At 41.6% G+C, this 59755-nt stretch overlaps 2 protein-coding genes and 1 pseudogene across 4 annotated transcripts; 1 reads left to right on the forward strand and 2 right to left on the reverse strand.

The window, feature by feature from the left end:
- Positions 1-3026: 3026 nt before the first annotated feature.
- On the forward strand, positions 3027-24643 carry LOC117521877 (cilia- and flagella-associated protein 70-like). Of its 2 annotated transcripts, XM_034183222.1 has the most exons (7): positions 3027-3139; positions 3250-3402; positions 8217-8381; positions 11110-11199; positions 12768-12869; positions 23642-23689; positions 24534-24643. In XM_034183222.1, the coding sequence occupies exons 1-7, from the start codon at positions 3035-3037 to the stop codon at positions 24630-24632; spliced, it is 762 nt and encodes a 253-aa protein (XP_034039113.1). In that variant the 5' UTR covers positions 3027-3034; the 3' UTR covers positions 24633-24643. The 2 variants fall into 2 exon arrangements, with proteins under 2 accessions (XP_034039113.1, XP_034039112.1); XM_034183221.1 differs by lacking the exon at positions 24534-24643 and having other exon boundaries at positions 8220-8381; positions 23642-23911.
- A 1005-nt stretch (positions 24644-25648) lies between these two features.
- On the reverse strand, positions 25649-32728 carry LOC117521875 (calcium-binding mitochondrial carrier protein SCaMC-2-B-like). Of its 2 annotated transcripts, XM_034183220.1 has the most exons (11): positions 32582-32728; positions 32397-32485; positions 32198-32324; positions 30229-30316; positions 28235-28346; positions 27991-28149; positions 27243-27380; positions 26912-27022; positions 26349-26516; positions 26139-26277; positions 25649-26054 (listed from the first exon to the last, which is right to left on the reverse strand). In XM_034183220.1, the coding sequence occupies exons 2-11, from the start codon at positions 32436-32438 to the stop codon at positions 25867-25869; spliced, it is 1272 nt and encodes a 423-aa protein (XP_034039111.1). In that variant the 5' UTR covers positions 32439-32485; positions 32582-32728; the 3' UTR covers positions 25649-25866. The 2 variants fall into 2 exon arrangements, with proteins under 2 accessions (XP_034039111.1, XP_034039110.1); XM_034183219.1 differs by having other exon boundaries at positions 32397-32640.
- A 10655-nt stretch (positions 32729-43383) lies between these two features.
- Positions 43384-50192, reverse strand: LOC117521878 (annotated as a pseudogene).
- Positions 50193-59755: the final 9563 nt, after the last annotated feature.

The raw sequence follows: 59755 nt of genomic DNA on the forward strand, positions 1-59755 counted from the left end.
GCTGCAAAGAAGTTCAGACTACCTTACCTTCACAGGTAGATGATATCTCGGCAGCGAGGTGGAGATGACATCCGGCTTTTATGGAGTGATGAAATGAAGATGTGTGACAGCTGTCACTCCCGGTTGTGTCCGTGGCGGCAGCGCCCTCTCGTGCCTGAAGCCCGCACTTCAGGCAGGGCGCCCTCTGGTGGTGGGCCAGCAGTACCTCCTCTTCTGGCGGCCCACACAACAGGACCCCCCCCCTCAACGACCAGGCTTGTCCGGGTGACATCGGTAGAAGTCGGCCAGGAGGTCCAGGTCCAGGATGAAGCTCCTCTTCATCCAGGAGCGTTCTTCAGGTCCATACCCCTCCCAGTCCACCAGATGCTGAAACCCCCGGCCCTTCCGACGGACGTCCAGGATCCTGCGAACCGTCCATGCAGGCTCCCCATCGATGATCCGGGCAGGAGGCGGTGCCGGTCCGGGAGCACAGAGGGGTGAGGTGTGGTGTGGCTTGATCCGGGAAACATGAAAAACCGGGTGGACCCGCAGTGAAGCTGGGAGCTGGAGCTTCACTGCGGCCGGACTGAGGACTTTGAGGATCTTGAATGGACCGATATACCTGTCCTTGAGTTTGGGTGAGTCCACTTGCATGGGGATGTCCTTCGTTGAAAGCCACACCTCCTGCCCGGGCTGGTAAGCAGGGGCCGGGGAACGCCGGTGGTCTGCATGGGCCTTAGCCCTCGTCCGGGCCTTCAACAAGGCAGAACGGGCGGTGCGCCACACCCGACAGCATCTTCGCAGGTGGGCCTGGACCGAGGGCACACCGACCTTTCCCTCCACCACAGGGAACAATGGGGGCTGGTACCCCAGACACACCTCAAATGGGGAGAGGCTGGTGGCAGAGGACACCTGGCTGTTATGGGCGTACTCGATCCAGGCCAGATGGTGACTCCAGGCCGATGGGTGCGCGGATGTAACACAGCGGAGGGCCTGTTCAAGTTCTTGGTTGGCCCGCTCTGCCTGTCCATTCGTCTGAGGGTGATACCCGGACGAGAGGCTCACGTTGGCCCCCAGTTCTCTGCAGAAACTCCTCCAAACCTGTGAGGAGAACTGAGGACCACGGTCCGAGACAATGTCAGTTGGTATCCCATGCAGACGTACGACGTGGTGGACCAGGAAGTCTGCTGTCTCCTGGGCCGTAGGGAGCTTCGGGAGGGCCACGAAGTGGGCCGCCTTGGAGAAACGGTCCACTATCGTGAAGATGGTCGTCATGCCCTGGGACGGCGGGAGGCCCGTGACAAAGTCCAGGCCAATGTGAGACCAGGGGCGAGGAGGCACCGGAAGCGGTTGCAGAAGCCCTTGTGTCTTGGAGTGGTCTGCCTTGCCCCTGGCACAGGTGGTGCAGGCCTGGACATACTCCCGGACGTCGGCCTCCATGGACGCCCACCAGAAGGGGGGGCTTATGTATGCTTCAGGGGATGGTGGGGGGGTCATTGAATGACCAGTGGAATGTCTGTATTCGGCACCGGGTCGGCAGGAGGAGGAGCTGCAGCAGCGCCCTGAGCGCGCGCTTCCACCTGCGCGGTGAGAGCCTCCATCCTGCGATTAAGGATGATGTTTTGCTCGGTCATCAGGTCCATCCGAGCGGTAAAGGCGGCGAGGATATGCTGCAACTCACCAATCACGCCTCCAGCCGACGCCTGTGCACCCTGCTCTTCCATTGGCCGTCCAACAGATGGTTGACGCCCCTCAGGATCCATCACGGTGGCCGAGATATCCTGTTGGGAAAGTGTAGTGACACGGACCCACAACAGGGGGCGCAAATGAACGGTCAATAGATGAGCCAAAAGGTAACAATTTAATGTTGTGAATGTGCACAACGATGATACAGACAGTCACAGAATCTGACAGCAGTCAATACACCAAGGTGACGTGTGGGCAGGCTCGAGGATAGAAGACGTCTGTCCTGAGAAGAGCCGGAACCACACGATTTCCACCACCACAGAACCCGGAGAATACTGGAGCCGCCAAGTCCCGAATTCCCAGGTGATCACCGTCCCCGACTGTCGGATCTGGTACTGCTGGCGAGGAGCACAAACAGTGAGATGTGGGTGTGTGCACACCCAGTAACAAAAACAGTCAGAAGGTGGAAAGTCACCTCCACCTCTAATCACACACACGTGCAGCTCCTGTCTAACCACTTATCTGGTTGGGGTGTGAAGCGAAGCTGTCGCTGATCACACCAAACGCCAATCCCACAGATAAGGAAACACTTACAGGAAAACGGCTGCAAAGAAGTTCAGACTATTAGTCAGTGTTTTCAGTTTAGCAGAGAATTACCTTCACAGGTAGATGATATCTCGACAGCGAGGTGGAGATGACATCTGGCTTTTATGGAGTGATGAAATGAAGATGGGTGACAGCTGTCATGAGTTGATGTGTGACAGCTGTCACTCCCGGTTGTGTCCGTGGCGGCAGCGCCCTCTCGTGCCTGAAGCCCGCACTTCAGGCAGGGCGCCCTCTGGTGGTGGGCCAGCAGTACCTCCTCTTCTGGCGGCCCACACAACAATATTACAAATCAACATGTATACAAAACAGGTCATAGCTTGTAATGAAACAGTTTTTTATGGTACAATTTACAACTGCTGTGGTGACCCGGAGCAGCCAAATGGACAACTTACTTTTGGCTTGAGTTTTTTTCCTGTAAAGTCCTGAAAAAACAGTCCTAAAGAGCTGAAATAGTAATAAGGTAAAGTATAAAAACATGGAGGTTCCCAGAAAGGTTTAGCAGATGATAATCAAGATGTACATACATAATTAATGAACAAATGAAACAGTTTTATAATTTAGTTAATACTAATGGTTTTTGAAGTTAGTTGATAAGCTAATCCCCCATCTAAAAAGTAAGCTTTGGTAATTAACTGTGAACTGAAGTGTGCCCACTACTGTATATAAGCTTCCTTTCTCCTGACTCCAGTAACATGCACACAGTTGTCTGACTTATACTCCCCCAGATCCAAAAAGTGCAGACCAGGATTTAGAGATCCAGAACATGCCTTCAGCACAGAATATGAGCTCTGCATCTGTGCCAGCTAAACTCTCTTTGACTATCTATACAGAGACAATCCAGTTTCTGTTACAGAACAATGCCCTGCAGGTACAGAAATACACATATAGTGCATCTTGATTTACCAAACTGTAATGTCGTAGATAAAATGAGAACTGCAGTATTTCTCTGCTGACCGTGTATGTTTTTGTTTTTCTAAGATGGCTGAGCAAGCTCTTTCGAAGCTGCTGCTGTGTTCAGATGACGGTCGCAGTGTCTCCTATCTCTTCTTTCTGGCTCAGTGGCAGCTATTAAGGACGGAGTATGAGAATGCTGCTGATACCCTAAAAGAGATTCTATCCCATGGCTCACAGGTTATGTCACTCTGATAGCTGACTGTAAGAATGCATAAATGATGTCATTTACGAAAAAATACATGTATATGTAAAAGAAATGGAAAGATATACATATAAACTACAGTACTACTACGGTAAATAACCGAGAATCACCAAGACCTCCATATTGACTCCAGAGGATTTGGCCTGGCTCACAACAGACTACACGCCTTAAAATTTTGAATAATTAAATTTTAATGTCCTGCTTCTTCTTTTTTTTTTTTTCACAAAGCAGAAATAGCTTTTGGATATAATTAGTGTCATCCATGGCTACATCTGTGCCAAGTTTTAAGCCTGTGCTATGGAATTTAAAATATTCACCTCTTGTGTGACCTTTTACCACATTGTCAGGTGCTTTTCCTGGAAACATTTCATGAGTGACAACACCTGATCTGTATTGCAGCAGGTAGCTAAAATAATCTTATAAATGGTGGTACAAACACCAAATTTGGTTTAAAAATACTCCTTAGACATTACTGTTTTGAAAAATCCCATGGGCCACTCAATTATTCAAAATGGCAGCCATTTTCCAAGATGGCCACCATGCTTGGTACAGAAATTCTCAGCCCAGGCTCATGCTTTTTTTGTGATCCTGTCACAAAGTGAGTCACATTTTTGTGACACAGTTGTTTTTTTGTTTGTTTTTTGCTATTTGTAACCCTACCCCTTTCCTTAACCATATCCCCCACAGACCCCCCACCCCCCAATGTCAACCTGCATTTTGTGGTACCGTCACGAAAATATGGTGCATTTCGTGGTAGTATCACATACTAATAGACTAATTCACTTTTCCTCATGCATCACAAATTTGCGTCAGATGGGGTTGAAATTCTTCTTTTGGTGATAAATTTGCACAGAGTTGTCCAATATTGACATTTCTAGCATCAAATCACACTTTTTCCAACCATATAGAATCCTAATTTGAAACTCCACAAGCCATCCCTCAACTCAAGGAGCATGACTTCAGCATGCCAAGTGTGCTGCCTATCAACATATACAACCACTGGCAAAAATTATGGAATCACCGGCCTTGGAGGATGTTCATTCAGTTGTTTAATTTTGTAGAAAAAAAGCAGATCACAGACATGACACAAAACTAAAGTCATTTCAAATGGTAGAGAAGCTTGAATCTTCGACTGGACTGGGTTGCTTGACGCAAGGACGTTTCGCTTCAAATCACAGAAGCTTCCTCAGCTAAAATTCTTGCTCTGGAAGTCTGACTTCTGTCTGACTCTTGTAGAGAAGAATAAAACAGAAGCCAACAAAAGCTGGAGTTTTAAACCTAACCAGACCCTTCCTACTGAGAGGCAGACTGCTATAGGCTAGTGACTAAACAATAGCTCTAATTAGCAACTATTGTGCTCTAGTTAGCACACCTAATGACAGGACAGCTGTCCCTCTAATGATGGGATGGATGCCTTTCTGATGGCTCCCTTGATGACGTGAATGACTCATTACCATGAACAAAAGACTGAAACTCCTTTGAGCTGAGTACCCCATTGTAAACAGGGGATAAATTGTGTCTCAGACCCCCTCCCCGGTTAAGGCTGGGTTTCAAACGTTTCACAAGAATGCCTCCTTGACCCCTCTCTCAAACCATTTCTTCTCTCTGGCTAATATTTTAACTTCCTTGTCCTCAAACGTGTGGTTAGTGTCTTTAAGGTGGAGATGAACCGCAGACTGAGGTCCACTGGCGCCCTCTGTGCGGTGCTGGTATAGCCTTTTGTGTAAAGGTTGCTTCGTTTCACCTATGTAGTGTTCGTTACAGTTTTCCTGACATCTGATAGAATACACTACATTGCTCTGTTTGTAACTAGGGATCATGTCCTTAGGGTGAACTAATTTTTGTCTCAAGGTGTTAACCGATTTAAAGTAAACTGGGATTTTGTGCTGTCTGAAGATCCTCTGTAGTTTTTCCCCTACTCCTGCTACATAAGGGAGAGACACTCCTCTTCTTCTTGTCTCCATCTCCTGTCTATCTGGTCTCTTTGTTCTCTGGGACTTCTGCACTTTGTCCAGGGACCATCGTGGGTACCCACATACTGTGAGGGCTTTCCGGACACGTTGTTGTTCTTTAGCCCTTCCCTCTGCAGTTGTGGGCACCTGTAGGGCTCTGTGTTGAAGCGTCCTGATCACCCCGAGCTTGTGTTCAAGGGGGTGGTTTGAGCCAAAGAGCAGATATTGGTCAGTGTGAGTTGGTTTTCTGTAAACCCCTGTCTGGAGCTGCCTGTTCTCTCCAATCGTAACATCACAGTCCAAGAAGGCTAAATGGTTGTTTCTGGCATCCTCACATGTGAACTTGATATTGGCGTCCACAGAGTTGATGTGTTCTGTAAAGTCCTCAACTTGCTGTTGCTTGATTTTAACCCATGTGTCATCAACATATCTGAACCAGTGACTGGGAGAGATGCCCGTGAAAGACGTCAATGCTGTCTTCTCCACTCGCTCCATGTACAGATTGGCCACAATGGGGGATACCGGAGACCCCATCGCACAACCATGAATCTGTCTGTAGTAATTCCCCCTAAACAGAAAATACGTGGTGTTGAGACAGATCTCCAAGAGTTGGCAGATGTGGTCTGGTGTGAGTTTGGTCCATTCAAGTAGAGACACATCCTCCAGCAGTCTCTGCCTCACAGCTGAGACGGCCTCAAGGCTCCAACTTTCTCTGATTGCTGTTGCCAGATCAGCTTTGCAGGTTGGAGCCTTGTCATGGACCATTTTCCACCAAAAATGGTCCACCAAAGATTTTCAATTGGATTAAGATCCGGACTATTTGCAGGCCATGACATTGACCCTATGTGTCTTTTTGCAAGGAATGTTTTCACAGTTTTTGCTCTATGGCAAGATGCATTATCATCTTGAAAAATGATTTCATCATCCCCAAACATCCTTTCAATTGATGGGATAAGAAAGTGTCCAAAATATCAATGTAAACTTGTGCATTTATTGATGATGTAATGACAGCCATCTCCCCCGTGTCTTTACCTGACATGCAGCCCCATATCATCAATGACTGGAAATTTACATGTTCTCTTCAGGCAGTCATCTTTATAAATCTCATTGCAACGGCACCAAACAAAAGTTCCAGCATTATCACCTTGCCCAATGCAGATTCGAGATTCATCACTGAATATGACTTTCATCCAGTCATCCACAGTCCACGATTGCTTTTCCTTAGCCCATTGTAACCTTGTTTTTTTCTGTTTAGGTGTTAATGATGGCTTTCGTTTAGCTTTTCTGTATGTAAATCCCATTTCCTTTAGGCGGTTTCTTACAGTTCGGTCACAGACGTTGACTCCAGTTTCCTCCCATTCATTCCTAATTTGTTTTGTTGTGCATTTTCGATTTTTGAGACATATTGCTTTAAGTTTTCTGTCTTGACGCTTTGATGTCTTCCTTGGTCTACCAGTATGTTTGCCTTTAACAACCTTCCCATGTTGTTTGTATTTGGTCCAGAGTTTAGACACAGCTGACTGTGAACAACCAACATCTTTTGCAACATTGCATGATGATTTACCCTCTTTTAAGAGTTTGATAATCCTCTCCTTTGTTTCAATTGACATCTCTCGTGTTGGAGCCATGATTCATGTCAGTCCACTTGGTGCAACAGCTCTCCAAGGTGTGATCACTCCTTTTTAGATGCAGACTAACGAGCAGATCTGATTTGATGCAAGTGTTAGTTTTGGGGATGAAAATTTACAGGGTGATGCCATAATTTATTCCTCAGAATTGAGTGAGTCCATTTTTTTTTCCCTCTGCTTAGTCTAAAAAAGTAACCTTTACTGACTGCCACAATTATTTTTCTTGATTTCTTATATGTTTCTTAAAGCCAGAAAGTTGCAGTCTGAAATGACTTTAGTTTTGTGTCATGTCTGTGATCTGCTTTTTTTTCTACAAAATTAAACAACTGAATGAACATCCTCCGAGGCCGGGGATTCCATAATTTTTGCCAGGGGTTGTAAATCTGGATTTGGTTCCTGGTCATGCGACCTCTCTGTGTCCTTAAACAAGGTACTTCATCTGCATCATCACAGTGCAACCAGATGAAAATAGTTACCAGCCTTGGATGGGGAAGTAACCTGTGGGTCCATTGACAGAGAGTTGTACAACTCATCTGCTTCATACCATGATATACAGGGATGAGTACTGGCCCGATGGGTCTCAGGGCCTGTATAGCTCTTACTTCTTCATAGTCAAAAACCTACCTTTGTACAACAAGATTATCCAAATTGGGCCACATGGTGGCATTCTGTGCAATACAATATGCCAGAATGGCAGACTATATTTATTTATTTATTTTTGCAAAATTGACTCCTTGTGCAACTGTTTGAAAGATTCCTCTGAATTATTATGTTGTTTGCTATGCTGCTAACCATGTGGCAGAGACGCTGGCCAAGCAATTATGGGTGCTTGTTGCCAGTAGGGAAGGTTCCCAGTTCAAACCCACCGCTGCCAATTATGCAAGGTGGGGTTGCCTCAGGAAGGGCATCCATTGTAAAATTTTTGTCAAATCAGCATGCAGGTACACCTCAGATATGCTGTGGTGACCCCAAGTGAAAACAATGGGGGTGCCGAAGGTCCTTTCAGCAATCACGTCTTGCAATCAAGTCTTTTTCCCATATAAGTTGTTCCCTTGGTGCTTCCATGATACCCGTCTCTCTCTTGTAAAAATAACCAAAGCACTTGTAACATTTCAGTGTTTCAGAAAATATGCTGCCTGACCTGAATATTAAATTTTGATGATCAAGATGTACATAAATAATTGACAGTGACATTATTCACTGTCTCAGCAGGATGCAGATGTATGGGCTCTGAATGGTCACTGTCAGTACCTACTCAAGGCTTTCAGTAAATCTGTGAAGAGCTATGAGCAGAGTTTGGACTTGTTCCCACTTCCATCAGACATTCACTTTGTCCTTCTGCGCCTGGGATCCATCTACTTTCAGGAGAAACAGGTCAGAAAGAGAAATATGATACTGCTGTCTGAGCTGTTAAACAGTTTACTTAAAGTGAAATTATCATCATCAAACAAAGTGTTTCAGGACTTCATAAGGGTAACCAAATAGGAAACCCAATACTATTTAAAAAATGTTTTGTTCTTTTCGTTATTATAAAAATAAACCTTATGGCATTGCTCCTCAAGCAGACTCTTCATTCTCTGAATCTCATGCACAAATGTGACGTAGTCATTATTTATTGTTTGTGTAACAAAGGACAAAAACCTGCTTATTGATTCTCAATTGTAAAATACTATATTGTATTGTGTATAGATTAGTGTTGGCAATCAGAGCTGTCTTAGTCTTTGTTTGTCACTTATCAGCCCACTCAAGCAATTAATCCATGTGATAGACTGGAAATAGCATGAATTGTCAGGTGTTGTGTCATATCATAGTGGACGCAATGTCTGACATCAATAACAAATATAACACATTTTCCTGAGTATAACTCTCACCTGTATTAAAAAAAAGCCTATTTGAAAGGAAAAAACAAAAAGCAAAAACATTTGGGTTGTATAAGCCACACTGGATAATAAGTCAGACTTTTTTTTCTCATCAGCTCTTTAATTTGGAATTTTTGGGAGTTCTTGTGTACTTTTTATTATTGGCACTTATTCTTTTTTTAATTTGAGTTTCTTTCATTTAGTAATTTGATTCCTGGGAGGTTAGTTATAATGATTCTTATTATTAATGAATGTGTTATTTTTCAGTATGTAGGTTACACTGGAATATAAGTTGCAGCACCTCCCAAACTAGTAAAAAAAAACGTGACTTATAATCCTACAATTGGTCACATTTCTTACCTCCAGACCTGGAGTGAAGTAAGAGGTGAGTTTTTCTTTTTTCTTTTCTTTTTCTTCTTTTTTTTAGTGAGTGCATACTTGCCACGTATCAGACAGCAGTCACATGTGGGGCTGCCTGTGTTTCAGCTGTATATATTTGTTTTATTCCACACTGTGTCTTATGATCTGTGAGTATTTCCTCTATGAGCGTTTCTGTGAGGACATGTAATTTGGGATTTTGTGTGTGTGTGTGTGCGTGTCAGTAACTTGTGAGATATTGATATGTCTGCATAGACTTTTGATCTCCTGGGGAAACATGTCTGGTGTCAATGAAGTTGAAAAGTTAGCTGGCAGCAGTGAGGTACTGGAACTGTCTGTATGCTTCTTTTTGAAGTTTCACTTGACATTTTTATGATGTCAAGGATTTTATAGATGCCACTTCCGTTTAGTAGAGTGGCTGCCTAGTGATGCCAATAAGAGCTATACTTCAATGAAAAGAAATTTCTTCACTGAACATAACTGGGAAGGTTTTCACTCCGATCATCTCCAGAACCAACCATAGTGGGAAGTTCAGAACCAATTGTTCAGCCACAGGTATGATCTTTACAATTACCACATTTACAGGAGCAATTGTGAGAAAAGAGAACAGCTCTCGACATCACCTTGGTCGATATGCCTAAAGTCAGTCTCCCACTGCCAATAATTGACACCCAATTATGTTTGTGGCACAAAAAAATCGGGGAATGAAAATGGGTGTAATCTGTGGTAAAAGTAGAATTGTACAACACTGTCAACAATCAGGAAAGTTTAAACATGTTTGTAAAATTTGTGACATCTGGACACATCATGATCCACAGAACGTGAATGATCAGATGTAATATGTGCACATAGGGTGTACGTAATATGCATCTTTTACTTAAATTTGACAGAATACTTTTCATTTTGTTAGTGCTTCTTGAAAGACTATAAACTAACACCATAAAAAGCAAGCTAATAATTTGTAATAACTAAAACAATTCAGATGCTGAATTTCTTTATTAATTTACTTATTTATTTATTATTTATTGAACACTGTGTAGCGGGATGAAAGTCCCGGGTCCCATTTGAAAAGACGTTCCCGCTAGCTTGGCTAATGGGGAGTTCCCCTTTGGCTGACCTGGTAGAGGAACGGCCTTTTGTGCGAGCCGTGTGGGTTCGATCCCCCACCGTTGTCCCGGCCACGAAGGTCCTGCTGCTTCAATCTGGCGTCACGAACAGGATGTGGATCACAGAGTATGCTAACATGCACCTGTGACTTCGGGACAAAGTCAAAAATGGTGGGGAGATGTGTAGCGGGATGAAAGTCCTGGGTCCCATTTGAAAAGACGTTCCCGCTAGCTTGGCTAACGGGGAGTTCCTCTTTGGCTGACCTGGTAGAGGAACGGTCTTTTGTGCGAGCCGCGTGGGTTCGATCCTCCACCATCGTCCTGGCCACGAAGGTCCTGCTGCTTCAACTGTATGATTTACCTGGGATGAGGATGATCCACAGGACTCCATTTATGTAACATTTTCTGAAATGAAAACAGTTACTCAAAGTGATCAATAACTTTTCACAACAAAATTTTTGAATTGCATGGAAATCATGATCAGGTTGGTTTTATGTTGCAATATGAAAATGAGTATTAGTTAGACCCAAGTATAAGTTGCAGGACTTCCCAAATTAGTAAAAAAAAACCTGACTTATATGCCGGAAAATGTGATATTATCATTTCTGTTAACCCATTTTCACCCCACACAAAACAGTTTTTTTTTAAAGTTGAGAATTATGTTCCCTGTTGAAAGAAGACAATGTGTAGCAACACATGAAAAACCACTGAATTATGTAGTGTAACTCAGTATGTCCTTTCTGTGGTATTAAATTTCAGTATGAGAGAGCCAAAGATGTCTACCTGCGGGCTTGCAGACACACGCCCTCCTGCCTGACCTGGCTTGGCCTGGGCATGGCCTGTTATAAGGTAAAACTCTGCCAGTTAATAAACATAAGTCTTCGTAAAAACAATGCCACCCCACCAGCTGCAGGGAAAAAGTGAAATTCTGACCAACTTTTCTTTTTTCACTGTTCCACCTGTGGTGGAACAGTGAAACAGCCTTAATTACCGAGAAGACATAATGATGTAGTAAAATATATTTCAGGCACAGTTCTTCACCGACCTGAGCACAGTGTTTGCAAGTGCCATGTGAAATGTTACACTCAGTCTGCATGGATTTTTCAACAATATCATTTTTCCCAACTTCAAAATTAGAGAGTGCAGGATAAAAAACAAAACAAAAACAAATCCAAAGTTCTTCTTTAAGTACCATCATAAGTCTACTGGCTGTAAAAACTGTTACTCATGTGGGAGACAGGATTTTCATTGTAAGAGGACAGAATTCTTCAGTAAATTAGCAAGAGGTGATATTCAGTTTATTTGGCCAAGTGAAAGTCTAGAGCAGGCATTCTGAAATTTAAGAATGCTGGGGTCCACTTTGAAATCTGAAAATTGTCTGGGACCCACCCACCAAACCCTTAATAATGATTGTGATCCACACATGGAACTCCATCCATCCATCCATCCATCCATCCATTTTCTTCCGCTTTATCCGGAGTCGGGTCGTGGGGGCAGCAGCTCAAGCAAAGCCGCCTAGACCTCCCGATCCACACACACCTCCCCCAGCTCCTCCGGGGGAACCCCAAGGTGTTCCCAAGCCAGCCGAGAGACGTAGTCCCTCCAGCGTGTCCTGGGTCTTCCCTGGGGCCTCCTCCCGATGGGACGTGCCCGGAACACCTTTCCAGCGAGGCGTCCAGGGGGCATACGGAAAAGATGCCTGAGCCACCTCAACTGGCTCCTTTCGACATGGAGGAGCAGCGGCTCGACTCCGAGCTCCTCCCGAGTGACTGAGCTCCTCACCCTATCTCCCTTAGAGATAGGGTGACCCTAACCCTAACTCATGGAACTAAGATTTTATTTACAGTATTTACAAACATACCTTATGCTTAAGTAGGTCAGATAAATGAAGAAAACACAATTTCAATCTCATGGCTTTATTATTATTATAGGTAATTTAAACTTTATTAGAGAATTGAAAATCCAAGCCTTTTTAAATTTATTTTAATGACCTTACTTACAAGGTCCACCTGCAGTACTTTCACAGTGCACCAGTTGGGGAAACCCACCTGTAGTACCTTCTTGGCCAACCAGGGGGCTGTGGCCCACATTTTCCGAATCATTGGTATATTGAGAGGGTGGCTTGTGAACAGATCTTTGGTTCAATTCCCCAGCATACTGAAAAGTCACAAAGGTTCCCTTGGCCAAGATCCTTCACTGCCAAGTTGCTCCCGAAGTGCAGTTGAGTGCCTTGGATGGCATTGTCCTGATATCATTGTGTGAATGGGTGAATGAGAGAATGACTGAAAAGTGCTTTAAACATCTGCATCAGATGAAAAAGCACTATGTAAATGCAGTCCAGTTGCATATCACGTACCATAAGAAGGTGATTCCTGGGTTTGTATGAGGTACACATCTTAATATATGTTTCTGTGTAGCTGGAAAAGCTGGATGAAGCGGAGTCTGCTCTGAATGAGGCTACCAATTTCAACTTCCAAAACGCTGAGATGTGGGGATACCTATGTCAGATATCTCTGAGGGTGAGTGACTATTACACACATGCTGTATATCACTTTGAATTACACCCTCTTTGATGTACTTTTTTTTGTCGGGCAAACAAAAGAAAGGTACATTATTGATTGTTCGCTGATCATATAGCCATGCTGTATTTGTCCATTCTGGTTCCTAAGGGATGTTAATCATTATACAACCCCTGGCAATAATTATGGAATCACCGGCCTCGGAGGATGTTCATTCAGTTGTTTAATTTTGTAGAAAAAAAGCAGATCACAGACATGACACAAAACTAAAGTCATTTCAAATGGCAACTTTCTGGTTTTAAGAAACACTATAAGAAATCAGGAAAAATAATTGTGGCAGTCAGTAACGGTTACTTTTTTAGACCAAGCAGAGGGAAAAAAAATATGGACTCACTCAATTCTGAGGAATAAATTATGGAATCACCCTGTAAAATTTCATCCCCAAAACTAACAACTGCATAAAATCAGATCTGCTCATTAGTCTGCATCTAAAAAGGAGTGATCACACCTTGGAGAGCTGTTGCACCAAGTGGACTGACATGAATCATGGCTCCAACATGAGAGATGTCAATTGAAACAAAGGAGAGGATTATCAAACTCTTAAAAGAGGGTAAATCATCAGGCAATGTTGCAAAAGATGTTGGTTGTTCACAGTCAGCTGTGTCTAAACTCTGGACCAAATACAAACAACATGGGAAGGTTATTAAAGGCAAACATACTGGTAGACCAAGGAAGACATCAAAGCGTCAAGAAAGAAAACTTAAAGCAATATGTCTCAAAAATCGAAATGCACAACAAAACAATTGAGGAACGAATGGGAGGAAACTGGAGTCAACGTCTGTGACCGAACTGTAAGAAACCGCCTAAAGGAAATGGGATTTACATACAGAAAAGCTAAACGAAAGCCATCATTAACACCTAAACAGAAAAAAACAAGGTTACAATGGGCTAAGGAAAAGCAATCGTGGACTGTGGATGACTGGATGAAAGTCATATTCAGTGATGAATCTCAAATCTGTATTGGGCAAGGTGATGATGCTGGAACTTTTGTTTGGTGCCGTTCCAATGAGATTTAGAAAGATGACTGCCTGAAGAGAACATGTAAATTTCCACAGTCATGGATGATATGGGGCTGCATGTCAGGTAAAGGCACTGGGGAGATGGCTGTCATTACATCATCAATAAATGCACAAGTTAACGTTGATATTTTGGACACTTTTCTTATCCCATCAATTGAAAGGATGTTTGGGGATGATGAAATCATTTTTCAAGATGATAATGCATCTTGCCATAGAGCAAAAACTGTGAAAACATTCCTTGCAAAAAGACACATAGGGTCAATGCCATGGCCTGCAAATAGTCCGGATCTTAATCCAACTGAAAATCTTTGGTGGAAGTTGAAGAAAATGGTCCATGACAAGGCTCCAACCTGCAAAGCTGATCTGGCAACAGCAAACAGAGAAAGTTGGAGCCAGATTGATGAAGAGTACTATTTGTCACTCATTAAGTCCATGCCTCAGAGACTGCAAGCTGTTATAAAAGCCAGAGGTGGTGCAACAAAATACTAGCAATGTGTTGGAGTGTTCTTTTGTTTTTCATGATTCCATAATTTTTTCCTCAGAATTGAGTGATTTCTTCTACTTGGTCTAAAAAAGTAACCGTTACTGACTGCCACAATTTTTTTTTCCTGATTTCTTATAGTGTTTCTTAAAGCCAGAAAGTGTTGGGAAAGTGTAATGACACGGACCCACAACAGGGGGCGTAAATGAACGGACAATAGATAAACCAAAATACAACACTTTACTGTTGTGAAATGTGCACAACGAGAATACAGACAAACACAGAATTTGGGTTATAATCAAAATATACAAGGTGACGTGTGGGCAGGCTCGAGGATAGGAGACATCCATCCCGAGAAGAACCGGATCCCACACGATTTCCACTGCCACCGAACCCGAAGGATACTGGAGCCGCCAAGTCCTGAGTCCCCAGGTGGTCACCGTCTCCGACTGTCGGATCTGGTACTGCTGGCAGGAAGCAGAGGAACAGATATAATGAGTGTGTGGAAACACACCCAGTAAACAGTCAGCTTGGAAACAATGGTTTCTGTTAAGGTGGGAAAGACACCTCCACCTTTGAAACAAGCACACAGTACGTGCAGAGCCTGAAGAATTACTTATCAGGTGTGGTGTGAGGAGTGAAAAGCGTCGACTCCTCCACAATCCGCAAACCGCAGCTCCGGCTGAGAGTAATCAACAGGTAAGTCTGCAAAAGTATCAAACACAGATTACGTGCGTTCGGCACAATAACGGCTGAGAGTTTTACCTCGTAGGTAGATTATATCTCGGCGACGAGGTGGAGATGTCGTCCGGCTTGTATAGTGTGGTTGATGACCTGGTGATTGGTGACAGCTGTTACAGCTGATGAGTGACAGCTGTCACCTCCGGCTGTTCTTGTGCAGCGGCAGCGCCCTCTCGTGCCTGAAGCCCGCATTTCAGGCAGGGCGCCCTTTGGTAGTGGGCCAGCAGTACCTCCTCTTCAGCGGCCCACACAACAGGACCCCCCCCCTCAACGGGCGCCTCCTGGCGCCCGACCAGGCTTGTCGGGATGACGGTGGTAGAAATCGGCCAGGAGGGCCGGGTCCAGGATGAAGCTCCTCTTCACCCAGGAGCGTTCCTCAGGTCCGTACCCCTCCCAGTCCACCAAGTACTGGAAACCCCGGCCCTTCCGGCGGACGTCCAGGAGCCAATGCACAGTCCACGCCGGCTTGCCGTCGATGATCCGAGCAGGAGGTGGCGCCGGTCCGGGAGCACAGAGGGGTGAGGTGCGATATGGTTTAACTCTGGAGACATGAAAAACCGGGTGGATCCGCAGTGAAGCTGGGAGCTGGAGCTTCACTGCGGCAGAACTGATGACTGTGAGGATCTTAAACGGACCAATTTATCTGTCTTTAAGTTTCGGTGAGTCCACCTGTAGAGGAACGTCTTTCGTGGAAAGCCATACCTCCTGCCCTTGCTGGAATGCAGGGGCCGGGGAACGCCGGCGATCTGCATGGGCTTTAGCCCTCATCCAGGCTTTCAACAAGACAGAACGGGCGATGCGCCACACCCGACGGCATCTCCGCTGGTGGGCCTGGACCGAGGGCACACCGACCTCTCCCTCCACCACGGGAAACAATGGGGGCTGGTACCCCAGACACACCTCAAACGGGGAGAGGCCGGTGGCAGAGGACACCTGGCTGTTATGCGCGTACTCGATCCAGGCCAGATGTTCACTCCAGGCTGTCGGGTACGCGGACGTCACACAGTGTAGGGATTGCTCCAGTTCTTGGTTGGCCCGTTCTGTCTGTCCGTTGGTCTGCGGGTGATACCCGGACGAGAGGCTCACGGTGGCTCCCAGTTCTCGGCAGAAACTCCTCCAGACTTGAGAGGAGAACTGGGGACCTCGATCTGAGACGATGTCAGCAGGTATCCCATGCAGATGCACGACGTGGTGGACCAGGAGGTCTGCTGTCTCCTGGGCCGTAGGGAGCTTCGGAAGGGCCACGAAGTGGGCCGCCTTGGAGAACCGGTCCACTTTCGTGAGGATGGTAGTCATGCCCTGAGACGGCGGGAGGCCCGTGACGAAGTCCAGGCCGATGTGGAACCAGGGGCGATGGGGTACAGGTAACGGCTGGAGGAGTCCCTGTGCCCGTTGATGGTCAGCTTTACCCCTGGCGCAGGTGGTACAGGCCTGGACATAGTCCCGGACGTCGGCTTCCATGGACGCCCACCAGAAGCGCTGCCGGACCACTGCCACGGTCCTTCGCACCCCTGGATGACAGGAGAGCTTGGAACCGTGACAGAAGTCCAGGACGGCAGCTCTGGCCTCTGGTGGGACGTACAGGCAGTTCTTCGGTTCTTTACATGGGTCCGAGTTCCGTGCCAGGGCCTCCCGGACGGTCTTCTCCATGTCCCAGGTGAGGGTGGCCACGATAGTGGACTCAGGTAGGATGGATTCCGGTGGATCCGACAGCTCTGTTTTGACTTCGACTTCGTGAACCCGGGACAGGGCATCCGATCTTTGGTTCTTGGTCCCGGGGCGGTAGGTGATCCGGAAGTCAAAACGCCCGAAGAACAATGACCAGCGGGCTTGCCTGGGGTTCAGCCGGTTCTCCAACAACCGCTGCAGAACCTGACGTACATGCTTAACATGAGTCTCAGTATCCGGGGAAAAGATGAGGATATCGTCCAGGTATACGAAGACGAATTGGTGCAGGAAGTCCCGCAAGACGTCATTTACCAATGCCTGGAACGTCGCGGGGGCGTTAGTGAGGCCGACCGGCATGACCAGGTACTCAGAGTGACCTAACGGGGTGTTAAATGCCGTCTTCCATTCGTCTCCCTTCCAGATCCGAACCAGGTGATAAGCATTTCTCAGATCCAGTTTGGTGAAGATTTTGGCTCCATGCAGGGGCGTGAACACTGAATCTAACAGGGGCAACGGGTATCGATTGCGAACCGTAATTTCATTCAGTCCCCTATAGTCAATGCATGGACGGAGTCCGCCGTCTTTCTTGCCCACAAAAAAGAAACCAGCACCCATCGGGGAGGTGGAGTTACAGATCAGCCAGGCAGCTAATGAGTCCCGGATGTAGGTCTCCATAGATTCGCGCTCAGGACGTGAGAGGTTGTACAGTCGACTGGACGGGAACTCAACGCCCGGGATCAAGTCTATGGCGCAATCATACGGATGGTGCGGGGGACGTGTGAGTGCCAGATCTTTGCTGAAGACGTCAGCAAGATTGTGGTACTCCTCAGGCACCGCCGTAAGATTGGGGGGACTTTAACCTCCTCATTAACGGCCAAACTGGGGGGAACCGAGGATCCTAAACACTCCCGGTGGCAGGTTTCGCTCCACTGAGCCACAACCCCAGACAGCCAATCAATCCGGGGATTGTGTTTAATCATCCATGGGAAGCCCAAAATCACGCGGGAGGTGGAAGGAGTCACATAAAACTCAGTCTCCTCCCGATGATTCCCAGACACTACCAAAGTTACTGGCAGTGTCTTGTGTGTGATTAAAGGGAGAAGGGTGCCATCTAGGGCCCGCACCTTCAATGGTGAAGGGAGCGCCACTAGAGGGAGCCCTACTTCCCTTGCCCATCTGCTGTCCAGCAGATTCCCTTCTGACCCCGTGTCCACCAGTGCTGGGGCCTGAAGGGTTAGATCCCCACTCAGGATCATAACTGGGAGACGTGCAGATATGCGTGTATGTCCCACGTGAATGTTATGACCCACCCTTAGCCCAGTCTCTAAAGGCGAGTGTTGTCGTTTTGGCCGTTTGGGGCAGTCTTTCTGTATATGCTCTTTTGAGCTGCAGAGAAAACACTCCCCGCGGGCCAGCCTCCTCATTCTGTCATCTGATCTCCTTTTGGCCCTGCTTGTCTCCCTAACAACGTCAGCAGGGGGAGCTGTTGCCACACGGAGCGCTGAGGCTGTGGAGCGTGGAGAGGGCGGAACCTTTTCGGACCCGGAAGGGAGAGGGACGGTGCGTGCCCGGCCACGTCCTTCGTCTCGCTCCCAATGGCGTTGTTCTAACCGATTGTCTAATCGTATGACTTCATCAATAAGCCCGTCCAAATCCCGCGGCTCGTCCTTAGCCACCAGGTGCTCCTTTAGGACCAGAGACAGTCCGTTTACAAAGGCGGCGCGGAGTGCAACGTTATTCCAGCCGGACCTCGCAGCCGCGATGCGGAAGTCGACTGCATACTCGGCTGCACTCCGACGCCCCTGTCTCAGAGACAGCAGCACCGTTGAAGTGGTCTCGCCTCTATGTGGGTGATCAAACACCAGTCTGAACTCCCTCACAAACTCAGTATACACCGTTAGGAGCCGTGCATTCTGCTCCCAAAGCGCCGTAGCCCAGGCGCGTGCCTCACCTCGAAGCAAATTAATTACATAAGCCACCCGACTGGAGTCTGACGCGTACATCACGGGACACTGTGCAAAGACGAGCGAACACTGCATTAAGAAGTCTGCGCACGTCTCTACACAACCTCCGTATGGTTCCGGGGGACTTATGTATGCTTCAGGGGACGGTGGGGGGGTTCGTTGAACGACCAGTGGAATGTCTATATTCTGCACCAGGACAGCAGGAGGAGGAGCTGCAGCCGCGCCCTGTGCGCGCGCTTCCACCTCCGCGGTGAGAGCCTCCATCCTGCGATTGAGTATATTGCTCTGCTCGGTCACTACGTCCATCCGAGCAGTGAAGGCGGTTAAGATGCGCTGCAACTCACCTAACACGCCTCCTGCTGGCGCCTGTGCACCCTGCTTTTCCATTGGCTGTTCAACTGATGGTTGACGCCCCTCGGAATCCATGACGTTGACCGAGATATCCTGTTGGGAAAGTGTAATGACACGGACCCACAACAGGGGGCGTAAATGAACGGACGATAAACCAAAATACAACACTTTACTGTTGTGAAATGTGCACAACGAGAATACAGACAAACACAGAATTTGGGTTACAATCAAAATATACAAGGTGACGTGTGGGCAGGCTTGAGGATAGGAGACGTCCATCCCGAGAAGAACCGGATCCCACACGATTTCCACTGCCACCGAACCCGAAGGATACTGGAGCCGCCAAGTCCTGAGTCCCCAGGTGGTCACCGTCTCCGACTGTCGGATCTGGTACTGCTGGCAGGAAGCAGAGGAACAGATATAATGAGTGTGTGGAAACACACCCAGTAAACAGTCAGCTTGGAAACAATGGTTTCTGTTAAGGTGGGAAAGACACCTCCACCTTTGAAACAAGCACACAGTACGTGCAGAGCTTGAAGAATTACTTATCAGGTTTGGTGTGAGGAGTGAAGAGCGTCGACTCCTCCACAATCCGCAAACCCCAGCTCCGGCTGAGAGTAATCAACAGGTAAGTCTGCAAAAGTATCAAACACAGATTACGTGCTTTCGGCACAATAACGGCTGAGAGTTTTACCTCGTAGGTAGATGATATCTCGGTGACGAGGTGGAGATGTCGTCCGGCTTGTATAGTGTGGTTGATGACCTGGTGATTGGTGACAGCTGTCACAGCTGATGAGTGACAGCTGTCACCTCCGGCTGTTCTTGTGCAGCGGCAGCGCCCTCTCGTGCCTGAAGCCCGCATTTCAGGCAGGGCGCCCTTTGGTAGTGGGCCAGCAATACCTCCTCTTCAGCGGCCCACACAACAGAAAGTTGCCATTTGAAATGACTTTAGTTTTGTGTCATGTCTGTGATCTTAAACTCAGATAAAACTGAAGTTATTGTACTTGGCCCCACAAATCTTAGAAACATGGTGTCTAACCAGATCCTTACTCTGGATGGCATTACCCTGACCTCTAGTAATACTGTGAGAAATCTTGGAGTCATTTTTGATCAGGATATGTCTTTCAAAGCGCATATTAAACATATATGTAGGACTGCTTTTTTGCATTTACGCAATATCTCTAAAATTAGAAAGGTCTTGTCTCAGAGTGATGCTGAAAAACTAATTCATGCATTTATTTCCTCTAGGCTGGACTATTGTAATTCATTATTATCAGGTTGTCCTAAAAGTTCCCTGAAAAGCCTTCAGTTAATTCAAAATGCTGCAGCTAGAGTACTAACGGGGACTAGAGGGAGAGAGCATATCTCACCCATATTGGCCTCTCTTCATTGGCTTCCTGTTAATTGTAGAATAGAATTTAAAATTCTTCTTCTTACTTATAAGGTTTTGAATAATCAGGTCCCATCTTATCTTAGGGACCTCATAGTACCATATCACCCCAATAGAGCGCTTCGCTCTCAGACTGCAGGCTTACTTGTAGTTCCTAGGGTTTGTAAGAGTAGAATGGGAGGCAGAGCCTTCAGCTTTCAGGCTCCTCTCCTGTGGAACCAGCTCCCAATTCGGATCAGGGAGACAGACACCCTCTCTACTTTTAAGATTAGGCTTAAAACTTTCCTTTTTGCTAAAGCTTATAGTTAGGGCTGGATCAGGTGACCCTGAACCATCCCTTAGTTATGCTGCTATAGACTTAGACTGCTGGGGGGTTCCCATGATGCAATGGAGTGTTTCTTTCTCTTTTTGCTCTGTATGCACCACTCTGCATTTAATCATTAGTGATTGATCTCTGCTCCCCTCCACAGCATGTCTTTTTCCTGGTTCTCTCCCTCAGCCCCAACCAGTCCCAGCAGAAGACTGCCCCTCCCTGAGCCTGGTTCTGCTGGAGGTTTCTTCCTGTTAAAAGGGAGTTTTTCCTTCCCACTGTCGCCAAGTGCTTGCTCACAGGGGGTCGTTTTGACTGTTGGGGTTTTTACGTAATTATTGTATGGCCTTGCCTTACAATATAAAGCGCCTTGGGGCAACTGTTTGTTGTGATTTGGCGCTATATAAATAAAATTGATTGATTGATTGATTGATCTGCTTTTTTTCTACAAAATTAAACAACTGAATGAACATCCTCCGAGGCCGGTGATTCCATAATTTTTGCCATGGGTTGTATGACATTACATTGACTGGAAAACCTCTTCACAAATGCTGTTTTCCAAGATGTTTGGCCTTTTCATAGCAAATCATGTGACCACTCACCAGGAAAAATATCCTCTTGGAAATATAACACAAATTTCAGACTGCATATTATTATCCTTTATCAAAGCGTACCAATAATTAACATACAAAAATAAGATTAAGGTTGAGAGGTTACATTGTCCCCATGACTCAATCACGGATAAGTGGTTGAAGATGAGTGGGTGAGTGAGTGAGGTCAGGCATTACAATAGTCATGTTGGCAAGGGAGCTTATCACCTCAATTCTCTTTATTTATCCAGCACCAAATCACAAAAAAAGTTGGCCAAGGTGCTACACAAGAGTAAGCACATTGGCAGCAGTGGTTAGGTAAAACTACAGTGCATCCAGAAAGTATTCACGGTGCTTCACTTTTTTCACATTTTATGTTACAGCCTTATTCCAAAATGGAATAAATGTATTTTTTCCTTCAAAATTCTACTCACAACACCCCAAAATGACAACATGGAAACTTCTTTTTTTTTTTGCAAATCTATTAAAAATAAAAACTAAGAAAGCACATGTACATAAGTATTTACACCCTTTGCTCAATACTTTGTTGGTGCACCTTTGGCAGCATTTACAGTCTCAAGTCTTCTTGAATATGAAGTTTGGCGCACCTGTCTTTGGGCAGTTTTGTTCATTCCTCTTTACAGCACCACTAAAGCTTCATCAGGTTAGATGGAGCACATGGGTGCACAGCCATTTTCAGATCTCTCCAGAGATGTTCAATCGGAGTCAGGTCTGGGCTCTGGCTGGGCCACTCAAGGACATTCACAGAGTTGTCCTGAAGTCACTCCTTTCATATCTTGGCTGTGTGGTTCAGGTCATTGTCCTGCTGAAAGATGAACCATCACCCAGTCTGAGGTCAAGAGCGCTCTGGAGCAGGTTTCCATCCAGGATGTCTCTGTACATTGCTGAATTAATCTTTCCTTCAATCCTGACTAGTCTCCCAGTTCCTGATGCTGAAAAACATCCCCACAGAGCATGATGCTGTCACCACCATGCTTCACGCAAGGATGGTAGCTGGTTTCTTCCAAAAATGACGCCTGACATTCACACCAAAGAGTTCAATCTTTGTCTCATCAGACCAGAGAATTTTGTTTCTCATGGTCTGAGAGTCCTTCAGGTACCTTTTGGCAAACTCCAGGTGGGCTGCCATGTGCCTTTTACTCAAGAGTGGCTTCCGTCAGCCACTCTACCATACAGGCCTGACTGGTGGATTGCTGCAGAGATGGTTGTCCTTCTGGAAGGTTCCCCTCTCTCCACAGAGGAATGTTGGAGCTCTGACAGAGTGACCATCAGGTTGTTTGTCACCTCACTCAGCTGGCTGCCCGTCTAAACTGAGTGATTGTGATGGATGGATCTGAACTTCTTCCATTTCTGGATGATGGAGGCCACTGTGCTTATTGGGACCTTCAAAGAGCCTAGTCAGATATGGCATGACTGCCTGGTAAGGCAACCTCTCTGTACAACTTAAAACAAAACTTAACAGACAAGTTGACAATGCAATGAAGATAACTGGAAAGAAACAATATCAGTCCCTCAGCTCACTCTATGAAGAGTCTGTCTTGAAAGCAGCTCAGAGGATATTGATGGATTCAGCTCATGTCCTTCACACAGAGTACACTCTCCTTCCCTCTGGGAGAAGGTATAGAGTCCCTTGGAGCAGACTGAATAGACTCAAAAATTCATTCATCCCCATGTCCATCAAATTGCAAAACAATAATGTCTAAAACTGGAATTGTGCAATACTTATGGTGTTTCTCCTGACTTCCTGTCATGTTAATTTGTTATGGATGTGGTTGTGTTTTTACTTGTATCTGTTTGTTTTCCTTTTGTAAAGGCACTTAGCATGAGTCCAAGACAAATTTCCCTGAGGGGACAATAAAGTGTATCGTATCGAATCGTATTGTATCGTATCGTAAAGTGGATCTGCATGTTGATTTTACACACGTTTTACGCTGGATGCCCTTCATGACCCAACTCCACATTACATGGAGAAATGTGGCAGGGGTGGGGTTTGAACCAGGAACTTTCTGTACTGAGCCCAAGCACACTAACCACTTGGCCACCACCCCTGCCCTAAAATGGTATTTACAGTGTTTTTCCTAAAATACAATGACTACAATTAAACAGTTTGTTTTTGTTCTTTAGGGACTTGAAGTTATCATTTCTTTATACTTTTTTTTATCTCTTGTTCTTTCCAGTGTGGCAGAGAAGAAGAAGCCAAGCAGGCATATCACTTTGCAACAAAAGTGAGTCAGATTGGTGGTGTTATCAGGAAAGATGAATTGTGTAGTAGCACTAACCTCAGCAGTTTATTTACAAAATTTATTTCCACAAGCTTTTTTTTAAAATGAATAAGACGAGTTACAATCATTCTTGCATACAGGCATTTTTTTAAAACTTTGTCTAAATGTTCAGCTGTTGAAATGTTGCAAATTTTACTCTAAATGTTTTTATAGCAGTTACTAGTCCTGCAGGTAAGGCCTTAAACAGAGTCACCGACACTTAAATTAACTCCCAGTTATAAAAGCTGGGCATTCAAAAGCTTGTAAAACCATTTAAATGCTGTTTAATGGGGCAGTCAATTTGATATTTGAGCTTTAACCCACTGAAAATGTGCCATGACGAATAACAACTGACATAAATCTACTGTTTATATATTATTTTTAAATAACTTTATGTGCACATGAAGTCAACATTATAAGTGATCTAATACCGGTACTTTGTTGGGCAACACAATGGCTTTGTGTTTCGCACTGTTTCCTGACGGCATGAACCACTTAATGACGCTTAATCTGCATTGTCTCAGTCCATCCAGCTGTAAATGGGTACCCATCTTGCCTGGGGAAGTAACCCCCATCAGACTGGTGTCCCGTCCAGGAGGAGGCATAGGCTTTCATCCACTTCACACTCCATAATCCAGAGATAATCAGAAGCACCGATGGGCCTCAGAGCCTATATAGGTTTTATTTCTTATGTAAACCTATAGCCTTAACCACATCTTCTAAAATTTTTCTGAAAGTGCACTAACTATTTCCATTTAAAGGGTTAGTGTTTTTATTTTTTTAACTGAAAATGTTCTGTTGTTCACAGTTTAACCTGAAGGAGTCCTTCATCAAGGAGATTGAGGAGCTGCAAGAAAAGGTCCACTTAAGTGTTTTGTCAGCCACAAGCCCTGAGGAAGAAGTTTAATGCATGGTCCAGTAAAGTAAAAAAAAAAAGACAATGAGCTTGAGAGGGCAGTTCTTCAAGTTATACTGATAGTCTTTTTAACTCGCAGCCAAAAACATTTTGTTTTTGGAGTTGAACACACCTGCTTTGCTACTAATGAGAGGCTCCTCTCAAGACATGATTTACACATTTTACATAATAGCACTTCAGATTAAATATAGGATTTTTTAATGATATAGTTATAGAATTTGTAAACATTGCAATAAACAGTTCTGAAATAAATACCGCAAACTTTTTTAAATTTTTTATTATTATTATTTTTTAGGAGTTTAGCACAGGAGTTGTTAACTAGCCATTTCTCCTTTTCTTGCTTAATTCCTTGGTCTGATAACTCTGATTCTGAATGACCAATGGTGATAACTCTGGCTTGTTTGTGCACCTAAATACGGCACAAAGTGGCATTTTTGCACCTCTGGTCTACTTTGACTGTTTACCTGTCTGGCTGGGGAGGGTCCACTGGTCTTAGGGTTCACTGGTCCGAACCTTTTTATATTATTTGATGGTGTATATTACAACCCCAAACTGATTTTAAAGTTCATCCTAACACCAAACCCTAACCAGGACTAGTGTACTCTAGGACTAGTGGAACCTAGGACTAGGACTAGCAGACCCTAGGACTAGAGGGACGGGCTTATCACAACAGCATGGGGTAGGGTGGCCAGATGTCCTCCTTTGTGCCACAAATTGAGATAGTTTCCAGCGTTGTTATTGACAGTCCTGCTTCAGTTTTGAAATGTGTGTTTGAAACTTGCATTTTTAAAACACGCATTTCAAAACTAAACCCGGACTCTCAATAACAACACCGGAAACATCTCAATTTGTGGCACAAAGGAGGACATCTGGCCATCCTAGCATGGGAGTCCATCATGGTGCCGTACAGCGCCACTACAAATAGTGACGTCGTGAAATCTCTCTATAAAAGGTAGGGGTTAGAGGTTGAATGATGTAGGTTCAGCTAAATATTTTAGCAGTCTAACATTTCTGCAGCAGGTTAGCAGTTATCAAAGGTAACTTTAAGGTTTGCTCTGGCCACCCCCACTGTCAAAATATTAATTTGATGAGTCTGAGCCCTTTTCTCCCCAGATTCCAATTGTTTTTGGGACTAATTTGTCAGTATTCCTCATTACATCCCTGAAAGAAGAAACTTAAACACAAAAGTTCAGCACACAAACCTGTCTGGCACAGAAAACAAATCTCAAGACGAAGTTGAAGAAAACATTCTTTCAAATTTTGTGGTTAAAGTGTAGTTTATCAAGGCACATGGAATTGCTCGGGCAAAGCTGGCTCCCATGCCATTATAATATCCTCTAATTCCACATCTTCCATATATCCCAATAAGTTCTTGTAACACACCGGACGTGGGATGTGACTCTGGGCAGAAAGCTGAAAAACAAGATACCTTTTCATGAGTAAAATATGAGTTCTAATTGTTTCATGCAATCTAAACTACGTCTGGGTAAAAGTTACCTTGTGCTTGCTGCTGAGTCCGGATCACTGCCAGCGGGTAACTGGTTATTTGTCCTGAGGCGAAGGCAACAAAACTGAAGAAGAACAGTTTGGAGTCACTGTTATAAGCTGGATCACTCTTTGCCCAGTTCATGATTGACTGCAAGAAGAAGAAAATTAGCATCTGTCAGATGAACTAGTATTTGATCTGAGAGTGTTGTTATGTCTCACCTGATGAACTGCACATTCCACGCCTGCATAGGGGATCATACACAGAATACTCGGCTTGAATCCTCTATAAAACGATGACAAAGACTCATGTCTATAAATAGTTTGGGCGCATGCCACAACACCATTATAGGTGCCTGCTTGTTGCAGGTTCAGTCTCACCTTCAACACCTAAAGGGGATTAAATAACAGTTGTAACAGAATGACGTGATTAATGTACATATCGGTGCATTTTTCTCACAGGGCAGTGTATAGACAGGAAACGACTGACAGAGATAGAGAAATGTATTCTCTAATTAAAAGTTGAACCTATGTCACTTGCATTTTTGTACAAAGTCAGCACCTCTACTTCATATCATCCATATTAGTTTATTACAAACTGGTGCGATCTGAACATTAAAAAGACTACAAATGGTTCCAATGACATTTTCTTGAAGTCAAATATTAAATAAGAGCTCTAACTTTTCAATGTAATAATTCAAATTCTATGTACACCAACTAATTACTAATTTACAAGACAGAAGAGAAATGGCAAGGTACTCAAACCTGCCACCCCTCTCTGATACCTCTAATGGGTAGAAGGCAGCGTGAGCAACAGCACCAGAGATGCAACCCAAGCCAAAACGCTGCTGCACCGAAAGGGTCTCCTGGGTTCTGTTTTGGGTGTATACCTTCATCTGGAGGACAATAAAGAAGCACAGAATGTGCAAACTGATTCACAGTACACAGCTGTTCATGAATGATTCTGACCATTTGTTGCTAATGTTGTGTAGAGGTGGAGTACTAGAAAAATTTAGGCAGTAACTGGCAGTGAAATACTTAAATTGGTCACAGCAGTTTTGCAGTAAGTCATGCCGGCCATGTCCTGAGAGCAGGTTGTTTGTGTTATGCCTCTACCTGGGCGTAGATAAAACACTGCAGTGTTGACTGCGGTGTTCCCTTCAGCACATTAACGACGTTGCCTTGCCACATAGTTCTCAGACCACCTGCCTTCAGCTCCTGAAAACCTTGGGAGAAGGCCTTAGATCCAACAACCTGCAGAGAAAATGCCAGATAGATTGATCTGGTAGTAGCAGAAACACTACATTGACCAAGAGTGTAGGAATGAATTCAAATAAAGGCGAAACAATTTTGGTCTGATAGATAAAAATAACTAATTAAATAAGGAAAAGCATAAAACACAATTAACAATAATAATAAGTAGTAGTAGTATATAGCATCAAAAGTGGTTCCGCTGTGATCATAGGGGAACTATGGGTTGTATATATCACCTAAAAGTCCTATAGTGATGCTATATAGCACCAAAAGTAGTTTTGCCTGATTACAAGCCAACAAACCACTTTTAATGCTGTTGAGCACCATTTTTGTTTAATGTACCAGGAAACATCAGCTGTGACATTTTGACCATGTGTCACATTTCTCTGTGCATGATCCAGCAAGCAGGCACCTCAATGTTAAGGACCCCAGCAGCTGATTACTTTTTTATTTTGTGGTTGATGTCAAATCTTTCTTAATTTACTTTTTCAGAGGTGAGCCGTTGGGTCAAACCTGCTCGGGTTTCTCAGATCACACCCACTGCTGTTGACTATCTCTGCAATGGTTTGAGTATGTCTCAAACAAAATGACACCTGATTGTGGAACTGACCTGGAGTTGGGTCTTCAGGCGGTCGATGGGTGCTGTCACAGTTCTGGATACTGCATCTGCCAGTCCGGATGCAAAAACAAATGTTCTCCAGGCACCAAAGCCAGATCTCTCTTCTGGGAATTCAATGGGCATAGACCGGCTCTCACCCACATCAAAAACCTGCAGTCAGACAAGATGAGGAATTAGGCTATTAGGTGCACCACCAAGACCCTGAATTCTCCTCCACTGAACACCAGCTTCTTACCAGACTGTGCTTCCACGAGGACACCAGTTCTCCTATACTGTCCACAGGATTCAAGATGACATGATGCAGGAATTCCCCCCAGTCCACAGTCATGGAACTGTCCTTATCCATTCTGGCATTGATACACCCAACAGTCACAGCAAATACACTCTGTATTTTGTGTTACTGTTTCATGCCAAAATAAAGAATACTTTGCAAGAGCAGCTGTGCATGATGGCTACTGCATTTTATACTACAAATCAAACTGTCAACATTTTTTTTATGTTGACAGTTACTTTATTCATTTAGATTAATTTACTCATCCTCAGAGCAGTAATAATATGTTATAATGGAAAAATAAATACATTTTTGTTCTTGTGTACCACCTGCTAGAAAACTGATAAATGTAATTTTTACTCCAACAAAAATCTAATGTGAGAGTTTACTATTATTATTATTACTCAATTAATTAATTTATTAATTTATATCTCTACCCTCTTGACATTTCGAAGAGAAACCAACAAAAATAATTAATTGCAGGTGTGCTGCCTAGTAAATAATATAAAAACATTGAGAAGCTTTTCAGGGCAAAATATCTTGAAGATCAACAAGGAGTCCAGTTGACCTATAGATATCTCCTACCTGGGTGTCTAAAAACCTTCAATGACATATCACAAAATCTGTGTACAACCTCATTTTCTTATAAATTGCAGGGCACAATCTAACAGAAATGACATGCTTTTAAAGATGAAATAAAAATGGTTGCACATTTTACTTATTTATGTTTATTGATCATTTTACATATTTAGCAGTGCTACATTAGTTTTAAATGTTTCAGCACATTAATAGCACCTAAATGTTTCCACAGTATTGTATATGGTCATAATGTAGCACTTTTGTGGCTTACTCAGGTACAGACAGTTATCACTTCTGCGGTTGTAAACGTCAGTTTATCTTAAACGGGTTTGAAATTAGTGATGATATTAATTCTATTACGTATTTGGGCAGTGACAATTTTTAGAATTTTCTTAGCGTATAACACTGCAATGAGGTTGAAATGAATCATATATATACAAAACCATACTGTATTGCTTATTGATGGATGTGAATGAGGTCCAGGACATATTCAGTAACTATGTCCATCATCTAACTTGTCTAAAGAAAAATGGCTGTAAAAGTCATGATATGTAGACTCAACTAAAAATAGAAATGCAGCACTTTTGATTTCATTCCCATTTTTTCATACATAGAAGTAAAACATTCAAGACATATATAGACAAAAGGCTTATTTCTCTCAAAATTTGCTCACAAATTTGTTAATATCCGTGTTAGTAAGCTCTTCACTGTTACTAAGGTCCACCTGGCAGGTGTGACATATTAAGATTCTGATTAAACAGCATGATTATTGAATAGGTGCACCCTGGACTGGGCAAAATAAAGTCAGTGGATTTTAACAAATAAATATTTTGCCTGCATAGAAGTCTTGAATCTTTGACTTCACCTCATGAAAGATTAGAGCGAAAGTAAAGGTGTTGCATTTATATTTTTGTTGAGTATATTACAATAATCCTTATATCTATTTTGTCCAATTACTTAAGGCTTCTGAAAACAGAAGCAATGTGTATAAAAATAGCTGTAATACCTAAATGGTTAATGTAATATTTTTGTTAAGCGCCTTGAATTAAAGCAGAAAGTCAACGCTATAAGCACATCTTGATGGTTTCTTTGCAGTTCCATTGTGATGGTATACACAAGCAAAAATATATATATATATATTTTAAACCTGACTATGCATGTATGTGTCTATATTTATAACCCCTTAATAAAGTAATTAATGCCAATTTATAAATCCATGTTACACATTATTTCCATTTTTGTAAAGTGGTGCCACAGCATAACCCTTTCAGTCAAATCATGTATTTTATTTTAACTCTGCACTATACCTGCAGTGAGATTTTAATAATTCCTATCAATGCAACCATGAATCTATAAAGTAGTGTGCAAAAGACTCTTACATTTGTATAATTTTTTTTGCATTCGGCTTTGAAATGACCAGTCCTAACTCCTTAAACAAACATATGATGTCCTCCTGGTCAATGACGCCTGATCAGAGAAAAGATGCACAAAATTATACACGGTCTGCAACTGAAGCGTCAGAGAAATCATTCATTGTGCTGATTGTGCTGCAGGTTGTGACAACAAAGGCATGCTGTAAACTGTGTGAGTGCAAGATTCACTGTCTGCCTGTTGTGTACCATAGACAAAAGGAACAAGCCAAGCTTACTGACTTTGGAAAAAAGAATGTGTTTCCACAACATTCATAATTTTACATCCAAGGAGGCATTACAGTAGTATTTTTTTTTTTACATTAATAGTAGTAGAATCTTACTATATGGTTTAAAGCTACAGTGTGCAGGATTTAGTGGCATCTAGTGGTGAGGCTGCAGACTGCATGATTCATGATTTTTCACTTCTTTAACAAGGGTTCATGCTTGCTTGCCTTCTTTTATGATAAGTAGTATGAATGATCATCCGATTTGCAAAAATTATGATTCTCCGACGTTAGCCTACACAAGCAACCAGCAGAAGGTGTATAAGAAAGCAACCGCTAATTCCTCTTCTTCAGTCTTACAGCCACTCTACAAAATGCAAAATGCTGAGTAAGTATGTCCTATTTGAACTCCTGTATTAACATGGTGGTGCAATATGGCAACCTCCATTAGGCGGCCTGCTCCCATGTTGATACGAAGAGTTAATTCTAAGCTTATGAAAACACATCAACTCATTGTTGCAGGTATCATACACTACAGGTGTTGTCACCCTATGACGGACTAAGTAAATCAGTTAGTTACCAACTGAAATAATTTGTCCGGTGTCAGATAGCCCCTAATCCATCGGACTCAGGTGGATTTGGGGCTGTGATGACCAGATGACGTCTCTGTGTGCTTCCTACCCTGTGTGTTGCAATACAATGCTGCTGGAACCTCAATTTCCCTGAGGGAGTCTTCCCAAGGAATCAATAAATTTCTATCTAATCGAATCTAATCTAATTTCCACAAGCAGCACGAAAAGCTGCATTCAGCAGAACAATTTTCCCAGTTTGAAGCCATATATGCATGCTGGGGGAGGTGGATTTGAGAGGGATTCACTGAGGACTAAACACAAATGTGGCTAGAATCCAGCTCACTCAGGGATCATAAAGTCATACTACCTCACTATGTTCATGTGCTGACAACATCTTATCACTGTGCTGGTGTTCAGTGCAGCTGCAACAGCGAGGACAACAAACAAACCTTCTTTCTCTGTGGCGCGTTCTCACCAAGAGAATCTGGCGCTCTGATGTCAAAATAAATAAAGGACACATATCATATCTTTTTCTTCTGTCTGACCTTGGCTAAATGAATAGTCGCATTGTTGCTGCGTCTGGAACTGTCCTCTCTCTCCTGGTGCTGAATTCACACCCTGCGCAGGAGCTTTGGCTAATCAAAAGCCCAGTCAGAAGCATTGAACAACTACAGGATATAAATACAGGAGTATTGTACAACTAACAAATAAGTAAAATGGTAAACAAATGTGCAACCACTGGGAAAGCTCTCCATCTCATGTCTACTCAAAGTTTTGAGCATGCACAAAACTTTTCAATGGACTCAGCAGCCATCAGCTAAAAATGAATGCATTTAACGAATGGAAAAGGACTTGTATAGAACAAAGGGACACAAACATATCAAAATTTGTATCAGTTCCTTATATGTTTCCTTGATTTCTCATGGTGTGACAGGCGGTTAACGAACACGTATGAATACTATATTCTATTTCTGCTAATAAATGCCCCTAAATCCTACACACTGTAGCTTTAACAGATATTGCAACATTTTTTGTTAATTTAAAAATCACATTCTAAAATCCCTACATAACGTGTGCAGAATTTAGCATGTATTCAACAAGCTGAAAATGACTACTTCCGATAGGAATCTGCACACTCACCACATTTGTCCTTGTCAAGATGGTGAAAGTGGATTTTCCACGTTTTCTCTCTGTCCATCATGTAGCTCAGGAACTCTTCATAATCCAACTTGCCATCTTTGTCACGATCATAACAATCAACAATATTCTGGGAGTTGAAAGATAGGATAGATAAATAATAAAATAGATAAATAAATAAAATGAATAATACAAATATTACCTTGGCTTTGTCATCCACTGATAGGATCCCATGTTTTCTCATTTCACTGTGAAGCTCTGCCACTGATATGAAGCCATCCTTGTTTTGGTCTAGTTTGATAAATAAACTACGAAACTGATCCATATCCAGCTAATGAACAGCTTAGAAATATTAAAGGTGGAAAAAGCGAGAGAAAGCTCCCGGACCTGCAGCTGTGCGCTAACGCTGACTCATTGGCACAGCAGGTTGATGCAGTATTTATCAGACAAAGGCTTCAATTCCTGTGTGCGGCAGCAGGTGTCGCTGTGGCTGCAGAAGAAGAAAACAACCTGGAGTTTCTAGAAACTACGAAGCTCTGACGGTAACAAAAGATGGTCTTTAAAAAAACAAAAACAAAAAAAAAAAAGTAGAATGTTATATTCAGAATATTATCCGGCGTAAACAAGACAATAGCTTGCAAAAAAGAAGAAGAAGAAAAAAAAACTGACGTGTACAAGATAATTTGCTTAGATAACAGAAATATCTTGTTCACACAAGATATATTTTTCCCACAACACAATTATCTTTTATAATATTTGTACAAAAAGTCATATCTTGAGCATTCACTGTGATGAATTGTTTCCATAATTATCTTGTCCAAACAAGATAGCAACTTGTTCCCACAACATTCTTGTTAAAACAAGATAATAACGTGTTTTAACAAGATAATCTTGTCAGCACAAAATACAAACTTGCTTCCGTAACACAAATGCTGCACAAGATAACAACTTGTTCCCACAATATCATCCTGTTAAAACAAGATAATAACTTGTTCCTGCAACTTCTGTCAGATCTACCTATGACAATTGTGTGCACATAGTAGCTTATTTTTTGTGCATGCAAGAAAATAACTACAACCCCTGGCAATAATTATGGAATCACCGGCCTCGGAGGATGTTCATTCGGTTGTTTAATTTTGTAGAAAAAAAGCAGATCACAGACATGACACAAAACTAAAGTCATTTCAAATGGCAACTTCCTGGCTTTAAGAAACACTATAAGAAATCAGGAAAAATAATTGTGGCAGTCAGTAACGGTTACTTTTTTAGACCAAGCAGAGGGAAAAAAATATGGACTCACTCAATTATGAGGAATAAATTATGGAATCACCCTGTAAATTTTCATCCCCAAAACTAACGCCTGCATCAAATCAGATCTGCTCATTAGTCTGCATCTAAAAAGGAGTGATCACACCTTGGAGAGCTGTTGCACCAAGTGGACTGACATGAATCATGGTTCCAACACGAGAGATGTCAATTGAAACAAAGGAGAGGATTATCAAACTCTTAAAAGAGGGTAAATCATCAGGCAATGTTGCAAAAGATGTTGGTTGTTCACAGTCAGCTGTGTCTAAACTCTGGACCAAATACAAACAACATGGGAAGGTTGTTAAAGGCAAACATACTGGTAGACCAAGGAAGACATCAAAGCGTCAAGAAAGAAAACAAAGCAAGAGTAAATGGAGTCTCTGGCATTCTTTCTAAGTCTAGCTGTGAATGGAAAGAAGCTGTTTTTGTGTCTTTAGGTTTTAGTCCTGATGGACCTGAGACGTCTGCCAGAGGGGTGGGTAACAAAACGTTTGTGTCCTGGGTGAGAGGGATTAGCCACTATCTTCCTTGCTTGCCTCAGGGCCCTCGAGGTGTACAGGTCCGGCAGGGATGGCAAACTGCAGTCGATCACCATCTCTGCTGCGTGGATGATATGCTGCAGTCTGCACCTGTCCTTGGCTGTGGCAGCAGCGTACCAGACGGTGATGGAAGAAGAGATGATGGACACAATGATGGCAGTGTCGAAGTTCACCATACCATCAGTTTTTGGCAGATTGAACTTCTGCAGCTGCCACACACTTGTTAAAACAATAGGATTCAAGTTTTTAAATCAATGTATACTAATAAAGCGACAGGGCCAGACAATATGTCTGCTTTTCTTTTAAAAACATTTGCAGAGGAGCTCACTCCAGCTTGGCATCAACTCTTCCAGCTCTCTATTGATACTTATTCAGTACCTGAGCTTTGGAAGAGATCAGTTATTATTCCAGTCCCCAAGAAATCATGCCCCCAAGTGAATAATGATTTTCGGCCAGTGGCCCTAACCTCTAATGTAATGAAAGCATTGGAGAAACTGTTAATTCAGGAGCTTACTGCAAAGGTGGAGCCACACTTGAATCAGTATCAGTTTGCGTACAAAAGGAGTACGAGTGATGCCATTTTAACTATAATGAACTTGGTTTTAAAGCATCTTGAGAGTTCCTCTGCATATGCCAAATTAGTTTTTATTAATTTTAGTTCTGCTTTTAACTGTATCCGGTCACATATCCTTCTTCAAAAAATGATTCGGCTGAATGTGAACCCTTTTTTAATTAAGTGGTATCATTCTTTTTTAACAAACAGGTCACAACAGGTGAAGGTCAATTCTGTCTGCTCTGATACTGCGTTAAGTAGCACTGGTGCCCCTCAGGGCTGTGTTAGTTCACCTTTTTTATTTACACTGTATACCAATGACTGCATCAGCTATCAGCCAAACCAGTATGTTGTTAAATTTTCAGATGACGCTGTAATACTCAGTCTGCTAAACACTAGCACTAATTCGAGTTGTCACAAATCTGGAGTGGACAGGTTTGTGAACTGGTGTGATGTCCATCAATTGCAGATTAATACTAATAAAACTGGAGATGTTGGTGGACCCTCGGGCTGTTGGAGACCATAGTGTGGTCACCATACATGGACATAACATTAAACAGGTGGATTCGTATAAATATCTGGGGGTTTACATCGATAACAACTTAAGCTGGCACATGCAAGTGTCAAGCGTTTGTGCCCGAATCTACCAGCGCATGCACTTTCTTCGTCAACTCCAACTGTTTGGTGTATGTAGGAATATTATGTTGATTTTCTACAGAGCAACGATTGATTCCATGTTACGGTGTGGTATTACTAGCTGGTTTTGTAATTTAATGGTTAAATCAAAAACTCAAATATTAAATCTGATTAAGATAGCTGGCAAATCATGGGTATGGTGGTACCTGTAACTCCCCAAGAGTTGTTTGAACAGGCAGTTCTCAGATGTGCTGACAATATTTTAACAGATGCGTCTCATGTACTGCACTCTGAATATACTTAACTCAGGAAGGAGGTACAGGGTTCCTCTTTGTAAATATAATCGATATAAACATTCATTTATTCCATTATCAGTGAAGCTCATAAATCAGCAGATACTTCAGGGAAGATAGCATAAGGGTATGTATTGCGGAATTTGCACAAAGATGTTAATAATGTTGTGTATTTAAATTTTATCCTTTGATTTACTGTGCTGTTGTTTTTAATGTATAGGTGCTATGAACTGGATGTGTTGTTGTGTAGCAGACCCTGTCCAAGGCAAATTTCTCCTTAGGGAGACAAATAAAGACACTTTGATTTTGACTTTGATAACTTGTTGCAACAACTTGTTCCCACAAGGAATTTATTTTGTATCCACTATAACCCTAACCTTACATCATGTACACATAGTAACTTGTTTCTACATCACATCTTATACATACAATTTTAACTTTCTCACACAAGATAGATATATTGTGTGCACAAGACTTGCCACAACAATGGAATTATCTTGTCCGCACAATGTAATAAGATAGCTGTAGTAAGATAACTATCTTAGGTCCATAATGACATGCTAATAAGCTATCTATCTTGTGTACACAAGATATTAAATTGTTCTTGTGACATAATTATATTGTGTACACAGACAGTAACTACAGTTGCTACAACACAATTATCTAATGCATACAATATAACAACTTGGTCCCACAATAATATCATGTGCGCACAATAACTTGTTTTGTAACACAATATTTCAGGTTCACTCACATATATCTTGTTCACACAAGACAATTGTCTTGTGTGCACAATATTTATTGCGTAAACAAATACGTTGTTCCACAAGATAACTATCATGTGATGACATTAACTTGTCCCTTTAAGATATTAATCTTGTGCACACTAGACATTAAATAGTTCCTGTAACGTAATCAATTCAATCATGTTCAATTATGTTCAGTGATTATCTGCGTGACCTCAAGCATAAAGCAGAGGTCTAGAACGGACCATGGCGCCATTCAGAATTAGAAGTATTTCACCTTGCGTGGCGTGATGCTATCTTAGACTATAAGCATGCATTATTGGCTACAAAGCGGACTTACTACTCTGATTTGATCAACAAAAACAAGCATAACTCAAAGTTCTTGTTCGACACGGTGGCAACACTTTTGCATGGACACCACCTGTAGTTCGCTTTCCTTTTACAGCACAAGATTTCCTGGATTACTTTGAGAAGAAAATAGAAGACATCAGGTTAAACATATCCCAGCACGCCTTAACCCAGCCACTACACCCTGCTATTGATGTGGGCGCCACTACTGAGGTATTACCTAGATTTACAGAATTTGACAGTATCTCACTAGGTATGCTGACAAAACTAGTAATGTCAACTAAAAGCACAACCTGTGTATTTGATCCTATACCAAAAAAAAACTGTTTAAGGGACCTGTGGCCCACTCTTGGGCCGACTGTGCTGGAAATGATTAATCTTTCTTAACTTCTGGATCTGTTCCTAAATGTTTCAAATCTGCAGTGATTAAACCATTACTTAAAAAACCTAATCTTGACCCTAGTAGAGAAGCTTGAATCTTCGACTGGACTGGGTGCTTGACGTGAGGACGTTTGCGTCAAATCACAGAAGCTTCCTCAGCTAAAATTCTTGCTCTGGTAGTCTGACTTCTGTCTTGACTCTTGTAGAGAAGAATAAACCAGAAGCCAACAAAAAGCTGGAGTTTTTAAACCTAACCAGACCCCTCCTACCAAGAGGCCAACTGCTATAGGCTAGTGACTAAAACAATAGCTCTAATTAGCACCTATTGTGCTGTAGTTAGCACTCTCCTAATGATGGGATGGAAGCCTCCCCTGATGGCTCCCTTGACGACTCTCCTGATGATGTGAATGACTCATTACCATGAACAAAAGACTGAAACTGCTTTGACCTGAGTACCCCATTGTAAACAGGGGACAAAAGCGTGTCTGAGACCCGCCCCCCGGTTAAGGCCTGGTTTCAACTGTTTTACAAAGAATGCTTCCTTGACACCTCTCTCAAACCATTTCTTCTCTCTGGCTAAGATTTTAACTTCCTTGTCCTCAAACGTGTGGTTTGTGTCTTTCAGGTGGAGATGAACTGCAGACTGAGGTCCATTGGCGACCTCTCTGCGGTGCTGGTATAGCCTCTTGTTTAAAGGTTGCTTAGTCTCACCCATGTAGTGTTCATTACAGTTTTCCTGACATCTGATATAATACACTACATTGCTCTGTTTGTACTAGGGATCCTGTCCTTAGGGTGAACTAATTTCTGTCTCAAGGTGTGTAACCGGTTTTAAAGTAAACTGGGATTTTGTGCTGTCTGAAGATTCTCTGTAGTTTTTCCCCTACTCCTGCTACATAAGGGGATAGACACTCCTCTTCTTCTTGTCTCCGTCTCCTGTCTATCTGGTCTCTTGTTTTCTGGGACTTCTGCACTTTGTCCAGGGACCATCGTAAAACCATAAAAAGGGACCATAAAAAACTCCAGCTTTTGTTGGCTTCTGGTTTATTCTTCTCTACAAGAGTCAAGACAGAAGTCAGACTACCAGAGCAAGAATTTTAGCTGAGGAAGCTTCTGTGATTTGAAGCGAAACGTCCTCACGTCAAGCAACCCAGTCCAGTCAAAGATTCAAGCTTCTCTACTATGGAAACCACCTGGACAACTGAGAGCCTACACAGAAACACTTGACCCTAGTGTATTGACAAACTATCAGCTGATATCAATCTATCATTTTTCTCTAAAATTCTGGGAAAAAGTGGGTGTCATGGCAGCTCGTAGACTATCTTACTGAGAATAATCTCTTTGAGCTTTCTCTGAAAGCGTGAAAAAACTCTCGCATGCCCACGAGGGTTCAAGCATTCTGATGTAATCACACGTCCAAATTCATACAGTTTTTGAAAAAATAAATAAGGTCGGATACTTTTTCTAACAGACTTCGTATATATATATTTCCATTTCATTTCACATATTGTAAATAAGATGCTCCTATCTCTTTCAATCCCAATCATGTTTATATATATGCATATGTACTTACTTATATATGTACGTACATATATTATGCATATGTATATGTGTAGTGGTATGTGTGTGCATATGTGTATGCGTGTATGTAGGTATATGTGTAGATATATATAGATATAATATATATATATATATAGTTATATACACACATACACACACCATATTCTATTTCTACCTCATTTCTTATGTCTTGTACTGTTACAAGTATTATTATTGTTATCCTTTCACACACTGCTTGATAAACATTTTCCTCTACTTGCACCCATCTTGTGTGTTTTTTAAGAGCTGACGTAACTGTTATGTGTCGACGCGGGTTGAGGAGCGGACCTGCGTCAGACAGAACCCAGCGCTAAAAATAACCAGAAAGCGGTTCCAACAACAGAAACAATTTATTTTCACCTGTGCATAATAATGTGTACAAGACTAAAAGAACGTCCTTCTGGTGGAGTGACGTGTTGCACGCTCTAAGCGCCCAAAAGGATAGAAGCCCGGCGTTCCTGGACCCACTACCACCAGACAAACACCCCCCAGGTGGACACGACAAACTGACTCTCTGTGAAGCAAAGAAGAGGTGAGGTAAGTCAGCAGTTACACAATATCTTCAAAAGACACACGCTATCAGCAACACATTCAGGTCTGTATTTTTAACTTTATGCAAATGAGCAGCTTCTCACAACAAGTGGAGGATCACTTATCCTGCATGCCACAACAGTGAGAAGCAAACTGCACAATTCTCATCACAATTCCAGTATACTGCGGAACAAAACACCAAGGTGACTATCAACAATTAGTCGAACACTTAATCACCTTTGATGTGGTGCTGACAGCATGTGTCCCTCACCCTTCCTTGCTTCACGGGCTCGATGTGTCAAACCCAGGCGCGGTCCTCAGCGTCTCACAAACGGACCATCACAAGGTCGAGTTCCCGGCAAGTTCTGCTTGAATCAAACATGCCTTAAATGCAGAACGCCATCCAATTATCTGCTTCAGCTGAAAGTCTTTAAGGTTGCATGTGAGCACCAGTCACAGGTGCTACACATGATGTTGATGAGGGTGAGGACTCTTCAGCCAGCACCTTCTCCACAGACAAATCAGTTCTCATGCCACCTGAAGAGCAAAGAAAAGAAAAGAACAACCAAAAACATCCAGCCACACCCCCCAACACCCAACAGTAACATGTGAATTTCTCCTCTGTGAGATCAATAAAAGTTTATCTTATCTTATATATACACAGTGTATATTGGTTTATTAGTCTAAATTCATATTTAAATTAATAGCCCAATGTTTCAAAGAATGATGTTATCTAATATAACATAACATTATTACAGTATTATTGCATTAGGTTACTTTTGATTGGAATAGATAATAGTCCTATAATCCTGCCCACCCCTCTGCTCTTGCTTCCCTCTGCTCCTGTATCTCATTTCATTTGATGTCTTCTCCTTATCTGATCTGTCACTGATTTCTCTGTGACTGTCCATCAATGTCCACAGTCGCTCCACTGGCTGTGGTTCCCCACCAGCAGACTTGACCCCTCACCTGGCTGAGTGTAAAAGACCCCTCTATAGTGAATGACGTGCCTCAGCATTTGCTTCTAGAAAGAGCTGCTGGATTCCAGTTCACTGGGTAAGCTGGACAAAATTACAACAGCTGAAACAGGAACACAGACGCTCTGACTCCAAAATACAACAGGGGCAGCATGTGAAATAAGTTTATGTCATACAGACTGGCAGAGTGGGGGGTAGAGGTTATGTGAGTGCTTTTCTTCTGTTATCTTAAGAAATAAAAGATGCAAATCCCGTATGGCTATGCCCACTGCCTATCCTAAAGGATATACCCACCCACTGCATATAACCTGTATTTGTGTCCTGCTTACATGTACATACTCTATTTTCAATTCACTTGATTTGCCATGCCTAGGTATTTGCGTAGCCTTCTACTTGCAAATTTTACTCCCTATGGAAATTTACTACCTATGGAAAACCACCTGGACAACTGAGAGCCTACACACTCTATCCAACTGTTACACAGTTCTATTACCACTTCCGCTGTGACATGCAGGTGACAAATACCTTACCTTACCTTACTTTACCTTACCTTACTGTAGCTTACTGTACCTTTTTTAACCTTGCGTACCTTATTTACCTTAACATACCATACCTTACCTTACCTTACCATAGCTTACCATACCATACTGTAGCTTACCAGAACCGTACCTTACCTTACCTTAGCGGACCTTACTTTACTGTAGCTTACCATACCATGCTGTACTGTACCGTACCGTACCTTACCTTAACCGTACCGTAACCTTATCATACCATACCACACCATACCATACATACTGTACCTTACCTTACCTTACCATACCATACTGTAGCTTACCATACCGTACCTTACCTTACCTTACCGACCTATACCTTACTGTAGCTTGCTAGCATACCTTGCGTTATGGATCTGGTTCTTGGACTTTGAGGCAGAGCAGAATCTGATTCAGAATGTGAAATTATGAGATTAGTTTTCTTTTGATCTCTTTCCAGGTATTTCAAGAACTGGCCCTTAGGACATTACAAAGAGACCAGTTTTGTGTGAAGTCCACGTCTTTAGCAGCATCCTTACCAAAAATGGCTTCTGGCTACAAACATTAATATTACTTGTGTTGATAAAGACAACAACTCAGCCTAATTTTACAAAACACATTGACTTGATGGGTTAACCACACTGGCCTAATAAGGCTCAGTCATTCCTGAACACTGTCAGCTTTGTCTTTCTTACTGGTTCGGATCTTGGCATTCATGTATCCATTATTTGCTGTGGATGAACAGGCTACGAAATAATTCAAGCATTTTTGCCAGCTTTTTCTTTTTTTTTTGTGATGTATTCTTCTACCAAAAAGTGTTCAGTGATGTCTTGGTTGCATGAACCTAAGAGCTCCAGCCTTGACAAAAGGATTTGAGGGTGACAGGGTGTCCATTAGACTGGACTTTTGTTCCTCAGAAAGCAAGGCATAAATTCAGTGCTCCGATTTATCTGACTAATAATCTCCCATACATTTTTAGCCTAAACCATTGTTTTGTCATGTTGGCCTTAATACTTCCCATAACATTTTTAGCCTAAACCATTGTTTTGTCATGTTGGCCTTAATAACTTCCCATACATTTTAGCCTAACCATTGTTTTTCATGTTGACCCAGTAATCTTTCATACATTTTATACTTTTTTTTAATGTTGTCCCTAATAATCTTCTATACATTTTTAGACTAGACTTTTGTTTTTCATGTTGGCTCTAATGATCTTCAGCACATTTAGCCTAAACCTTGTTTTTTCGGGGTGTTGCCTTACTAATCTTCAACACATTTAAGTCTAGTTTTTTCCAAAACACTGGCCCTAATAATCTTCCATACATTTTGGCCTAACCCGTTGTTTTGTCATGTTGGTCCTAATAATCGCCCATACATTTTAGCCTAAACCATTGTTTTGTTTTGTGTTTTTATTTTGGGCCTTAATAACCCCCCCCCCCATACATTTTTTAGCCTAGATCCATTGTTTGTCATGTTGCCCTTATGATCTTCACACATTTTTAGCCTAAACCTTTGTTTTCGTGTTGGCCTTACTGATCTTCAACACAGATTTAAGTCTAAGCTTTTCTAAACACATGGCCCTAATAATCTTCCATACATTTTGGCCTAACCCTTTGTTTTGTCATGTTGGCCCCTATAATCTCCATACATTTAGCCTAAACTATGTTTGTTTTTATGTTGGCCTTAATATCCCCGCCCCCCCCCCCCCCATACATTTTTTTAAAGGCCTAATCCATTGTTTTTCATGGTGGCCCTAATAATCTTCCATACATTTTATCCTTTTTTATGTTGTCCCTAATATGTTCAATACATTTTTAGGAGTAAAACTTTTGTTTTTCATGTTGGCTCTAATGTTCTTCAATACATTTTAGCCTAAACCTTTGTTTATCATATTGGCGTTACTGATCTTCAATACATTTTAAGTCTATTTTTTTTTTTAAACTTTGGCCGTAAAATCTTCCATACATTTTTGCCGTAACCCTTTGTTTTGTCATGTTGGCCCTTATAATTTCCCATACATTTTAGCCTAAACCACTGTTTTGTCATGTTGGCCTTAATAACTTCCCATACATTTTTAGCCTAAACCATTGTTTTGTCATGTTGGCCTTAATAACTTCCCATACATTTTAGCCTAAACCATTGTTTTTCATGTTGACCCAGTAATCTTTCATACATTTTATACTTTTTTTAATGTTGTCCCTAATAATCTTCTATACATTTTTAGACTAGACTTTTGTTTTTCATGTTGGCTCTAATGATCTTCAGCACATTTTAGCCTAAACCTTGTTTTTTCGTGTTGGCCTTACTAATCTTCAACACATTTTAAGTCTAGTTTTTCCAAAACACTGGCCCTAATAATCTTCCATACATTTTGGCCTAACCCTTTGTTTCATGTTGGCCCTAATAATCTCCCATACATTTTAGCCTAAACCATTGTTTTTTTTATTATTTTTTGGCCTTAATACCCCCCCCCCCCCCCCCAATACATTTTTTAGCCTAATCCATTGTTTTTCATGTTGGCCCTTATGATCTTCAGCACATTTTTAGCCTAAACCTTTGTTTTTCATGTTGGCCTTACTGATCTCGTTATCAAAGGTAACTTTAGGTTGCTCTGGCCACCCCCACTGTCAAAATATTAATTTGATGAGTCTGAGCCCTTTTCCCTCCCCAGATTCCAATTGTTTTTGGGACTAATTTGTCAGTATTCCTCATTACATCCCTGAAAGAAGAAACTTAAACACAAAGTTCAGCACACAAACCTGTCTGGCACAGAAAACAAATCTCAAGACGAAGTTGAAGAAAACATTCTTTCAAATTTTGTGGTTAAAGTGTAGTTTATCAAGGCACATGGAATTGCTCGGGCAAAGCTGGCTCCCATGCCATTATAATATCCTCTAATTCCACATCTTCCATATATCCCAATAAGTTCTTGTAACACACCGGACGTGGGATGTGACTCTGGGCAGAAAGCTGAAAAACAGATACCTTTTCATGAGTAAAATATGAGTTCTAATTGTTTCATGCAATCTAAACTACGTCTGGGTAAAAGTTACCTTGTGCTTGCTGCTGAGTCCGGATCACTGCCAGCGGGTAACTGGTTATTTGTCCTGAGGCGAAGGCAACAAAACTGAAGAAGAACAGTTTGGAGTCACTGTTATAAGCTGGATCACTCTTTGCCCGTTCATGATTGACTGCAAGAAGAAGAAAATTAGCATCTGTCAGATGAACTAGTATTTGATCTGAGAGTGTTGATGTCTCACCTGATGAACTGCACATTCCACGCCTGCATAGGGGATCATAACAGAATACTCGGCTTGAATCCTCTATAAAACGATGACAAAGACTCATGTCTATAAATAGTTTGGGCGCATGCCACAACACCATTATAGGTGCCTGCTTGTTGCAGGTTCAGTCTCACCTTCAACACCTAAAGGGGATTAAATAACAGTTGTAACAGAATGACGTGATTAGTACATATCGGTGCATTTTTCTCACAGGGCAGTGTATAGACAGGAAACGACTGACAGAGATAGAGAAATGTATTCTCTAATTAAAAGTTGAACCTATGTCACTTGCATTTTTGTACAAAGTCAGCACCTCTACTTCATATCATCCATATTAGTTTATTACAAACTGGTGCGATCTGAACATTAAAAAGACTACAAATGGTTCCAATGACATTTTCTTGAAGTCAAATATTAAATAAGAGCTCTAACTTTTCAATGTAATAATTCAAATTCTATGTACACCAACTAATTACTAATTTACAAGACAGAAGAGAAATGGCAAGGTACTCAAACCTGCCACCCCTCTCTGATACCTCTAATGGGTAGAAGGCAGCGTGAGCAACAGCACCAGAGATGCAACCCAAGCCAAAACGCTGCTGCACCGAAAGGGTCTCCTGGGTTCTGTTTTGGGTGTATACCTTCATCTGGAGGACAATAAGAAGCACAGAATGTGCAAACTGATTCACAGTACACAGCTGTTCATGAATGATTCTGACCATTTGTTGCTAATGTTGTGTAGAGGTGGAGTACTAGAAAAATTTAGGCAGTAACTGGCAGTGAAATACTTAAATTGGTCACAGCAGTTTTGCAGTAAGTCATGCCGGCCATGTCCTGAGAGCAGGTTGTTTGTGTTATGCCTCTACCTGGGCGTAGATAAAACACTGCAGTGTTGACTGCGGTGTTCCCTTCAGCACATTAACGACGTTGCCTTGCCACATAGTTCTCAGACCACCTGCCTTCAGCTCCTGAAAACCTTGGGAAAGGCCTTAGATCCAACAACCTGCAGAGAAAATGCCAGATAGATTGATCTGGTAGTAGCAGAAACACTACATTGACCAAGAGTGTAGGAATGAATTCAAATAAAGGCGAAACAATTTTGGTCTGATAGATAAAAATAACTAATTAAATAAGGAAAAGCATAAACACAATTAACAATAATAAGTAGTAGTAGTAATAGCATCAAAAGTGGTTCCGCTGTGATCATAGGGGAACTATGGGTTGTATATATCACCTAAAAGTCCTATAGTGCTGATATAGCACCAAAAGTGGTTTTGCCTGATTACAAGCCAACAAACCACTTTTAATGCTGTTGAGCACCATTTTTGTTTAATGTACCAGGAAACATCAGCTGTGACATTTTGACCATGTGTCACATTTCTCTGTGCATGATCCAGCAAGCAGGCACCTCAATGTTAAGGACCCCAGCAGCTGATTACTTTTTTATTTTGTGGTTGATGTCAAATCTTTCTTAATTTACTTTTTCAGAGGTGAGCCGTTGGGTCAAACCTGCTCGGGTTTCTCAGATCACACCCACTGCTGTTGACTATCTCTGCAATGGTTTGAGTATGTCTCAAACAAAATGACACCTGATTGTGGAACTGACCTGGAGTTGGGTCTTCAGGCGGTCGATGGGTGCTGTCACAGTTCTGGATACTGCATCTGCCAGTCCGGATGCAAAAACAAATGTTCTCCAGGCACCAAAGCCAGATCTCTCTTCTGGGAATTCAATGGGCATAGACCGGCTCTCACCCACATCAAAAACCTGCAGTCAGACAAGATGAGGAATTAGGCTATTAGGTGCACCACCAAGACCCTGAATTCTCCTCCACTGAACACCAGCTTCTTACCAGACTGTGCTTCCACGAGGACACCAGTTCTCCTATACTGTCCACAGGATTCAAGATGACATGATGCAGGAATTCCCCCCAGTCCACAGTCATGGAACTGTCCTTATCCATTCTGGCATTGATACACCCAACAGTCACAGCAAATACACTCTGTATTTTGTGTTACTGTTTCATGCCAAAATAAAGAATACTTTGCAAGAGCAGCTGTGCATGATGGCTACTGCATTTTATACTACAAATCAAACTGTCAACATTTTTTTTATGTTGACAGTTACTTTATTCATTTAGATTAATTTACTCATCCTCAGAGCAGTAATAATATGTTATAATGGAAAAATAAACATTTTTGTTCTTGTGTACCACCTGCTAGAAAACTGATAAATGTAATTTTTACTCCAACAAAAACTAATGTGAGAGTTTACTATTATTATTATTACTCAATTAATTAATTTATTAATTTATATCTCTACCCTCTTGACATTTCGAAGAGAAACCAACAAAAATAATTAATTGCAGGTGTGCTGCCTAGTAAATAATATAAAAATTGAGAAGCTTTTCAGGGCAAAATATCTTGAAGATCAACAAGGAGTCCAGTTGACCTAGATATCTCTACCTGGGTGTCTAAAAACCTTCAATGACATATCACAAAATCTGTGTACAACCTCATTTTCTTATAAATTGCAGGGCACAATCTAACAGAAATGACATGCTTTTAAAGATGAAATAAAAATGGTTGCACATTTTACTTATTTATGTTTATTGATCATTTTACATATTTAGCAGTGCTACATTAGTTTTAAATGTTTCAGCACATTAATAGCACCTAAATGTTTCCACAGTATTGTATATGGTCATAATGTAGCACTTTTGTGGCTTACTCAGGTACAGACAGTTATCACTTCTGCGGTTGTAAACGTCAGTTTATCTTAAACGGGTTTGAAATTAGTGATGATATTCTATTACGTATTTGGGCAGTGACAATTTTTAGAATTTTCTTAGCGTATAACACTGCAATGAGGTTGAAATGAATCATATATATACAAAACCATACTGTATTGCTTATTGATGGATGTGAATGAGGTCCAGGACATATTCAGTAACTATGTCCATCATCTAACTTGTCTAAAGAAAAATGGCTGTAAAAGTCATGATATGTAGACTCAACTAAAAATAGAAATGCAGCACTTTTGATTTCATTCCCATTTTTTCATACATAGAAGTAAAACATTCAAGACATATATACAAAAGGCTTATTTCTCTCAAAATTTGCTCACAAATTTGTTAATATCCGTGTTAGTAAGCTCTTCACTGTTACTAAGGTCCACCTGGCAGGTGTGACATATTAAGATTCTGATTAAACAGCATGATTATTGAATAGGTGCACCCTGGACTGGGCAAAATAAAGTCAGTGGATTTTAACAAATAAATATTTTGCCTGCATAGAAGTCTTGAATCTTTGACTTCACCTCATGAAAGATTAGAGCGAAAGTAAAGGTGTTGCATTTATATTTTTGTTGAGTATATTACAATAATCCTTATATCTATTTTGTCCAATTACTTAAGGCTTCTGAAAACAGAAGCAATGTGTATAAAAAGCTGTAATACCTAAATGGTTAATGTAATATTTTTGTTAAGCGCCTTGAATTAAAGCAGAAAGTCAACGCTATAAGCACATCTTGATGGTTTCTTTGCAGTTCCATTGTGATGGTATACACAAGCAAAAATATATATATATATATTTAAACCTGACTATGCATGTATGTGTCTATATTTATAACCCCTTAATAAAGTAATTAATGCCAATTTATAAATCCATGTTACACATTATTTCCATTTTGTAAAGTGGTGCCACAGCATAACCCTTTCAGTCAAATCATGTATTTTATTTTAACTCTGCATACCTGCAGTGAGATTTTAATAATTCCTATCAATGCAACCATGAATCTATAAAGTAGTGCAAAAGACTCTTACATTTGTATAATTTTTTTTGCATTCGGCTTTGAAATGACCAGTCCTAACTCCTTAAACAAAACATATGATGTCCTCCTGGTCAATGACGCCTGATCAGAGAAAAGATGCACAAAATTATACACGGTCTGCAACTGAAGCGTCAGAGAAATCATTCATTGTGCTGATTGTGCTGCAGGTTGTGACAACAAAGGCATGCTGTAAACTGTGTGAGTGCAAGATTCACTGTCTGCCTGTTGTGTACCATAGACAAAAGGAACAAGCCAAGCTTACTGACTTTGGAAAAAAGAATGTGTTTCCACAACATTCATAATTTTACATCCAAGGAGGCATTACAGTAGTATTTTTTTTTTACATTAATAGTAGTAGAATCTTACTATATGGTTTAAAGCTACAGTGTGCAGGATTTAGTGGCATCTAGTGGTGAGGCTGCAGACTGCATGATTCATGATTTTTCACTTCTTTAACAAGGGTTCATGCTTGCTTGCCTTCTTTTATGATAAGTAGTATGAATGATCATCCGATTTGCAAAAATTATTTCTCCGACGTTAGCCTACACAAGCAACCAGCAGAAGGTGTATAAGAAAGCAACCGCTAATTCCTCTTCCAGTCTTACAGCCACTCTACAAAATGCAAAATGCTGAGTAAGTATGTCCTATTTGAACTCCTGTATTAACATGGTGGTGCAATATGGCAACCTCCATTAGGCGGCCTGCTCCCATGTTGATACGAAGAGTTAATTCTAAGCTTATGAAAACACATCAACTCATTGTTGCAGGTATTATACACTACAGGTGTTGTCACCCTATGACGGACTAAGTAAATCAGTTAGTTACCAACTGAAATAATTTGTCCGGTGTCAGATAGCCCCTAATCCATCGGACTCAGGTGGATTTGGGGCTGTGATGACCAGATGACGTCTCTGTGTGCTTCCTACCCTGTGTGTTGCAATACAATGCTGCTGGAACCTCAATTTCCCTGAGGGAGTCTTCCCAAGGAATCAATAAATTTCTATCTAATCGAATCTAATCTAATTTCCACAAGCAGCACGAAAAGCTGCATTCAGCAGAACAATTTTCCCAGTTTGAAGCCATATATGCATGCTGGGGAGGTGGATTTGAGAGGGATTCACTGAGGACTAAACACAAATGTGGCTAGAATCCAGCTCACTCAGGGATCATAAAGTCATACTACCTCACTATGTTCATGTGCTGACAACATCTTATCACTGTGCTGGTGTTCAGTGCAGCTGCAACAGCGAGGACAACAAACAAACCTTCTTTCTCTGTGCGCGTTCTCACCAAGAGAATCTGGCGCTCTGATGTCAAAATAAATAAAGGACACATATCATATCTTTTTCTTCTGTCTGACCTTGGCTAAATGAATAGTCGCATTGTTGCTGCGTCTGGAACTGTCCTCTCTCTCCTGGTGCTGAATTCACACCCTGCGCAGGAGCTTTGGCTAATCAAAAGCCCAGTCAGAAGCATTGAACAACTACAGGATATAAACAGGAGTATTGTACAACTAACAAATAAGTAAAATGGTAAACAAATGTGCAACCACTGGGAAAGCTCTCCATCTCATGTCTACTCAAAGTTTTGAGCATGCACAAAACTTTTCAATGGACTCAGCAGCCATCAGCTAAAAATGAATGCATTTAACGAATGGAAAAGGACTTGTATAGAACAAAGGGACACAAACATATCAAAATTTGTATCAGTTCCTTATATGTTTCCTTGATTTCTCATGGTGTGACAGGCGGTTAACGAACACGTATGAATACTATATTCTATTTCTGCTAATAAATGCCCCTAAATCCTACACACTGTAGCTTTAACAGATATTGCAACATTTTTTGTTAATTTAAAAATCACATTCTAAAATCCCTACATAACGTGTGCAGAATTTAGCATGTATTCAACAAGCTGAAAATGACTACTTCCGATAGGAATCTGCACACTCACCACATTTGTCCTTGTCAAGATGGTGAAAGTGGATTTTCCACGTTTTCTCTCTGTCCATCATGTAGCTCAGGAACTCTTCATAATCCAACTTGCCATCTTTGTCACGATCATAACAATCAACAATATTCTGGGAGTTGAAAGATAGGATAGATAAATAATAAAATAGATAAATAAATAAAATGAATACAAATATTACCTTGGCTTTGTCATCCACTGATAGGATCCCATGTTTTCTCATTTCACTGTGAAGCTCTGCCACTGATATGAAGCCATCCTTGTTTGGTCTAGTTTGATAAATAAACTACGAAACTGATCCATATCCAGCTAATGAACAGCTTAGAAATATTAAAGGTGGAAAAAGCGAGAGAAGCTCCCGGACCTGCAGCTGTGCGCTAACGCTGACTCATTGGCACAGCAGGTTGATGCAGTATTTATCAGACAAAGGCTTCAATTCCTGTGTGCGGCAGCAGGTGTCGCTGTGGCTGCAGAAGAAGAAAACAACCTGGAGTTTCTAGAAACTACGAAGCTCTGACTGGTAACAAAAGATGGTCTTTAAAAAAACAAAAACAAAAAAAAAAAAAAGTAGAATGTTATATTCAGAATATTATCCGGCGTAACAAGACAATAGCTTGCAAAAAAGAAGAAGAAGAAAAAAAAACTGACGTGTACAAGATAATTTGCTTAGATAACAGAAATATCTTGTTCACACAAGATATATTTTTCCCACAACACAATTATCTTTTATAATATTTGTACAAAAAGTCATATCTTGAGCATTCACTGTGATGAATTGTTTCCATAATTATCTTGTCCAAACAAGATAGCAACTTGTTCCCACAACATTCTTGTTAAAACAAGATAATAACGTGTTTTAACAAGATAATCTTGTCAGCACAAAATACAAACTTGCTTCCGTAACACAAATGCTGCACAAGATAACAACTTGTTCCCACAATATCATCCTGTTAAAACAAGATAATAACTTGTTCCTGCAACTTCTGTCAGATCTACCTATGACAATTGTGTGCACATAGTAGCTTATTTTTTGTGCATGCAAGAAAATAACTACAACCCCTGGCAATAATTATGGAATCACCGGCCTCGGAGGATGTTCATTCGGTTGTTTAATTTTGTAGAAAAAAGCAGATCACAGACATGACACAAAACTAAAGTCATTTCAAATGGCAACTTCCTGGCTTTAAGAAACACTATAAGAATCAGGAAAAATAATTGTGGCAGTCAGTAACGGTTACTTTTTAGACCAAGCAGAGGGAAAAAAATATGGACTCACTCAATTAGAGGAATAAATTATGGAATCACCCTGTAAATTTTCATCCCCAAACTAACGCCTGCATCAAATCAGATCTGCTCATTAGTCTGCATCTAAAAAGGAGTGATCACACCTTGGAGAGCTGTTGCACCAAGTGGACTGACATGAATCATGGTTCCAACACGAGAGATGTCAATTGAAACAAAGGAGAGGATTATCAAACTCTTAAAAGAGGGTAAATCATCAGGCAATGTTGCAAAAGATGTTGGTTGTTCACAGTCAGCTGTGTCTAAACTCTGGACCAAATACAAACAACATGGGAAGGTTGTTAAAGGCAAACATACTGGTAGACCAAGGAAGACATCAAAGCGTCAAGAAAGAAAACAAAGCAAGAGTAAATGGAGTCTCTGGCATTCTTTCTAAGTCTAGCTGTGAATGGAAAGAAGCTGGTTTTTGTGTCTTTAGGTTTTAGTCCTGATGGACCTGAGACGTCTGCCAGAGGGGTGGGGTAACAAAACGTTTGTGTCCTGGGTGAGAGGATTAGCCACTATCTTCCTTGCTTGCCTCAGGTGCCCTCGAGGTTGTACAGGTCCGGCAGGGGATGGCAAAACTGCAGTCGATCACCATCTCTGCTGCGTGGATGATATGCTGCAGTCTGCACCTGTCCTTGGCTGTGGCAGCAGCGTACCAGACGGATGATGGAAGAAGAGATGATGGACACAATGAGGCAGTGTCGAGTTCACCATACCATCAGTTTTTGGCAGGATTGAACTTCTGCAGCTGCCACAAACACTTGTTAAAACAATAGGATTCAAGTTTTTAAAATCAATGTATACTAATAAAGCGACAGGGCCAGACAATATGTCTGCTTTTCTTTAAAAAACATTTGCAGAGGAGCTCACTCCAGCTTGGCATCAACTCTTCCAGCCTCTCTATTGATACTTATTCAGTACTGAGCTTTGGAGAGATCAGTTATTATTCCAGTCCCCAAGAAATCATGCCCCCAAGTGAATAATGATTTTCGGGCCAGTGCCCTAACCTCTAATGTAATGAAAGCATTGGAGAAACTGTTAATTCAGGAGCTTACTGCAAAGGTGGAGCCACACTTGAATCAGTTATCAGTTGCGTACAAAAGGAGTACGAGTGATGCCATTTTAACTATATGAACTTGGTTTAAAGCATCTTGAGAGTTCCTCTGCATATGCCAAATTAGTTTTATTAATTTTAGTTCTGCTTTTAACTGTATCCGGTCACATATCCTTCTTCAAAAAATGATTCGGCTGAATGTGAACCCTTTTTTAATTAAGTGGTATCATTCTTTTTTAACAAACAGGTCACAACAGGTGAAGGTCAATTCTGTCTGCTCTGATACTGCGTTAAGTAGCACTGGTGCCCTCAGGGCTGTGTTAGTTCACCTTTTTATTTACACTGTATACCAATGACTGCATCAGCTATCAGCCAAACCAGTATGTTGTTAAATTTTCAGATGACGCTGTAATACTCAGTCTGCTAAACACTAGCACTAATTCGAGTTGTCACAAATCTGGAGTGGACAGGTTTGTGAACTGGTGTGATGTCCATCAATTGCAGATTAATACTAATAAAACTGGAGATGTTGGTGGACCCTCGGGCTGTTGGAGACCATAGTGTGGTCACCATACATGGACATAACATTAAACAGGTGGATTCGTATAAATATCTGGGGGTTTACATCGATAACAACTTAAGCTGGCACATGCAAGTGTCAAGCGTTTGTGCCCGAATCTACCAGCGCATGCACTTTCTTCGTCAACTCCAACTGTTTGGTGTATGTAGGAATATTATGTTGATTTTCTACAGAGCAACGATTGATTCCATGTTACGGTGTGGTATTACTAGCTGGTTTTGTAATTTAATGGTTAAATCAAAAACTCAAATATTAAATCTGATTAAGATAGCTGGCAAAATCATGGGTATGGTGGTACCTGTAACTCCCCAAGAGTTGTTTGAACAGGCAGTTCTCAGATGTGCTGACAATATTTTAACAGATGCGTCTCATGTACTGCACTCTGAATATACTTAACTCAGGAAGGAGGTACAGGGTTCCTCTTTGTAAATATAATCGATATAAACATTCATTTATTCCATTATCAGTGAAGCTCATAAATCAGCAGATACTTCAGGGAAGATAGCATAAGGGTATGTATTGCGGAATTTGCACAAAGATGTTAATAATGTTGTGTATTTAAATTTTATCCTTTGATTTACTGTGCTGTTGTTTTTAATGTATAGGTGCTATGAACTGGATGTGTTGTTGTGTAGCAGACCCTGTCCAAGGCAAATTTCTCCTTAGGGAGACAAATAAAGACACTTTGATTTTGACTTTGATAACTTGTTGCAACAACTTGTTCCCACAAGGAATTTATTTTGTATCCACTATAACCCTAACCTTACATCATGTACACATAGTAACTTGTTTCTACATCACATCTTATACATACAATTTTAACTTTCTCACACAAGATAGATATATTGTGTGCACAAGACTTGCCACAACAATGGAATTATCTTGTCCGCACAATGTAATAAGATAGCTGTAGTAAGATAACTATCTTAGGTCCATAATGACATGCTAATAAGCTATCTATCTTGTGTACACAAGATATTAAATTGTTCTTGTGACATAATTATATTGTGTACACAAGACAGTAACTACAGTTGCTACAACACAATTATCTAATGCATACAATATAACAACTTGGTCCCACAATAAATATCATGTGCGCACAATAACTTGTTTTTGTAACACAATATTTTCAGGTTCACTCACATATTATCTTGTTCACACAAGACAATTGTCTTGTGTGCACAATATTTATTGCGTAAACAAATACGTTGTTCCACAAGATAACTATCATGTGATGACATTAACTTGTCCCTTTAAGATATTAATCTTGTGCACACTAGACATTAAATAGTTCCTGTAACGTAATCAATTCAATCATGTTACAATTATGTTCAGTGATTATCTGCGTGACCTCAAGCATAAAGCAAGAGGTCTAGAACGGACATGGCGCCATTCAGAATTAGAAGTATTTCACCTTGCGTGGCGTGATGCTATCTTAGACTATAAGCATGCATTATTGGCTACAAAGCGGACTTACTACTCTGATTTGATCAACAAAAACAAGCATAACTCAAAGTTCTTGTTCGACACGGTGGCAACACTTTTGCATGGACAACCACCTGTAGTTCGCTTTCCTTTTACAGCACAAGATTTCCTGGATTACTTTGAGAAGAAAATAGAAGACATCAGGTTAAACATATCCCAGCACGCCTTAACCCAGCCACTACACCCTGCTATTGATGTGGGCGCCACTACTGAGGTATTACCTAGATTTACAGAATTTGACAGTATCTCACTAGGTATGCTGACAAAACTAGTAATGTCAACTAAAAGCACAACCTGTGTATTTGATCCTATACCAAAAAAAAACTGTTTAAGGACCTGTGGCCCACTCTTGGGCCGACTGTGCTGGAAATGATTAATCTTTCTTTAACTTCTGGATCTGTTCCTAAATGTTTCAAATCTGCAGTGATTAAACCATTACTTAAAAAACCTAATCTTGACCCTAGTAGAGAAGCTTGAATCTTCGACTGGACTGGGTTGCTTGACGTGAGGACGTTTTGCGTCAAATCACAGAAGCTTCCTCAGCTAAAATTCTTGCTCTGGTAGTCTGACTTCTGTCTTGACTCTTGTAGAGAAGAATAAACCAGAAGCCAACAAAAGCTGGAGTTTTTAACCTAACCAGACCCCTCCTACCAAGAGGCCAACTGCTATAGGCTAGTGACTAAACAATAGCTCTAATTAGCACCTATTGTGCTGTAGTTAGCACTCTCCTAATGATGGGATGGAAGCCTCCCCTGATGGCTCCCTTGACGACTCTCCTGATGATGTGAATGACTCATTACCATGAACAAAAGACTGAAACTGCTTTGACCTGAGTACCCCATTGTAAACAGGGGACAAAGCGTGTCTGAGACCCGCCCCCCGGTTAAGGCCTGGTTTCAACTGTTTTACAAAGAATGCTTCCTTGACACCTCTCTCAAACCATTTCTTCTCTCTGGCTAAGATTTTAACTTCCTTGTCCTCAAACGTGTGGTTTGTGTCTTTCAGGTGGAGATGAACTGCAGACTGAGGTCCATTGGCGACCTCTCTGCGGTGCTGGTATAGCCTCTTGTTTAAAGGTTGCTTAGTCTCACCCATGTAGTGTTCATTACAGTTTTCCTGACATCTGATATAATACACTACATTGCTCTGTTTGTAACTAGGGATCCTGTCCTTAGGGTGAACTAATTTCTGTCTCAAGGTGTTAACCGGTTTAAAGTAAACTGGGATTTTGTGCTGTCTGAAGATTCTCTGTAGTTTTTCCCCTACTCCTGCTACATAAGGGATAGACACTCCTCTTCTTCTTGTCTCCGTCTCCTGTCTATCTGGTCTCTTTGTTTTCTGGGACTTCTGCACTTTGTCCAGGGACCATCGTAAAACCATAAAAAGGGACCATAAAAAACTCCAGCTTTTGTTGGCTTCTGGTTTATTCTTCTCTACAAGAGTCAAGACAGAAGTCAGACTACCAGAGCAAGAATTTTAGCTGAGGAAGCTTCTGTGATTTGAAGCGAAACGTCCTCACGTCAAGCAACCCAGTCCAGTCAAAGATTCAAGCTTCTCTACTATGGAAACCACCTGGACAACTGAGAGCCTACACAGAAACACTTGACCCTAGTGTATTGACAAACTATCAGCTGATATCAAATCTATCATTTTTCTCTAAAATTCTGGAAAAAGTGGTGTCATGGCAGCTCGTAGACTATCTTACTGAGAATAATCTCTTTGAGCTTTCTCTGAAAGCGTGAAAAAACTCTCGCATGCCCACGAGGGTTCAAGCATATCTGATGTAATCACACGTCCAAATTCATACAGTTTTTGAAAAAAATAAATAAGGTCGGATACTTTTCTAACAGACTTCGTATATATATATTTCCATTTCCATTTCACATATTGTAAATAAGATGCTCCTATCTCTTTCAATCCCAATCATGTTTATATATATGCATATGTACTTACTTATATATGTACGTACATATATTTATGCATATGTATATGTGTATTGGTATGTGTGTGCATATGTGTATGCGTGTATGTATGTATATGTGTATATATATATATATATATATATATATATATATATAGTTATATACACACATACACACACACATATTCTATTTCTACCTCATTTTCTTATGTCTTGTACTGTTACAAGTATTATTATTGTTATCCTTTCACACACTGCTTGATAAACATTTTCCTCTACTTGCACCCATCTTGTGTGTTTTTTAAGAGCTGACGTAACTGTTATGTGTCGACGCGGGTTGAGGAGCGGACCTGCGTCAGACAGAACCCAGCGCTAAAAATAACCAGAAAGCGGTTCCAACAACAGAAACAATTTATTTTTCACCTGTGCATAATAATGTGTACAAGACTAAAAGAACGTCCTTCTGGTGGAGTGACTGTTGGCACGCTCTTAAGCGCCCAAAAGGATAGAAGCCCGGCGTTCCTGGACCCACTACCACCAGACAAACACCCCCCAGGTGGACACGACAAACTGACTCTCTGTGAAGCAAAGAAGAGGTGAGGTAAGTCAGCAGTTACAACAATATCTTTCAAAAGACACACGCTATCAGCAACACATTCAGGTCTGTATTTTTTAACTTTATGCAAATGAGCAGCTTCTCACAACAAGTGGAGGATCACTTATCCTGCATGCCACAACAGTGAGAAGCAAACTGCACAATTCTCATCACAATTCCAGTATACTGCGTAACAAAACACCAAGTTACTATCAACAATTAGTCGAACACTTAATCACCTTTGATGTGTGCTGACAGCATGTGTCCCTCACCCTTCCTTGCTTCACGGGCTCGATGTGTCAAACCCAGGCGCGGTCCTCAGCGTCTCACAAACGGACATCACAAGGTCGAGTTCCCGGCAGTTCTGCTTGAATCACACATGCCTTAAATGCAGAACGCCATCCAATTATCTGCTTCAGCTGAAAGTCTTTAAGGTTGCATGTGAGCACCAGTCACAGGTGCTACACATGATGTTGATGAGGGTGAGGACTCTTCAGCCAGCACCTTCTCCACAGACAAATCAGTTCTCATGCCACCTGAAGAGCAAAGAAAAGAAAAGAACACCAAAACATCCAGCCACACCCCCCAACACACAACAGTAACATGTGAATTTCTCCTCTGTGAGATCAATAAAGTTTATCTTATCTTATATATACACAGTGTATATTGGTTTATTAGTCTAAATTCATATTTAATTAATAGCCCAATGTTTCAAAGAATGATGTTATCTAATATAACATAACATTATTACAGTATTATTGCATTAGGTTACTTTTGATTGGAATAGATAATAGTCCTATAATCCTGCCCACCCCTCTGCTCTTGCTTCCCTCTGCTCCTGTATCTCATTTCATTTGATGTCTTCTCCTTATCTGATCTGTCACTGATTTCTCTGTGACTGTCCATCAATGTCCACAGTCGCTCCACTGGCTGTGGTTCCCCACCAGCAGACTTTGACCCCTCACCTGGCTGATGTGTAAAGACCCCTCTATAGTGAATGACGTGCCTCAGCATTTGCTTTCTAGAAAGAGCTGCTGGATTCCAGTTCACTGGGTAAAGCTGGACAAAATTACAACAGCTGAAACAGGAACACAGACGCTCTGACTCCAAAATACAAACAGGGGCAGCATGTGAAATAAGTTTATGTCATACAGACTGGCAGAGGGGGGGTAGAGGTTATGTGAGTGCTTTTCTTCTGTTATCTTAAGAAATAAAAGATGCAAATCCCGTATGGCTATGCCCACTGCCTATCCTAAAGGATATACCCACCCACTGCATATACCTGTATTTGTGTCCTGCTTACAATGTACATACTCTATTTTCATTCACTTGATTTGCCATGCCTAGGTATTTGCGTTAGCCTTCTACTTGCAAATTTTACTCCCTATGGAAATTTTACTACCTATGGAAACCACCTGGACAACTGAGAGCCTACACACTCTATCCAACTGTTACACAGTTCTATTACCACTTCCGCTGTGACATGCAGGATGACAAATACCTTACCTTACCTTACTTTACCTTACCTTACTGTAGCTTACTGTACCTTTTTTAACCTTGCGTACCTTATTTTACCTTAACATACCATACCTTACCTTACCTTACCATAGCTTACCATACCATACTGTAGCTTACCATACCGTACCTTACCTTACCTTAGCGGACCTTACTTTACTGTAGCTTACCATACCATGCTGTACTGTACCGTACCGTACCTTACCTTACCGTACCGTACCTTATCATACCATACCACACCATACCATACCATACTGTACCTTACCTTACCTTACCATACCATACTGTAGCTTACCATACCGTACCTTACCTTACCTTACCGGACCTTACCTTACTGTAGCTTGCTAGCATACCTTGCGTTATGGATCTGGGTTCTTGGACTTTGAGGCAGAGCAGAATCTGATTCAGAATGATGAAATTATGAGATTAGTTTTCTTTTGATCTCTTTCCAGGTATTTCAAGAACTGGCCTTATGACATTACAAAGAGACCAGTTTTGTGTGAAGTCACGTCTTTAGCAGCATCCTTACCAAAAATGGCTTCTGGCTACAAACATTAATATTACTGTGTTGATAAAGACAACAACTCAGCCTAATTTTACAAAACACATTGACTTGATGGGTTAACCAACACTGGCCTAATAAGGCTCAGTCATTCCTGAACACTGTCAGCTTTGTCTTTCTTACTGGTTCGGATCTTGGCATTCATGTATCCATTATTTGCTGTGGATGAACAGGCTACGAAATAATTCAAAGCATTTTTTGCCAGCTTTTTCTTTTTTTTTTGTGATGTATTCTTCTACCAAAAAGTGTTCAGTGATGTCTTGGTTGCATGAACCTAAGAGCTCCAGCCTTGACAAAAGGATTTGAGGGTGACAGGGTGTCATTAGACTGGACTTTTTTTCCTCAGAAAGCAAGGCATAAATTCAGTGCTCCGATTTATCTGACTAATAATCTCCCATACATTTTTAGCCTAAACCATTGTTTTGTCATGTTGGCCTTAATAACTTCCCATACATTTTTAGCCTAAACCATTGTTTTGTCATGTTGGCCTTAATAACTTCCCATACATTTTAGCCTAAACCATTGTTTTTCATGTTGACCCAGTAATCTTTCATACATTTTATACTTTTTTTTAATGTTGTCCCTAATAATCTTCTATACATTTTTAGACTAGACTTTTGTTTTTCATGTTGGCTCTAATGATCTTCAGCACATTTTTAGCCTAAACCTTTGTTTTTCGTGTTGGCCTTACTAATCTTCAACACATTTTAAGTCTAGTTTTTCCAAAACACTGGCCCTAATAATCTTCCATACATTTTGGCCTAACCCTTTGTTTTGTCATGTTGGTCCTAATAATCTCCCATACATTTTAGCCTAAACCATTGTTTTGTTTTGTTTTTTATTTTGGCCTTAATAACCCCCCCCCCCATACATTTTTTAGCCTAATCCATTGTTTTTCATGTTGGCCCTTATGATCTTCAGCACATTTTTAGCCTAAACCTTTGTTTTTCGTGTTGGCCTTACTGATCTTCAACACAGTTTAAGTCTAGCTTTTCTAAACACTGGCCCTAATAATCTTCCATACATTTTGGCCTAACCCT

The sequence above is a fragment of the Thalassophryne amazonica genome, chromosome 12 (genome assembly GCF_902500255.1).
Source record: "Thalassophryne amazonica chromosome 12, fThaAma1.1, whole genome shotgun sequence".
In the NCBI taxonomy this organism is placed as follows: domain Eukaryota; kingdom Metazoa; phylum Chordata; class Actinopteri; order Batrachoidiformes; family Batrachoididae; genus Thalassophryne; species Thalassophryne amazonica.

Bases quoted from the DNA above. Each gene is read 5' to 3' on its own strand.
- LOC117521875 (XM_034183219.1), bottom strand. From the start codon at position 32,519: ATGGATCAGTTTCGTAGTTTATTTATCAAACTAGACCAAAACAAGGAT. The intron at 28,347-30,228 runs GTAAGAGTCTTT...TATCAATGCCAG, and splicing joins GCAAAAAAAATTATACAAAT to AATGGATAAGGACAGTTCCA. The intron at 27,023-27,242 runs GTAGAGGCATAA...ATTGTCCTCCAG, and splicing joins AGTGTTTTATCTACGCCCAG to ATGAAGGTATACACCCAAAA.
- LOC117521877 (XM_034183221.1), top strand. From the start codon at position 3,035: ATGCCTTCAGCACAGAATATGAGCTCTGCATCTGTGCCAGCTAAACTC. The intron at 3,403-8,219 runs GTTATGTCACTC...CTGTCTCAGCAG, and splicing joins TTCTATCCCATGGCTCACAG to GATGCAGATGTATGGGCTCT. The intron at 8,382-11,109 runs GTCAGAAAGAGA...ATTAAATTTCAG, and splicing joins TCTACTTTCAGGAGAAACAG to TATGAGAGAGCCAAAGATGT.